General features: G+C 33.5%; 3 protein-coding genes and 1 long non-coding RNA gene across 4 annotated transcripts in view; 1 reads left to right on the forward strand and 3 right to left on the reverse strand.

Moving 5' to 3' along the window:
- Window positions 1-3,269: 3,269 nt before the first annotated feature.
- On the reverse strand, window positions 3,270-33,924 carry LOC128173944 (multiple epidermal growth factor-like domains protein 10). The gene is made up of 14 exons (XM_052839606.1): window positions 33,913-33,924; window positions 31,612-31,654; window positions 31,435-31,575; window positions 30,893-31,033; window positions 29,148-29,285; window positions 25,035-25,172; window positions 24,070-24,207; window positions 13,540-13,674; window positions 12,984-13,121; window positions 11,735-11,872; window positions 9,655-9,792; window positions 8,924-9,058; window positions 8,267-8,363; window positions 3,270-4,126 (listed from the first exon to the last, which is right to left on the reverse strand). The coding sequence occupies exons 1-14, from the start codon at window positions 33,922-33,924 to the stop codon at window positions 3,964-3,966; spliced, it is 1,695 nt and encodes a 564-aa protein (XP_052695566.1). The 3' UTR covers window positions 3,270-3,963.
- Window positions 33,925-43,235: 9,311 nt separating this feature from the next.
- Window positions 43,236-44,787, forward strand: LOC128173945 (uncharacterized). The gene has a single exon (XM_052839607.1). It carries the CDS (start codon window positions 43,639-43,641, stop codon window positions 44,785-44,787), a length of 1,149 nt encoding a protein of 382 aa, XP_052695567.1. The 5' UTR covers window positions 43,236-43,638.
- A 13,781-nt stretch (window positions 44,788-58,568) lies between these two features.
- On the reverse strand, window positions 58,569-62,516 carry LOC128173946 (uncharacterized protein K02A2.6-like). The gene has a single exon (XM_052839608.1). It carries the CDS (start codon window positions 62,514-62,516, stop codon window positions 58,569-58,571), a length of 3,948 nt encoding a protein of 1,315 aa, XP_052695568.1.
- Window positions 62,517-67,736: 5,220 nt separating this feature from the next.
- Window positions 67,737-72,089, reverse strand: part of LOC128172079 (uncharacterized) — an 18,505-nt gene continuing 14,152 nt past the window's right edge. Inside the window, exon 2 of the long non-coding RNA XR_008242186.1 lies at window positions 67,737-68,310. This is a non-coding gene — a long non-coding RNA (uncharacterized LOC128172079). The remainder of the gene's footprint in view (window positions 68,311-72,089) is intronic.

The following is a 72,089-nucleotide window of genomic DNA, read 5'->3' on the forward strand; positions in this document are numbered from 1 at the left end:
TAAAACATACCACAAAGAAGAAAATAAAAGTTGGTTGTACTAATTTTTATGGTAAATTCTAATATACTTTCAGCAACTTGTTTTGAAGTTTGGCATTTTACTATTATCATAAAAATTCGAGTTCATTACTGTATGAAGTAATGAAGAACACATTGATTTGTACATTACTGTAATACAATAAGTTTAACTCATCTTTTTTCTCTTGGAGATTATGTATTTAAAACCATTTTTTGTTGCATTGTATTGAATGAAAACTTAATGCATTAGTTTATATGATTTTAAGGGACCACATGATAAAATAGTAATGGATTAGTTCAAATTTTCCAGTCAATTCAAATTTTCATTTCTGTCATATTTTTGCGTAAATAATTGATATGGATATAATTTCATGATAATTTCTACCACATTTGACATGGAAATATAATAATTACACAAACAAAGTAATTTTATTTGAAACTGCACATAAAAATTCAAATATATCATTTATATAAAATTTAATGACATTCAGGTCTTTAGTATTTCGGGTCTATAGTATGTCCCGCATACCGATCCCGATGCATTGTTTTGAAAAGAATGAAGAACTCCGAAATTTTCCGAATAGATTATAGTCTCGATAAAAACGCGCCAAACACGACAGTCTACTAAGTATGACCTATTTTTCATTTACGAGTAAAACAAAAAATATGTGATATTTTTTATAAGGCATAAAATATATTTCTACATGCAAATTTACTATCAATTCATAAAAAGAAGCAAAATATTAATTCTATTAAAAAAGAACTATCCCGCAGAAACGCAGTAACACTATTTAAATGTATATCAAATAACGGACCGCCTTCCGGCGGCCCGTAATAAACTATAACTACCCCGGTAATATAACTTTTCATCATGAATTTATATTTTACTAATGTAATGTTATTAATTTATTTGAATGCATGTATTTCTCTTATGAATACGAAATGCACCAGTATTTAAGAACCACTAGCTCAAATCATTCTAAAATGACAGGTAAGTATAAAGAAAGAAGGCCAATGGCCAGCCTGTAGAGGGAGGTAAACCTGCCTTTTCTTGTAAATCTATCTATGGACATAGTTCATAGTTAAACATTATGACATATTAAGAAAAAAAACATTGTTTTAAAATCTTACATACTGGTTGCATATTTGAGACAGTGTACTCTTAATGTACACTATAGAAAATCTCATTAAAAGAACCTGAGAAATAAGAGGAAATACAATGCTTTCAAAGTAATTTTTTTCCAATCAAATATTTTGTCTGTAATTGAAACTTCAAAATCATTCACACACTCATCCCTTAAATGTTCTTTTTTTTTTAAAATTAATTATTATTAAAAATGCCTGTGCATGCATAGTATATATGCATCTAACATTATTTTGTATCATCCAGTACAGGACTTAATATTGTACTTTGTGCTATAGATTAACAACAGAAAATATGTCATCTTGTATGGTCATATTTAACAAATTATCATTAACGTATCATAAAGTTAATTGTTTTTTATGATTGTTACACTTAAATGTATATAATGCATTTTCTTCAATTGATTCTAACAATGACACCCAAACTGACAAAATTATCAAAAAATCTGTATTTTTAAATCATTTTTGATCAAATCAGTTTACTGTTTTTTTACAGTTAGGAAAAGACACATGAATAGATATATTACTAGTTTTTATATAAATTTTTATCAAATACATGTATTTTTCATTAAATTTTGTCTTGTCTAAAATCAACACTGTACGTACGCACTGTATGTACACAAAGTTTATATAAAATTTCAATCTGTACTGCTTTTTCATAACCTTTCTCCGAAATAGCGAAAATAGAAAGGTTATGAAAAAGCAGTACAGATTGTAAATTTATATAAACTTTGTGTACATACTAGTATATGATTTGCACATATATATATATATTATATATAATCATGAAGAATAGTCATATATGATTTCCTGTGAATTGTCATCATTGAATTCATTTCATTTAATGTACAATATGCATAATATTAAGACACTTAAAAACTGCATCGTTACATGTAAGGTAGATTTGTAAAATGTCTTTAAACTGATGTATTACCAGTAGCTACTATTTAAATCTGTTATGCTTGTACATTAAAGTTAATCACAAAGTTCTTTTTAGATATATTGTATATGTTTACTGTTTCTAAATAAAATTGCTTTCTAACATGAAATATATGTCTCATGTTCTATATATTAAAATATTTATTTATTTATTGTAGATATGTAAATTCATGCCATTGTGATTGGAACATATTTCAACAGGTTTCACATTTTCAAGGGATTACATAAAAAAAATGTTGCCAATTTCTCAATTTAGACAAAAAGAATGCGATAGCTTGACTGCACATTGCAATTTCTGGGTTTATTGAGTCAACGTATGAATGAAGCTAGATTATAATGGACACAATTTAGATCACAAATTACCTGTGATTTTTGCGAGCACTTCTTATAACTTTTAATCTAGAAAATAAACAAAAGCTGGGTGAAATAACACGAGCTATCATATGACATTATGAAGGGTCTGGGCCATTAAATTAAGGATCTAGAAAGTTTAAATCGTAATCACCTTATCCAGTATTTTCTCAATTAAACTAGATATGTATTGCATGACCTCTGAGACAAAAATGAATGAAACAGAATGTTGGCATCCTCTAGTTGTGTAGATTCAACTTGTTCAAAATATGATTACATGAAATAATGTAGGCCCACAATGAATGCTGATTTTTAAAGTGATATACATCTTTGAAAATGTATGGAAATTTTATCTTTAAAGAACTATTTCTGTTCAAATATGTGCAAAAAACTGCAGAAAATAACATACCAGTCTTATATATGGTTTATATATTGCAATATATTTTTACCCCAACCCTCTATAAAGTATTGAATATTACATCAGAATATTATGGTTCCTAACTTTGCTAATGTTACATTTTTCTAATTCTCATTATTTAAAGTGTTTAAAGTCAAAGTAGTTATCCGTTGTTGCTCAGGTGAGTGATGTGGCCCATGGGCCTCTTGTTATGGATAACTGATTATCAATAAATGATTAAGAGATAGATGTGCATATCAACATTGTAATGTTTTCTTCGAAGGTAACATACACCGTAGACAAAAACTTAACCCGCAAACGCATGTTATGTATTTTGTTTTCCAATGTTAGCTATCTTCATACCCACATTAATCACAAAAAAGAACATTTTATTGTTTTATTTATTGTTTATACGTGATAAGCTGGTAGTACTGATTGCAGATTTTTATCGTTTTCTAAAATACTGACTTTTACTTCCATACCAGTGTACAATACCAAAGAAAGCGTTTTATTTGAATAAAGCACTTAATCAGTTAAGTCTTTTACTAAATAATGTTAAACAAGGTCCAAATCGCTCGACCAACCGATGGTTGGAGCATGGCTGTGGATGGATGACCCTTTACTTCTGTTGACAGTCTTTACAGCTTTTTACAGTCTGTTTACAGTCTGTTAGTATATTCTGTTCACCTCACAACCTTGGGCGTACACCATTTCTCTCTGAATCAAAGCACATGTTCATTTATCATCAAAAGCATTAGCTGATTTAAAAATGATTGGATTTTAACCATCAACTGACGTAAATGGGATCAACATAATTATGTAATAAAAAGAACCTCTAGTTATACGTTAAATACTATTTGATTTTTATCCAATTCGTTGCGTTTTATTTTTTCTTACTGTTGAATTTACTGTAAAAATAAAAATAAACATTATGTAACATCAAATCACAAGACATCTTATATCCTGTGGTTTCAATTACATTCTTGGGCATCAATTAATGAAAATTACAAAAACTGAAAAGTTTAAAGGATACATAAATTTATAAACAATGTTCCTAGCAATAAAGTATATATTAGTATTAGATATTGCGCTCTAACGAACATTGAATTTTGTGGGTCAACTCAACAACAAAATCCACGAAAATCGGAAATCAACGAATATTAATGAAAGTACAGTATGTTGTATAAAAGAAATCAACTTGCCCTGATTGACATTGGTTAAATCAGAGGTATTCGTTTCGTCTTCTGTCTTGCTTGTGTCTTTTCTTTTTCGGCTTTTCCTTAACATATTTCACACATAAATAGTGAGAATCTATCAAATTAATGCACAATTTATATAGCATATAATTATTGAAAAACAAAAAAAAACAAAACTATTGCATATGTATGCATGTATAGCAAAACTATATTTTTTTTAAACTTAAATTTCAACATAATTCAACGGCATTTTGGATCTCATTTCAAAAGATGGCGAATCAATAATTGAAGTCCTATTATGGAGAATTATGTAAATGTTAACAAAACAATATAATCAAATATCTAGAATTCTGTTTGAAATGGATAGAGTACAATTACAATGTTTAAGTAGCACGTACGAAAATATTCATAATGCAGACTGTTATACCGAACGACATACGATTATACAAAATACGTCGAGTTCTGAAGATCAATTCTATACAATTATCAAAATTCGGTGGCCACGCACAGTCCCCAATTTTCTTCATGTTTTATAATTTAATACGCTTTGGTAAATAAAGATGCTAGACAACCTTAAACGGTTGCTATGGAGACCAGTTGCCATGGTAACAGAAGCAATTAAAAATACTAATGGCTTTCAAGCTATTTTGAAGGCAATTGTCAGTGATTGGAGTAGTTTCAGCTATACCGAATTAGATAATCACACACAAAATATTGCGAATTTTCAAGTTAAAAAAAATTTTTCAAGGGAAAATGAAGAGTATAAAAGTATCCCATGGTAACTAAACATATCTTTAAAAATAACATTTTTTCAGTTTATTAAAACAAAAATAGTATTTAATAGACAAATTGTATTTGATCTGTTTTTTGTGCCTTGGCAATATATCAAGAAAATAATGAAATGAAAATTGAACATTTGTGCTATGGTTACAACGCAGAAAATCTGGTTTTAGCAAGTTGGACTGGTGAAATATGCAAATGAGCACAAACGTGATGCAAGGGGGACGCGATTATGGCCAAATAACAATTGACAAAGAATAGTATGTACGTGCGACATTTGCAAATATTTTAATAATTTGTTTACCAGCGGTACTGAAATTGTACATGTATGTGCTGCTAGGATCTCTGTTATATAGTTGAATTGATTTTCTCATTCAACAAAAATTAAAATTCTAAATATATGTTTGTTTTCGTCATATGCTCATATCGACTTTTTTTCATACCAATGGAATGAAAAATCCCTAGGTTTCCTTAGGGGATATTATTTGAATTCCCGGAAGATCCAACCTTATGTTCGTCTAGTCATGTGAATGTCTAGACCAATCAGATATCACATAATATAGAATTATTATAATGAAGTATAATAAGTTTCTTTTTCACGGTGTACCAAAACATTAGTAATCACAGATTATAAAGCGCACCGAGAAATGGCATCACCTTTATGAGGCATCACCTGTATGAGGCATCACCTGTATGAGGCATCACCTTTATGAGGCATCACCTGTATGAGACCACCTTTATCATATTATATGAAAATCATGCTTAATGATCTTGGATATTCATGGATACTGTTTTGACACAATATCGTATATCATATGTTACAAATTGTATGATAATCATATGTTCATTTCATACGGTATTATAAGATAAAATGTTTATCAATACAATATCAAAAACAATATTGCATCCTATGATACTTACAATATAAATCATATAATTCAATATAATACTGTAATAAAAAATGACGCAATATGATATTGCAACATATGATATGACATTGTATCGTGTTATACATTATTCTATTTGATCACATAATAGAATATCATACCAGATAATACATGATACAATATAGAATTATATAATACAATATCATTTCACATAATACATCACAATATTGTAACATATGATATTATATTGTAAAATATAGTATAATATTGTATTGTATGATATTGTATCCTATTTAAGACATAATATGACATTGTATCATATGATACAATATAATTTGATACAACATTGTATCATATCATATGATACAAAATCATTTGATATAGTAATATATCATACAATACAATTTCACATTATTATACAATTTAACATATTACAATTTCATATAATACGATTTCATGTGATTTCATTTTATATTATATAAACCACACTATCATATTACACAATATCATATCATATTATTAATCATACAATGACGTATCATATGCTACAATATCATATATTGCAATATGATATGAAACAATGGCATATGATAAAATAATATATAATACAATATCATATTATACAATATCATAATATACAATACTATACATTACAATATCATGATACAATATCATATCATAATGTAGAAAAAATTGATACAATAACATATCGTATCAATATCACTTTTTACAATATAATATTTTATCATAAAACAATACTGTATCATATCATACAATACTATATCATAGGAATCATGTTATATCATTTAACAACAAACATATCTATCAAGCAGGTTTGAGTGAGGTAGGAGATTTTTAGTATTCTAGATAATGGGGATCAGGCTCTGCATCTGGAGCTACCTCTGCGATTCATTTATATTATAGTTAAATCACCTATGCAAGTTTGAAATAGTGCTAATAAGGTATCTATAAAACATGTGACCTGTTCCAAAAAACTAAACCTCATACAGCATCCGAAACCTATGGCTCAGATTCAGCATACAAGCCTGTCAAGTGCATCGGTATCATAAGACGAATCATCCATGCAAATTTGGTGAAGTTAGGACCAGTAATAACTCAGATATAATCATCAGAGGGCACCTGCTTTAAAAGCTTTAACCAGCTATCAAAACCTTAACCTCCTCCAGCATCCGAAACCCATGGCTCAGATTCAGCATTCAAGCCTGTCAGGTGCATCAGTTTCATAAGACGTACCATCCATATAAGTTTGGTGAAGTTAGAACCTGTAATAACTAAGATATATTTTTTAGCATCCTTGATAATGGAGATCAGGCTCTGCATCTGAAGCTACCTCTGCGATTCATTTATATTATAGTTAAATCACCTATGCAAGTTTGAAATAGTGCTAATATGGTATCTATAAAACATGTGACCTGTTCCAAAAAACTAAACCTCATACAGCATCCGAAACCTATGGCTCAAATTCAGCATTCAAGCTTGTCAGGTGCATCAGTATCATAAGACGAATCATCCATGCAAATTTGGTGAAGTTAGGACCAGTAATAACTCAGATATAATCATCATAGGGAACCTGCTTCAAAAACTTTAACCAGCTATTAAAACCTTAACCTTCTCCAGCATCCGAAACCCATGGCTCAGATTCAGCATTCAAGCCTGTCAGGTGCATCAGTTTTATAAGACGCACCATCCATGCAAGTTTCGTGAAGTTAGAACCTGTAATAACTAAGATATATTTTTTAGCATCCTTGATAATGGAGATCAGGCTCTGCATCTGAAGCTACCTCTGCGATTCATTTATATTATAGTTAAATCAACTATGCAAGTTTGAAATAGTACTATTATATATTAAACATGTGACCTGTTCCAAAATCTAATCCTGATCCAGCATCCAAAACCTATGGCTCAGATTCAGCATTTAAGCCTGTCAGGTGCATCAGTATTCTAAGACAAATCATCCATGCAAGTTTCGTGAAGTAAGGACCAGTAATAACTAAGATATATTCATCAGAGGGCACATGGTCCAAAAACTTTGAACAGCTCTAAAAACCATAACCTCTTCCAGCATCCGAAACCTATGGCTCAGATTCAGCATCCAAGCCTGTAAGGTGCATCAGTATCATAAGATACACCATCCATGCAAGTTTCGTGAAGTTAGGACCAGTAAAAACTTAGAAATTGCTATCAAAGGGCACCTGCACCAAAAACATTAACCTGCTCCAAAAACCTTAACCTCATCCAGCATCTGAAATTCATGGACCAGATTCAGCATCCAACTCTTTCAAATCCATAAGTAGGTCAACGCCACTGCCGACGCCAACACCGGGGGTATAGTATAAGCTTCTCCAGACTTCGTCTCGGTGAGCTAAAAACAGGGGGAAGGGGTGCACAGGACCTGCAACAAAAACTTTTATCAGGTCCGACGCCGACGCCGACGCCACCGCCGATGCCAACACCGGTGGTATAGTATAAGCTTCCCCCGACTTCGTCTCGGTGAGTTAAAAAATGGGGGGAGGGGTGCAAATTTTTTAAGCTTACCTAATCAGAAATACAGCAACCGCTACGCTGGCTACAAAAACAAGCACACCAGCCGATGATCCCACGATGAGCTCTACACTTTGTTCCTGTTTCAGGGCTTTAAACAGTATTCACAGGTTTACAGGAGATTATACATACTTGTATTATATCGCCAGTAAACAGTTTACTGTAAACATATAACAATCCGATGTGTATTGAGAGCTGTTTTATATAAAGCGTTTTTTTTGAGAAAATGCAGCTTTTTGCTAAATCAAGTGCATTGCTAAATGTCTTGATAATTATATATTGATATGCAAATTTATATATTAAGAAGTGCGCTATTAATAAAACAATATGCTTACTTGTTGAAAACCCCATATTCATCAAATATCATGCACGCTAAACTATTTAACAGCTTTACAGCGTACACAAAAGTATCATACAATATCTCAGGGTGAAATCAAAAGTTCGTTGTTTGACAAAAAACTAAATTCACGTACTTCTCACCAAGGAACTCTCGTTTAAAACTACATTTGGCATATGGTCATTCACTTGAATTTTCAGCTAGACAAGTACTTATGACATTATTCAAAACCAGTATAAGTCACAGTCTATATAAGGTCGAGAGGACAACTATTTTACAGTGTACATAAGGGTGAGAGGACAGTGTTTTCTTACCTATGTTACATAATTCACCACCCCACCCTGCCGTACAATTCTGACACGTTCCATCCGTCTTGTTGCACGGGTCTCCGTTAAGGCAATGTCCGCACTGGTGCACACAATTTTTGCCAAACGTTCCATTGTTACAGGCTGAATGTTAAGTTAAAAAATAATTGGATTTCAGCTACTGCAAACGTACTTAATTTAGCGACAATATATTTTTGCGCTAATTTTTGCTGTATTTCTTAACCAACAGACCAAAATGTTGCCAAAACTAGATATTATATTTTAATTCAGTAACCCTTATCGACATTAGCGACAGTTTTTTTTAATGCCTCTTACCCGACACATTTTAACAATTTTTGCCAAAACATGCTGTAATTTCACGCCCAATGTATCAAAATTGATAAAACGAGATTTTTGTGAAACACTTCTGCCCCCCCCCCCCCCCTTGCAAACATCTGCGAAGAAAATGAAAGGAAACTGCAAGTAATTTGAATTTTTCCAAGTCCAAGGCACATAACTCTGTCGTAAATGGCTCGATCGTACTCAAAATCGAAGTTGACCTAGATAATATTATGATTTATCTGTATACCAAATTTCATTTCAATATCTGCAACCTTTGCGAAGAAAATAAACGGAAACTGTTGGTGGACCGAATTACACATTAAATTAATTCCTAATTCATTAAACAGGGGAAACTATGATAGTTTTGTTACTAAAATATACAAAGTTTAAATACGTACGTGTTTTACAAATATGGCCCTCAAAACCGGCATTGCATCCACTGGGACATGTCCCGTTATAACGATTACACGTCGTGTTATTTAAACAATTCCCACAGGGTTCATTACAGTCTTGTCCATATGTTCCACTAGAACAAGCTAGAAAGAAAGAAGAAATACACAGAAAAAACATTTTACTCTTTGTTTGTTTTTTTGTTTTAAAAGAACACCAAAGGTTATATGAAATTAACTATTTTACAGTTTATATAAGGGTGAGAGGACAGTGTTTTCTTAACAATTTTACAGTTTATATAAGGGTGAGAGGACAACGCTTTCTTAACTATTTTACAGTCTACATAAGGATGAGAGCACAGCGTTTTCCTACCAATGTTACAGTCTACATAAGGGTGAGAAGACAGTGTTTTCCGTTGTTGCAGGCTAAATGTTGAGAGTTAAAATCAATTGGATTGCAGCTACTGCAAACGTACTTAATTTAGCGGTAATATATTTTTGCGCTAATTTTTGCTGTATTTCATAACTGACAGACTAAAATTTTGTCAAAATTAAGTATTATATTTAAATTCAGTAACCCTTATCAACATTAGCGACAATACTTTTTTATGTCTCTTACCCAACATATATTAACAATTTTTGCCAAAACATGCTGTAATTTCATGCCGAATACATTGAAATTAATAAAACGAGATGTTTGTGAAACACGTATGCCCCCTCCATTGGAAACTTCTGCATAGAAAATGAAAGGAAACTGCAAATAATTGGAATTTTTCTACGCCCAGTAAACATACAATTATATTGAAACAAATACACACCGACACCTACTTTCGATATTAAATTCGATTATTGATATGCTTATTACTGTATAGAGGAAAGTGCTTAAATCATTTAACAAGGCCGAGTCTAATTATTTATCACCTAGATATGTTGATGAAATTTATTGCACGTAGTCTTACTTCTATATCAATTATTTGAAATAAAAAAATAATTTATTCAAATCCTTGATTTTCTAGGTGATCCTCTCCATTGTTAACAATTATCATCCTTCGACACTAAAAGAATTTGCTAAAAGTGCGCTTAATTCCCATATGTTTGGTATTTCTGCTCTTAGGATTTCTTTTTTCAAACATATGGAAACTATACTAAAGAGTCACCAAATAGTGAAAGGACTAAGTGCGGTATGGTCAAATATCCGCCCCCAATTTTAACCAATTTTTAAATAGTATCGTATAAAAATAAAATCTTCATAAATCACTGTACAGTGGACGCCTTTTACTTTAATCTTGATTTTAGTCATCATTACTCATTCGCTCTTTATCTATGACGTCATCTAAATGACCTTATTCCCGCAAATTTGCAAACAAATGAAAATATTCTCATTTTTGCTTAATATTTTGCATTCGGAAGTATACAGCGCAGGTCTGCTCAAGTATGATTTTAACATATGTTTTTCTTCAGATAATTATACACTTAATATTAAAACATGGTACTTGAGCAAGCCTGCGCTCGATGATTCCCAGTCGAAAAACCATCGGAAAACACCCATATTTTGTTTCAAAACATCAATTTATCAAAATAAGGCAATCTTCATGACGTCATTTCTACATTATGACGTCACTGTGGTGATAACCTTTTACACCCTTATTTTCAATATTTTTTAAACTATCTTCCACCTTTTTTTTAAAGCTATTTATAAAACTTGAATTTGGAGGGCGAAAAATGCATAATACTGCACAAAGTCCTTTAAAAAACTGTTCATCTCCTGGTTTAGTCCGAAATTGTATCGAAGTTGATTTTTGTTTTCAATAATTTGGCATATTGCGGAATATATTGGTTTCAAAAAATTAATTTTTCGCAAAATAACACTTTCCAAATGGCTTTATATTTCTTTTGAAACCCTGTCAATAAATTTTTATTTAAAAAAAGAAAAATAAACCCCAAAACATGGCTGCCTCGAATACCTAATTGAGTCTTACCGTTATGCTTTATATGCATAGTTTTCAATACAAGGAAGTGATGACGCGTGAACGCCATTTTAGCCTTCCTTAAATAAAAACTATTCTTGAAACCAGGTTTAAATACGTACGTGTTTTACAAATATGGCCCTCAAAACCGGCATTGCATCCACTGGGACATGTCCCGTTATAACGATTACACGTCTTGTTATTCAAACAATTCCCACAGGGTTCATTACAGTTTTGTTCATATGTTCCACTAGAACAAGCTAAAAAGAGAGAAGAAATACACAGAAAAAACATTTTACTATTGATTGTTTCTTTGTTTCAATAGAACTCTAAAAAACGAACAAGAGGTCCATAGGCCACATTGCCATCCAATGCAGACTCGGATAGATGCTCTAGGATCATGAGAAAGGTTCAAACCGATTGGCGACAGAGACTTTCTCATACTGCTTTGGACAGCCTTCTGTGTGCAAAATTTAACACTGAAGGGGTTTGTTGTGATTATGAACCTCCCAATGAAATTCTAAAATCTGCAAAAATACCTGCAACTTGTTATGTAACTTATATGCTTTAATGTACAGCAAAAAAGTGAACTTTATTTGATTATTTTTGTCTATATTGTATGTACAGTTTTTTTTTCATCAAAATTCCAGTTTTTTCAGAGGTCTTGTATAGTTTTGGGGCTAGAAACTTATCACATGTATGCACTGGATATCGTCTGCATCCAGGAACCAGAAATGGTTCCTTTAATAAATCATACCCCATATAAATCACACCTGGATACTATTCCCCGAATATAACTCGTTATGCGTCAGGAATAAAAATAAAAATTGAAGCGATCAAAATCGCGATGACATCAACTATGTTTGCTGCAGTACTTTTGGCAACTAAGCGTATAGATCAGAACAAATTAAAGGAAATTCAGTATTTTTTATCAGATTTGGTTTTTTAAAAATCCTTCATTGTAATTAAGTGTACAGGAAATGGCCTGTTGGCTGTGTTTGAGATGCAAAAACTCATGCCGAATGTATCAAAATTGATCAAACGAGATGTTTGTGAAACACTTCTGCCCCCCTCCCCTGCAAACATCTGCAAAGAAAATGAAAGGAAACTGCAAGTAATTGGAATTTTTTAAGTCCAAGGCGCATAACTCTGTCGAAAATGACTCGATCGTACTCAAAATCGAAGTTGACCTAGATAATATTATGATTAATCTGTATACCAAATTTCATTTCAATATCTGCAACCTTTGCGAAGAAAATAAACGGAAACTGTTGGTGGACCGAATTACACATTTAAATTGATTCCTAATTCATTAAACAGGGGAAACTATGATAGTTTTGTTACTAAAATATACAAAGTTTAAATACGTACGTGTTTTACAAATATGGCCCTCAAAACCGGCATTGCATCCACTGGGACATGTCCCGTTATAACGATTACACGTCGTGTTGTTTAAACAATTCCCACAGGGTTCATTACAGTTTTGTCCATATGTTCCACTAGAACAAGCTAGAAAACAAAGAAGAAATACATAGAAAAAACATTTTACCCTTTGTTTTTATGTTTTAAAAGAATACCAATGGTTATACGAGTTGAACAAACAAGCAAAACGAAAAACAAGTAAAAAGCCGTCAACGTGACACCAAACCGGGTTTTATTTTATGTAAACTGCATCCGTAATCCATTTGTTAACCCTGAATTGCTCTTTATATAGTCACAGTCTATATATAGACTGCAACTTAGTTCAAAAGACTATTATCTATAAATGTGAAAGGACAACTTTTTCTTAACTATTTTACAGTCTATATAAGGGTGAGAGGACAACGTTTTCTTGACTATTTTACAGTCTACATAAAGGTGAGATGACAACATTTTTTCTTACCAATGTTACAGTCTACATAAGGGTGAGAGGACCGTGTTTTCTTACCTATGTTACATAATTCACCACTCCATCCTGCTGTACAATTCTGACACTCTCCATCCGTCTTGTTGCACGGGTCTCCGTTAAGGCAATATCCGCACTGGTGCACACAATTTCTGCCAAATGTTCCGTTGTTACAGGCTGAATGTTGAGAGTTAAAAACAAGTGAAAAGCTGTCAATGTGACAGCAAACCGGGTTTTCTTTTATGTAAACTGTATCCATAATCCATGTCAACCCTTATGCAGTGAAATGGAGTACCCTACATGTATATGCAACATTTTGCCAAAAAATGACTAAGTTAAAAAGCTAGTATTTTTTTTATAAATTATTGGAAATCAAAATCCTAGCAATATGCACACCTCTGATATATGTACAATTGATCTGCAAAAGAACAACTTCCTATCTTGAGAACTGTAGGAGGAGTTATCCGTACAATGAGGGTACCCTATATACAATATTTTGCCAAAAAATGACTAAGTTCAAAAGCTGGTATTTTTTTCATAAATTATCGGAAATCAAAATTCTAGCAATATGCACACCTCTAATATATGTACAATTGATCTGCAAAAGAACAACTTCCTATCTTGAGAACTGTAGGAGGAGCTATCCGTACAATGAGGGTACCCTATATGCAATATTTTGTCAAAAAAGGCCTAAGTTCAAAAGCTGGTATTTTTTTCATAAATTATCGGAAATCAAAATCCTAGCAATATGCACACCTCTAATATATGTACAATTGATCTGCAAAAGAACAACTTCCTATCTTGAAAACTGTAGGAGGATTTATCCGTAAAATGAGGGTACCCTTTTGGCAGCCGCCCACCCGCCCTCCCGCCAGCCATTTTCACCATTTTAATAACCGGATTTTTCCGTTGGAAAACCCGGTTAAAAATTGATTTCAGCTACTGCAAACGTACTTAATATAGCGGAAATATATTTTTGCGCTAATTTTTGCTGTATTTCGTAACCAACAGACCAAAATTTTGCCAAAACTAAATATTATTTTTAAATTCAGTAACCCTTATCAAAATTAGCGACAATACCTTTTTATGTCTCTTACCCAACACATATTAACAATTCTTGCCAAAACATGCTGTAATTTCATGCTGAATATATCAAAATTGATGAAACAAGATGTTTGTGAAACACTTATGCCCGCTCCAAGGGGCATAACTCTCTCGAAAATTAATCGATCGTACCCAAAATCGAACTTGACCTAGACATTATTATGATTTATCTGTAAACCAATTTCATTTCAATATGTGCAACCTCTGCGAAGAAATAAACGGAAACTGTTGGTGGACCAACCAACCGACCGATAGACAGACGGACAGCAACAAAGCAATATGCCCTCCCTTCTTCGAAGGAGGGCATAAAAAAGAGATTTCATGTACACGTATTCAGTTCAGCGGCAGTAATATTTATTGCACCCTTTCTCAAAACCGACATTATATATTATCAAAATGCACCGTACAAGCTGACTGTTAGATCCTTTCATCATGAATTTCAGTTAGCTATAAACGTAGTTATTTAAGCAGTAAGAGCGCATGTACATCTGCAGTGTTTGCCGTTAATGCAAGATCAAGCTAAATAAACATACAATTATATTTAAACAAATACACACGGACACCTAGTTTCGATATTAAATTCGATTATTGATATGCCTATTACTGTATAGAGGAAAGTGCTTAAATCTTTTAACATGGCCGAGTCTAGCTAATCACCTAGATATTTTGATGAAATTTCTTGCACGTAGTTTTACTTCTGTATCCGTTATTTTAGAAAAAAAAAATGATTTAATTAAATCCTTGATTTCTTAGGGGATCCTCTCCATAGTTATCAATTATCATTCTTGGACACCATTAAAATTTGTTGAAAATGCGCTTTATATCCATATGTTTTGTATTTCAGCTCTTAAGATTTCTTTTTTTTTAAATATATGAAAACTATAATAAAGAGTGACCAAATAGTGAAATTTTAAAAAACTGTTCATCTCCTAGCACAGGATGAATGACCATCTTTAAGTCCTCCTTAAAGATAGCTTAAAGGTGTTTAAAGGTAGCTTAAAGACGATCTTTAAGCCACCTTTAAGCTACCTTTAAGCTATATGTATTGCTTAAAGGTGGCTTAAAGAAAGCGTAAAGATGGCTTAAAGGCAGCTTAAAGACTATATTTAAGCCACCTTTAAGCCACCTTTAAGGACAACTTATAGGTCCTTAATGTCCAAACTTCTTTAAGCCACCTTTAAGCCACCTTTAAGCTACCTTTAAGCCACCTTTAAGCCACCTTTAAGCCATTAAAAAAATTTAATTCAATATTGTGCTTAATTTCCGACAAAATGTATTAATTTTATGAAAGAAAAGGTATTAAAACGGTTTTTGTTCTAGAAAGAAAAATGAAAAAAAAACACCAAAAAAACCCGGCCGCGGTGAGAATTGAACCCGGGACCCTCAGTTTACTAGCATCACCACACATCCTCTGCGCCACGGCAACTTACTCTTTTATAAGTGTTTTTATATCCTATATATCAGTGGATATTGAATCATTGTATTGAATGTGTTTACTTGAAAAGATTTTGACAAACCATTCAGTTTGTAACAATCAATTATATCTAATTTATAAATTACATGCATGCATGTATTTAGAATGAAATACGGAACTTGGTCTTCAGTGAACAAAAATATATTATACCTAAATGGAAACCGTTAGGTTCACTATAGTAGGCTTTCTTAGTTAATAAATTTAAACCGAGTAGATATACGTAATTCATCTAATTTATAGCTATAAAAATGTAAGAAAGAAAATGAAATCATTTCTTTTATTAAATGCATTGATACTATTAAGGTATTTGTTCAATTTCCCGCAATTTCCCGGTTTTCATGATCGCGGCGCCGTTCCAATATGTTTAAATATTTACATGTAATTGTATGTACATGATTTTTAAACTATCAATTCTATAACAAACAAAATTACCAATTACCGGTGACGTATTTACTGCATGTGGCAATTGCAAATGACTTGTACATACAATTGTATGATGTGCCAGGCCGGGTATATTTGAGATATTTACCCTTATACATATATTTAAATAATCAACCCCTATTTATGATCACCGGTACATTAATTAATTAGCCTCAAGATTTTACTCTTACATACATGTATCGTTAATTTGTAGACGTAACATATTTGAAACCCAGAGCTAGGAAATAATACTTTGAAAATGAATTACAAATGTAAATTAACTTTTATTCACTAGACTTATCGTATACTCGTACATACTAAGATTCAACGCCTTTAGAAACCCTGACGTGCACCTGGGCACACGTCACATCGGTTGTGTATATCTGGTATATTCTGTGTTAGTTCCAGGGGTTTTCTTAAGTTGGACAAACAATAGACTTTAATTAGATATACACAAACATGCACCTGGACACACGACACAACTGTTGTGTATATCTTGTATATTCTGTGTTAGTTCCAGGGGTTTTCTTAAGTTGGACAAACAATAGACTCTAATTAGATATACACAAACGAACAAAACTATGTCTAGACAAACAAAGCAGTAATATCCTGCCCGATATAACAAAGGCAGTTGAGAGTCTTTTCATCTTTAACATGTATCTAGCAGATCTAGAGTTAGAAATAATGAAAATTGAAAAAAAAAATACAAACCTTAAACCGATTAACAAATTAAATCATGCATTTTTGGTTCATTATCTTTATTATTTTGTTTAATAACCAGATGAACTGAGAGAGAGAGAGAGAGAGAGAGAGAGAGAGAGAGAGAGATTTTTTTCACCGATTAATTTATAATAGGAAACAAACATACTTTAATTAGTTTTATGCACATATTAAGATACAGAGACTGCGCTCATCCCTACAATAATTTTGAAACCCCCAAAAAATTATAAAGAATTTTATAACGGCAATCTGTGTCCATCGGAGCGGTGCTGATGATAGCGATCTGTGTTTAATGGAGCGACGATTAAAACCGAGTGGAACCCCCCCCCCTTCCTTGGAAATTATATTATCACTCGGATGACCCCCTCCCATCTCTATAAAAAAGCTTTTGCATTTAATATATGTTTTTATTGTTCAGCTTGATCAATATTGACTTAAAGGCCACTTAAAGACAGTGTAAAGGCAGTGTAAAGGCAGTGTAAAGAGAGCGTAAATGCCACTTAAAGATGCTTAAAGGTGGCTTAAAGGTAGCTTAAAGAAGTTTGGACATTAAGGACCTATAAGCACTTGCTTAAAGGTGACTTAAAGGCGGCTTAAAGGTTGTATAGCCTTTAAGCTCCTTTAAGTCACCTTTAAGCCACCTTTAAGGACTTGCTTAAAGATGGTTTTTCGCCCTGTGTAGTTTGGTCCAGAAATTGTATCAAAGTTGAGGTTTGTTTTCAATATTATGGCATATTGCGGAATAAATTGGTTTAGAAAAATTAATTTTTTCGCAAAAAAAAAAAAAACACGTTCTAAATGCCAATATATTTCTTAGATGCCCTGTCAATATATTCTTATTAAAAAAAACGAACCCCCCTCCCCCCCCCCCCAAAAAAAAAATGGCCGCCTCGAAAACATAAGTGAGTCACACTTTTATGCTTTATTTACATAGTTTACGATAAAAGGAAGCGATGACGCGTGAACGCCATTTTAGCCTTTTTAAATGAAAACTATTCTTGATACCAAGTTTAAATACGTACTTGTTTAACAAATATGGCCCTCAAAACCGGCATTGCATCCAATGGGGCATGTCCCGTTATAACGGTTACAAATCGTGTAGGTTAAACATTTTGCTCCTTCAAGTCTGTTGATGTACTCTCTGTTTATTTGAATTTTTTACATTATATTCTGCACCGCAGGGAAAGAATTATACATTTGTGGCCACCACTAAGAAGTGAGTCAGAGAGAGCTGGGCGAGTGCAGAGATGCAACGATTTGTTATCTTCTCACGAGATGCACATGTTTTGCCTTTTTCTGAAGTTCTCTCTGCCAATTCAGAATTAACTAACACAACCTTTCAGGTAAGTGCTAAGATTTTTCTGTCATACCATTCCCGTTTTTGACAATGTACCAATACAATTCATTTACTGTTTTCAAGCAAGTGCATCCATTATCTCTCAATTCCATACGCAGATGAAGAGGCTGCTGAGAAGGCTGCTTAGGAAATTTGTGTAGGTGAAGGCAATAATCGACAGAGACATCACTGATGTACCTTTTGAGGATGCAAAATTCCAACTAAACAATCAATTGATTGCTGTGGGACTTGAGACAAGGGACTACATCTCAAAACATGAAGATGAGATAGAACCTAGAACTATAGAGAAGTCATACAGGTTTGAAGTTTAACTAGTCTACAGCTTAAACATTTTAATTTAATTAGTCACAGCATGTTACATATCCTTACTATTTTTTCATTAGACATATACGGTTATTCTATGAGGCAGTGGTCAAGAAAATGATGAAGAAAAAAAAATGATTTAATTAAATCCTTGATTTCTTAGGGGATCCTCTCCATAGTTATCAATTATCATTCTTGGACACCATAAAAATTTGTTAAAAATGCGCTTCATCCCCATGTTTTGTATTTCAGCTCTTAAGATTTCTTTTTTCAAATATATGAAAACTATAATAAAGAGTGACCAAATAGTGAAATTTTAAAAAACTGTTCATCTCATAGTTTGGTCCAGAAATTGTATCAAAGTTGAGGTTTGTTATCAATAATATGGCATATTGGGGAATAAATTGCTTTAGAAAAATTAATTTTTTCGCAAAAAAAAAAAACACGTTCTAAATGCCAATATATTTCTTAGATGCCCTGTCAATATATTCTTATTAACCCCCCCCCCCCCCCCCAAAAAAAAAAAAAAAAACAAAACAAAAAACATGGCCGCCTCGAAAACATAAGTGAGTCATACTTTTATGCTTTACATGCATAGTTTACGATAAAAGGAAGCGATGACGCGTGAACGTCATTTTAGCCTTTTTTAAATGAAAACTATTCTTGATACCAAGTTGAAATACGTACTTGTTTAACAAATATGGCCCTCAAAACCGGCATTGCATCCAAAGGGGCATCTCCCGTTATAACGGTTACAAATCGTGTTGGTTAAACATTTTGCTCCTTCAAGTCTGTTGATGTACTCTCTGTTTATTTGAATTTTTTACATTATATTCTGCACCGCAGGGAAAGAATTATACATTTGTGGCCACCACTAAGAAGTGAGTCAGAGAGAGCTGGGCGAGTGCAGAGATGCAACGATTTGTTATCTTCTCACGAGATGCACATGTTTTGCCTTTTTCTAAAGTTCTCTCTGCCAATTCAGAATTAACTAACACAACCTTTCAGGTAAGTGCTAAGATTATTCTGTCATTCCATCCCCGTTTTTGACAATGTACCAATACAATTCATTTACTGTTTTCAAGCAAGTGCATCCATTATCTCTCAATTCCATACGCAGATGAAGAGGCTGCTGAGAAGGCTGCTTAGGAAATTTGTGTAGGTGAAGGCAATAATCGACAAAGACATCACTGATGTACCTTTTGAGGATGCAAAATTCCAACTAAACAATCAATTGATTGCTATGGGACTTGAGACAAGGGACTACATCTCAAAACATGAAGATGAGATAGAACCTAGAACTATAGAGAAGTCATACAGGTTTGAAGTTTAACTAGTCTACAGCTTAAACATTTTAATTCAATTAGTCACAGCATGTTACATATCCTTACTATTTTTTCATTAGACTTATACGGTTATTCTAAGAGGCAGTGGTCAAGAAAATGATGAAGAAATTTCCATTACAAGACACCATTCTATTACACATTATTCACAAGTTTCTGAATCCTGACATGAGAGGAGTAGCATGTACAGAGGATATAAAGTAAGATATCATCTTCTTGCAATCAAACAATTTTATTTATTGCTAATTGTTATTTATTGTTGCTTTTCTTTTTTGAATTGTAATGGTCTTGGGTAAGAAGTTTTTTGGGACAGCAATAGACCTACAAGATTTGGAAGATGAGGCCGCGGATTACTTTTTGGCTCCTGAATCATCTTTACCCAAGACAAGTTCATTGGAAACTTTTTGGAAGACCGTGTCCGAAGCAAAAGATGAATGTATGGGATGGATATGTACCAAAACTTATGCAAAGTTGCTTTTGCAGCTTTGACAATTGCCCACTCCAATGCAGACTCGGGGAGATGCTTCAGTATCATGAGAAAGGTACAAACCAATTGGCGACAGAGACTTTCTCATACTGCTTTGGACAGCCTACTGTGTGCAAAATTTAACACTGAAGGGGTTTGTTGTGATTATGAACCTCCCAATGAAATTCTAAAATCTGCAAAAAATGTCTGCAACTTGTAATGTTACTTATATGCTTTAATGTACAGCAAAAAAGTGAACTTTATTTGATTATTTTTGTCTTTATTGTATGTACAGTTTTTTTTTTATCAAAATTCCAGTTTTTTCAAAGGTCTTGTATAGTTTTGGGGCTAGAAACTTATCACATGTATGCACCGGATATCGTTTGCATCTAGGATCCAGAAATGGTTCCTTTAATAAATCATACCCCATATAAATCACACCTGGATACTATTCCCCGAATATACTTCGTTATGCGTCAGGAATAAAAATAACAAGAGGCCCATGGGCCACATCGCTCACCTGAGGAACAATAGGTATGATAAAATCAGCTCAACGGAGTCATAATACAAACTTTCTGGACAATGTACAATACATATAGATCCTGTATAAATAGATTCATTTTCCCCTGGATATTCTTATGTTTATAATCATTAGTCCCTTTTCTAACAGGATGATTTTATAGTCATATCATATGTTGAGTATTGCAGTTCTCAAAAAGATCCCTTACAATAGTTTATATATGGGTTATAAACGTACATCAAACTCTGAACCTTCTCGTGAGGCAAAAGAATTGTCCTGGGGCCAAAGTCTTTACAATTATAAAGAATCATCTGGCTGATTAGTTTCTGAGAAGATTTTTAAAGATTTACCCTATATATTCCTTTGTTTAACTTTGCCCCCCCCCCTTTGTGGCCCCACCCTACCCCTGGGGATCATTATTTTCACAACTTTGAATCTACACTACCTAAGGATGCTTTCACACAAGTTTCAGCTTTTCTGGCTGATTAGTTTCTGAGAAGAAGATTTTTAAAGATTTACTCTGTTTATTCCTATGTAAAACATCGACCTCCCATTGTGACCTAAACCTACCCCCAGGGGTTATTATTTTCACAACTGTGAATCTACACTACCTGAGGATGCTTCCACACAAGTTCCAGCTTTGCCGGTGGATTAGTTTCTGAGAAGAAGATTTTTAAAATTTTACTGTATATATTCATATGTTAAACTTCGATCCTCCATTTTGCCCCCACCCTACACCCGGGGGTCAGGATTTTCACAACTTGAATTTACACTACCTGAGGATGCATCCCACAAGTGTCAGCTTTCCTGGCCGATTACTTTTTGAGAAGATTTTTAAAGATTTACTCTATATATTCATTTGTTAAACTTCGACTCCCCATTGTGGCCCCACCCCCAGGTGAGCTAAAAGGTTAAGTTTACAATTCAATAAGTTTGTTTCTGGAAGAACAGACTTAAAAATTTTTCGTAATAAATATTGACACATTTTTTACTTTTTTAATATTTAGCTTTAAAGATCTGTGTACAAACATAGAATTGTGAGCAAATCTCTGTATCTTGCTTATAATTCGAAGCTTAACACTCAAATATGGTTAGTAAATAGAAATTGTAGGGTAACAATTAAACACAAGAAACATGCACTACATGTATAACAAAAAAAGAACACAATTTATTTTTCCGAAATAAATCATATATATACATGTATATACCTACATATTTCCGTCAGCGATATCAAACTCTATTTAAACTGAATAAACTCGAGAAAATGCCGAGCATCTCAACAAAACCTATTGCATTAATCTACCATTACGCAAAAGATAATGCCGAATTACCGATAGAATGAATTGTATTTCAGTACCCCTACATCAGATTTTGCTTAATTTGCGCAGATAAACAGTTAACTGCCTCTGTTTGATTTGATACGTAAAAATCACGAAATACAGACGATAGTTCCCAGGTTACAAAGCATAAATAATGAAAACGAAACGAAAATCAGAACAAGCTAACACCAAGGTCATGTGTGAAAACTGTCAACGCATTGAAATATTTAACCTTAATTTACTTCACAAAATCGGCACCAATATATTTTGCATGTTTCAAAAATTTCCCTTCATACGCGAACGGTTGCATAGCAAGCAAATTCATCATAGTCAGGTCGACCCTTTTTCGTTTAAAGTCATGGCTGCTTTAAACAAAGAACCTCGTTTTAGAAGTATGGAATACGAGTCTTGGTAAAATGGGTTTGCAAACCCGGGCCGTGGCAAAATAAAAGCCAGGGCAGATCGGCAATCGTCAATTCCAAATACGCATTATTTTGCAGCAATATTTACAGCGAATACAAATATACTGGTCCATCAAATATCCCGAAATTTTAATAAGATTGGCAGATTCAAACCTGCTAATCTTTTGATTTGCTCAGGCCAAGCCTTGCCTACCCATTTTACCGTATACCGAGCCCGAAGCTATTAAACTGATTGAAAAACGTCTTTCCTTTATTATTATTTTCGTAATAACTCAGATTTGAAACAGAATTAGCACTTAATTTTTGCAATTTATATTTTCTTTCCCATAAGGATAATTTATGCTAAACAACGTTGAATTGAACTCGGTAGTTCTTGAGAAGAAGATTTTTAAAAATGCACCCCCCTTTTTCTACAGTTTCAAGGTTTCCTACGCTTTGAATACAGATCGGACTTTTATTTTTGCAATTTACATTTGCCCTCCAATAAGGATGCTTTGTGCCAAATTTGGTTGAAATTAGATAAGCGGTTTTAGAGAAGAAGTTCAAAATGTAAAAAAGTTTACAGACGGACAGACGGACAAACGGACAGACGGACAGACAGACAGACGGACGGACAGTAGTACTTTTGGCAACTAAGCGTATAGATCAGAACAAATTAAAGGAAATTCCGTATTTTTTATCAGATTTGTTTTTTTTAAAATCCTTCATTGTAGTAAAGTGTACAGGAAATGGCCTGTTGGCTGTGTTTGAGATGCGAAAACTCTTGCCGAATGTATCAAAATTGATAAAACGAGATGTTTGTGAAACACTTCTGCCCCCCTCCCTTGCAAACATCTGAGAAGAAAATGAAAGGATTTGGAAACTGCAAGTAATTGGAATTTTTTAAGTCCAAGGCGCATAACTCTGTCGAAAATGGCTCGATCGTACTCAAAATCGAAGTTGACCTAGATAATATTATGATTAATCTGTATACTAAATTTCATTTCAATATCAGCAACCTTTGCGAAGAAAATAAACGGAAACTGTTGGTGGACCGAATTACACATTGAATTGATTCCTAATTCATTAAACAGGGGAAACTATGATAGTTTTGTTACTAAAATATACAAAGTTTAAATACGTACGTGTTTTACAAATATGGCCCTCAAAACCAGCATTGCATCCACTGGGACATGTCCCATTATAACGATTACACGTCGTGTTGTTTAAACAATCCCCACAGGGTTCATTACAGTTTTGTCCATATGTTCCACTAGAACAAGCTAGAAAACAAAGAAGAAATACATAGAAAAAACATTTTACCCTTTGTTTTTATGTTTTAAAAGAATACCAATGGTTATATGAATTGAAAAACGCCTAAACAAACAAGCAAAAAGAAAAAAAAAACAAGTAAAAAGCTTTCAACGTGACACCAAACCGGGTTTTATTTCATGTAAACTGCATCCGTAATCCATGTGTTAACCCTGAATTGCTCTTTATATAGTCACAGTCTTTATATGGACTGTAAATTAGTTAAAAAGACTATTATATATAAATGTGAAAGGACAACTTTTTCTTAACTATTTTACAGTCTATATAAGGTCGAGAGGACAGTATTTTTTTTGACTACCTTGGACACTATAAGAATTAGTTAATAATGCGCTAAATCCCCATGTTTGGTATTTTTGCTCTAAGGATTTCTTTTTCAAATATATGAAAACTATAATAAAGAGTCGGCAAAAAGTGAAATTTAAAAAACTGTTCATCTCCTGGTTTGGTCCAAGAATTGTATCAAAGTTGATTTTTGTTTTCAGTAATTTGGCATATTGTGGAATATACTGGTTTTCAAAAATTGATATTTCGAAAAATAACACTTTCTAAATGCCAACATATTTCTTTTTATGCCCTGTCAATAAATTTTTATTGAACCCCCCCCCCCCCCCCCCAAAAAAAAAAAAACCCAAAAAACATACAAACAAAACATGGCCGCTTCAAAAACATCAGTGAGTCATAATTTAATGCTTTATATGCATAGTTTACAAAAAAGGAAGCAATGACGCGTGAAGACCAGTTCAGCTTTTATTAAATAAAAACTATTCTCGATACGTACGTGTTTTACAAATATGGCCCTCAAATCCGGCATTGCATCCACTGGGACATGTCCCATTAAAATAGTTACACGTCATGTTGCTTAAACAATTCCCACAGGTCTCGTTACAGTCTTGTCCATATGTTCCACTAGAACAAGCTAGAAAACAAAGAAGATATACACACAAAAAAATTTACCATTTGTGTTACTTTGTTTCAAAAGAACTTAAAAAAACAAACAAGAGGTCCATAGGCCACAGCACTTTTCTGACTATCAATGACCATAATATTCATTAAACAAAGGAACCTAGGATAGTTGTTTTGCTAAAATATACAAAGTTTAAATATGCACTTATTTGACAAATATGGCCCTCAAAACCGGCATTGCATCCACTGGGGCATGTCCCGTTATAACGGGTACAAATCGTGTTGATTAAACAACTTGCTCCTTTAAATTTGTTGACAGTTCTCTCCTTATATTCGATTTTTTTTACAGTAGATTCTGCACCGCAGAGGGATAATTATACATTTGTGGCCAGCACTAAGAAGCTACTTTTGTAGTAATGGTGAGACAGAGAGAGAGCTGGGCGAGTGCAGAGATGCAAAGATTTGTTATCGTCTCACGAGATGCACATGTTTTGCCATTTTCTGATGTTCTCTCTGCCAATTCTGAATGAATTCAACACAACATTCAGGTAAGTGCTAAGATTATTCTGTCATTCCATCCCCGTTTTTGACAATGTACTAATACAATTCATTTACTGTTTTCAGGCAAGTGCATCCATGATCTCTCAATTCCATGCGCAGATGAAGAGGGTGCTGCGAAGGCTGCTTAGGAAATTTGTGCAGGTGAAGTCAATAACCGACACAGAAGATATCACTCATGTACCTTTTGAGGATGCAAAATTCCAACTAAACAATCAGTTGATTGCTGTGGAACTTGAGACAAGGGATTACATCTCAAAACATGAAGATGAGATAGAACCTTAAACTATAGAGAAGTTCTACAGGTTTGAAGTTTATCTAGTCTACAGCTTAAACATTTTAATCTAATTAGTCACAGCATGTTAAATGTCCTCACTATTTTTTTTTTATTAGACATGGAGGGTTATTCTATGAGGCAGTTGTGAAGAAAATGATGAAGAAGTTTCCATTTAGGAGGATGGTAAGTTAGATATCTTCTTGTAATTAAAACAATTTTATTTATTGCTACTTGTTATTTATTGCTGCTTTTGGGTTTTTTTTAATAGTAATGGTTTTGGCCAAGAAGTTTTTTGGGTCAGCAATAGACCTTTAAGATTTGGAGGATGAGACCGCGGATGGCTCCTGAATCATCTTTACCCAAGACAAGTTCATTGGAAACTTTTTGGAAGACTAGGTCCGAAGCAAAAGATATGTATGGGATGGTTATGATCTATAACTTATGCAGAGCTGCATTTGCAGCTTTGGCAATTGCCCACACCAATGCAGATTCGGAGAGATGCTTCAGCATCATGAGAAAGATTCAAACCGATTGGCGACGAAGACTTTCTCATACTGGTTTGGACAGCATACTGTGTGCAAAATATAACTTTGAAGGGGATTGTTGTGATTATGAACCTCCAAATGAGATTCTAAAATCTGAAAAAAATGCCTGTAACTTGTCACTTATATGCTTTAATGTACCGCAATAAAGTGAACTTTATTGGATTATTTTTGTCGATATTTAATGTACAGTTTTAGTACTGTTTTGATATGGGGAGTGTACAGTTTTTTCATCAAAATTCCATTTTTATCAGAGGTCTTGTATAGTTTTGGGGCTAGAAACTTATCACACATATGCACCGGATATATCGCCTGCATCTAGTAGCCAGAAATGGTTCCTTTAATGAATCACACTCCATATAAAACACACGCGGATACTTTTCCCCGAATATACCTCGTTACGCTTCAGCAATAAAAATAAAAATAGAAGCGAGAAAAATTGCGATGACATCAACTATGTTTTGTTGCAGTACTTTTGGCAACTAAGCGTATAGATCAGAACAAATTTAAGAAACTTCAGTGTTGCTTTCTTGTCACTCTTTTATTGTAGTTAAGTATACAGCAATTGCTGTGTTTGAAATGCTAAAACTCATATCATTTAATTTGACGATATTTCAGTTTTTCCCGAAACCGCTCACTATGCAAAACGTTGAAACTGTTAACATAAAATTACACATTGAATTCATTCCTAATTCATTAAACAGGGAAACTATGATAGTTTTGTTACTAAAATATACAAAGTTTAAATACGTACGCGTTTTACAAATATGGCCCTCAAAACCGGCATTGCATCCACTGTGGCATGTCCCGTTATAACGGTTACAAATCGTGTTGGTTGAACATTTTGCTCTTTCAAGTCTGTTGACGTACTCTCTGTTTATTTGAATTTTTTACATCATATTCTGCACCGTAGGGAAAGAATTATACATTTGTGGCCAGCACTAAGAAGTGAGTCAGAAAGAGCTGGGCGAGTGCAGAGATTTGTTATCGTCTCACGAGATGCACATGTTTTGCCTTTTTCTGAGGTTCTCTCTGCCAATTCTGAATGAATTCAACACAACCTTTCAGGTAAGTGCTAAGATTATTTCTGTCATTTGATCCCTGTGTTTTGACAATGTACTAATACAATTCATTTACTGTTTTCAGGCAAGTGCACCTATTATCTCTCAATTCCATACGCAGATGAAAAGGGCTGCTGCGAAAGGCTGCTTGGGAAATTTGTGCAGGTGAAAGCAATAACCGAGACAGGATTTTGAGGATGCGTAATTCCAACTAAATAATAAGTTAATTGCTGTGGGACTTGAAACAAGGGATTACATCTCAAAACATGATGAGATAGAACCTAAAACTATAGAGAAGTTCTACAGGTTCGAAGTTTTACTAGTCTACAGCTTAAACATTTTAATCTAATTAGCCACAGCATGTTGAATATCCTTACTATTTTTTTTATTAGACATGTTGGGTTATTCTATGAGGCAGTGGTCAAGAAAATGATGAAGTTTCCATTTAAAGACACCATTCTATTACACATGAAGTTTCTGAATCCTGACATGAGAGGAGCAGCATGTGCAGAGGATGGTAAGTAAGATATCTTCTTGTAATTAAAACAATTTTATTTATTGCTACCTGGTATTTATTGTTGCCTTTCTTTTTTGAATAGTAATGGTTTTGGCCAAGAAGTTTCTTAGGCCAGCAATAGACCTACAAGATTTGGAAGATGAGGCCGCGGATTACTTTTTGGCTCCTGAATCATCTTTACCCAAGACAAGTTCATTGGAAACTTTTGGGAAGACCGTGTCCGAACCAAAAGATGTATGTATGGGATGGATATGTACCATAACTTATGCAAAGTTGCATTTGCAACTTTGACAATTGCCCACTCATATGCAGACTCGGAGAGATGCTCCAGTACCATGAGAAAGGTTCAAACTGATTGGCGACAGAGACTTTCTCATACTGCTTTGGACAGCCTACTGTGTGCAAAATTGAACACTGAAGGGAGTTGTAGTGATTCTAAAATCTGCCAAAAATGCCTGCAACCTGTAATGTAACTTATATGCTTTAATGTACAGCAAAAAAGTGAACTTTATTTGATTATTTTTGTCAATATTATATGTACAGTTTTTTTCATCAAAATTCCATCATATGCATCTAGGAACGAGAAATGGTTCCTTTAATAAATCATACCCCATATAAATCACACCTGGATACTATTCCTCGAATATACCTCGTTATGCGTCAGGAATAAAAATAAAAATTGAAGCCAGCAAAATCGCGATGACATCAACCATGTTTGTTGCAGTACTTTTGGCAACTAAGCGTATAGATCAGAACAAATTAAAAAAACTTTATTTTTTTTTTACCAGGGTTGCTTTCTTGTCATCCCTTTATTGTAGTTAAGTGTACAGAAATTTGGTCTGATAGCTGTGTTTGAGATGCAACAACTCAATCATTTAATTTGACGATATTTCAGTTTTTTCCCGAAGCCGCTCACTATACCAAACGTTTAAACAGTAAACATGAAATTGCACATTGAATTTATTCCTAATTCATTTAACAGGGGAAATTATAATAGTTTTGATACTAAAATATACAAAGTTTAAATACGTACGTGTTTTACAAATATGGCCCTCAAAACCGGCATTGCATCCACTGGGACATGTCCCGTTAAAAGGGTTACACGTCATGTTGTTTAAACAAAGCCCACAGGTCTCCTTACAGTCTTGTCCATATGTCCCACTAGAACAAGCTAGAAAACAAAGAAGAAATACATAGAAAAAAACATTTTACCCTTTGTTTGTCTTTTTTTTGGTTTTAAAAGAACACCAATGAAGAAAAACCACCAAAACAAACAAGTTAAAATAAAAAACCCAAAGGTCATGAATTTCATAATTTCGTTAGAAATCATTATCATGCATTTAATCTTTTCAGAATTATAGGGCAGTAGAAGATAAGTTTTTTTGATATCTAATGCATGTTGATATGGCCATATATGGGCAGACAAAAACCAATAGCAATGGGTGACTCAGGTGGCCTAAAAAGATAAGCAAAGTAATGAGGACTCGAACTGTAGTCTTAATTTTTTCCGGTAGCCATCAGGAAAATTATGTGGCGACCGCCAGATAAAATATTTTGTCTTACTTGGCACAAACAGGCATCCCACCATAAATAAATGGTATTTAAAACTGAAAATGACACACTAGGTAATGGACACAGTATTATCACAATGACATGTGTATATGCCTGACAGTTAAACAAGAAGTCTTCTGTCCACTTTGTAGCGTGCTTTTACTGGGTAAGGAGAGAACAGTTTGTGTTTGGCGGCTTAAGAAAATTATAAAAAGTTTCATTGTACATTAGCTAGGCTGCATAGTTCTGTCTTGTTGTTTATATTTAAAAAAAAAAGGTTTGACACGTCGTTCCACCAATCATCAATTCTTTTGTATTATCACCAGCACTCATTCGTTTTAATAATACGAAAACAATAAACCATATGAATTTGATCGAAGCTAAAAGAATGTACTAACGTTCAGAAACAATCTTCTCGGTAAAGACAACCTAAACATATTCTATAAGCATTTTCGAAAAAAATGAAACATAAACATACATCAATTGATTTGGAACTGTTCGGAGTGTTTCTTTATATTTACTACCAATCTGGATAAGAAGACACAGGAACCATTGTGTTTGAAGCATTAGGCATTGAAATTTCCCAGAAAAAAAATCATCGGATGCTATAGACAAACGAGACAATCTCACGGCCTTGATTATATTTTGAATCAATACTTTATAGAATTCAATGGTATACTTTTGCTCTATATAAAATATCATTTTTAATCGTATTTTATCATCGGGTTATTTTCCAACGCAATGGTCTGATGCTGTTATTTTGCTTGTGTTAGGTTGACCCAGATGGCTCCAAAAATTATCGAGGTATTATCATTTGCTTCTGTCATTGTTTGCCACAATGCCAATATTTTAGGCATCTTCCAATAGTGTTACCACAGATGCACATTTTAGTTTTCAACTTATGTTAGGTACTACAGATGTCTTATATTACAAGCACTCCAAATTCAGAGACGGTTTTACTGTTGTTTTGTTGATTATAAGACATTTGACTCTATTAATAAGAAGAAATTGCATTACATGCTGAACATAATCAATGTGAAGCAACTTCATTTAACATAAAAAATTAACATCGGATAGTTTGTTCTTTTTTTCCGGGGGAGGGGGGGGGGCTGTGTCGATAAGACCAAAACGATTCTTCGAAACCCTCGGTTGACTACGCTTTGTAAAATAATCAATTGTGGGTTTCCGAGTATGCCCGAGAGGGTGCAATTGCGTGTCCAATCTTACTGGAGTTGCAGTAATCCCCTATATATCCGATGTCACATCCATGCAGACAGAATCCAGTGGTTCTTTTACAGGAGTTGTCAAGTTTACAGGTCTGACTGCAAACCTTGTCACAATCGGCGCCAAAAAAGCCAGGGGAACATTCTGAAAAAAAAGATTAATGAGTCTGGATGATCAACAAATAACCCATTAGATTTACATTATGATTTTATATGCGAGTTTTATGGCTAGAAATATTTAGTAAAGAAAAAATTCAATATATACAAGCTTTGAAATTTGAATTTTACTTTAAATTTTCATACAAAGCTCTTCTTCTGAAGAAGATGAAAATAGTCTAAAAATTGCCACGACCATGAAGTCCTCTTAAAGAAATGACCAGCCTTTATATACATGGAAATTTGTTTAAACTGAAGCTATTATATGTGCAGAGAGAAACTACACGGACGTCAAGAAATGGTAAAGAATTTACACACATACACAAAGTGACAGGCAAACGGATGGACTGATATTAGGAAAGACAGACGGATGCCAAGCCAATCGCTTACCAGTACATTTAGGCGCTTGAAAGCCGGATAGAGCACAGCCTTGTTCATCACAATGCCCATTGACTATTCCACAAGTCTCAGTATTTTTACAGTGGTCACAGGTAGACGAGCAGTTTTCTCCGTAAAATCCCGTTTCACAACCTGAAATATTTTATCAAAACCATCTTCCCTGGTTACCTGAAGGAGGTTGGATGGTGAACAAATTAACCACCAGATCTACCTAAAATTTTAAGAGATCATTTGTTTAGCTTTAAACTTATTATTTAGTTAATAAAATTCCATATATTTTACTTTTTAAATGTGAGTATTTTTCTATAATTTTTTATATAGAGTTCTTATTTTAAAGGAAATCAATACAGTCTTAAAGTTCCAATGACCATCGAACCCTCTTAAGGAGGTTGGATGGACAACCTGATTTTTTTTAAATCGATGAACTTAAACTTATTTCATAATACCTTAGTTTTGTTATTTTAATATTTCCAGTATCGTCGTACAATTTGAAAGCTCGTCTTATAGAGGAGACTGTAGATTAATATATTCTAAAATTGGCTACGACCATTCAGCCCCCTTAATTATAAACGATAAGCGGTTTGTTTTCTTCAAAAATCAAGCTCTTGATTTAAAAAAAAATAGCGACATATTAACTAGATGAAAGATATGACAGAAAGACAAATTTTAGATATGTTGAGATTTCGATAGATGTACAGAATATTGTGATAAACAAGAGGCCCATGGGGCCACATCGCTCACCTGAGCAACAATGGGCGTTCAAAAGATATTGTGCCATATGGCCCTTGGTAGAATAACAAAAAAATAAATATTGTAAAGTATTCGAATTTTACACTTATTTTTCCATACACGTAATCTTTGACATTGTACCTTCATGAAATACTGTTTTTACACAGAATAAGAAAATCCTACGCAAGATATAGAACTAAATATTTGGTAGGGGTGCACTGTTATATAACTTCTAATTCCCTGTATTTTCGTTTTGCCCCCCTCCCCCACTTAATAAAGCGATCAAAATATATGAGAGCATATAGGTACATTTTCTTCCTCAACTACTTACTAGTTATTGTAATTTTTTTTTTTAGACATAATAGTTATTGTATTTTATCAAAAAAATCCTACATGTATATATCCTCAATGCGCTCAATTTCTCAAATTAAATATATTCAACAATTTAATTTGTCTTCTCCATTATAATTAAATGACTGTTGTTTACCTCGTGTAAACTCGTGACTTTTATAACTTTACTCACACTTGATTGATGAATACACTGGAATGCAAAATGTTGTCACGTGACACGTTAAAGAGCTATAAAAATCAATGTTACCGTATTGACAGGCACATTACTCTAATTTACTATGGCCCACCCATTATTTTCATTTTTATTCAAAAATAACAAATGGCTACCAACCAGGATAATTTTCCGCTGTAATATTTTCTTAGGAATAGCGATAGTTCTTTTATCCCCGCAACAGAAATGTGTCAGAATTATAGAAACTGTTTTAACGATGTCGTTTTTATTTACTCACATTTCACATTATTCATTGTATAAAGAGGGGGCCCCAGAGAGTAGTTATATACAGCATATCATTCTTTTATTTTTTTGTGTTCAAGTATTTAACATACTCTAATTCATATAGAATTTCTAATGATCAAGATGAGCTCAAAATTTTGCTAGGTTTGAGTCATATTTTGTTCACATGAGTTTATTACATTCATGCAGCTTAAGATTTTTAACTTGGTATTTCCTATTCGGCATTTAAGATGGAAAAATGAATGGCCTCAGATCTGTGTACAAACATAGAATTGTGAGCAAATCTCTGTATCTTGCTTATAATTCGAAGCTTAACACTCAAATATCGTAAGTAAATAGAAATTGTAAACAATTAAACACAAGAAACATGCACTTAAACAAATAAAGAACACAATTTATTTTTCAAAATGAATCATTTACATGTATATACCTACACATTTCCGTCAGCGATATTAAACTCTATTTAAACTGAATAAACTCGAGAAAATGCCGAGCATCTCAGCAAAACATATTGCATTATTCTACCATTACGCAAAAGATGATACCGAATTACCGATAGCCTGAATGAATTGCATTTTAGTTCTTTCTTAATACATCAGATGTTGCTCTATTTGCGCAGGTAAACAGTAAACTGTTTGATTAACCGAAGTCTCTGTTTGATTTGATACCTAAAAATCAGGAAATACAAGCGATTGTTCCCAGGTTAACGCAAAGCATAAATGAAAACGAAACGAAAATCACAAGCTAACACCACCGTCATATGTGAAAAACTGTCAACGCATTGAAATATTTGGCCTCAATTTACTTCACAAAATCGGCACCAATGAAAGCTCTCCCTATAGATAACGAGTTTATGTAAAAATGATTACTATTTCGGAGATTCTGAGAAGGAATCTACTATGATAGATAGTTTTTATTCCCTAAGAGTTATTTACCTTGCCCGCCATCCTGTGCGTCAAGGCAGTGAATTTTCCTCTTTGAGCAACCAATTTCAAACAAGAATGGCAGAAATATACAGGGGAAAATCAAAACAACATAACAAATACAAAGTAACATATATATTTCCCAAATTAATAATCCCCCACTTTCAGTAAAAGCAGGGGACAATGCAAATTTCAATAATGGTTGTGTTTTAATAGTAGTTAAAAAGTGATATTTGCAATGAAATTCATTGGAATGAAATTCACTTAACTACTATTGAAATAATTATTTTTAAAAGGATTCGTATTTCAATAGTGGTTGCAAAGCGATTCTTATAAGGAAATACACCCCAATCACTATTGCGGACAACACTAAATACATAACTGCTTTCAAGACTTTTATTCAACTATTTTACTGGTTTTAAATACTGTTCTAAAATAATGAAATAACTTTTCTTCAACATATAGTTTAATTTTAGAAACAATTTGAGAGAAATTATATTTCTACTCGTAGCTAAGCGTATAGAATAAAGAATATATATGCTTTGAAAAATAGGTCAAATTATTTCGCCTTGTGTGTTTATCTACCTTATTTCACTGGAATCAATCTTAGGATTTGGATATGTTTATGGAGTTTCAATGATTAATATTAATGTTCAAAGAATCTTCAGAACAATCATTCGGGTTTAGATTCAACTTCACAACGCTGTGATGTTAAAATTTACAAGAACAAGAGGCCCATGGGGCCACATCGCTCACCTGAGCAACAATGGCTTTATATGGGCGTTCAAAGGATATTGTGCCATATGGCCCCTCTGTAGAATAAAAAAGGAACTAGTGGGTATTGTTTTTTATACAAAAAAAACACATGTCTCCCCTTCTCCCCAAGGATTGTAATATGGGGCAAATTTAAAAAGTGAAAAAGAATGAAGTCAGCTATATGTTAGATATCATCCATATATGATACAGTTTAGAAAATGAATTAACTTGAGACACAAGATTGGTCAAGGTCAAAAATTATGGAGGCGTGCACTCCTTCTCAATACCATCTACCTATGTTCCAAGTTTGAAGTCTTAATGTCAAAAGGTATCTAAGTTACCACCCAGACAAAATTTAATTATTATTTCTCAAGTTGATCTTGAGTAAAACAAGGTCAAGGTCAAATATTTATCAAAAGTACACCTCAGTGTATTATAATTGTTCTTTGTGTAAAGTTTGAAGTCCTTCTGTCAAAGAATATTTAGGAGGTGAACAATGAAGTTTTTTCTAATTTGACCTTGAAATAAAATTTTTAGGTCAAGGTCAAAAATTTTGGTAAGGTTAAACTGGACTATATACCATCTATGTATGATACAAGTTAAAAGATTGTATGATTAAGGAGTCTTGTGTTATGGTCCAAACTCTATTTTTTATAAAACGCTTGACCTTGAAAAAGAAAATAGGTCAAGGTCAAACATTTTGATGGCGTGCACTCTTTCTTAATACCATCTACGTATGTTCCAAGTTTGAAGTCTTAATGTCAAAAGGTATCTAAGTTACCACCCAGACAAAACTTTATTATTTTTTCTCAAGTTGACCTTGAGTAAAACAAGGTCAAGGTCAAATATTTATCAATAGTACACCTCAGTGTATTATAATTGTTCTTTGTGTAAAGTTTGAAGTCCTTCTGTCAAAGAATATTTAGGAGGTGAACAATGAAGTTTTTTCTGATTTGACCTTGAAATAAAATTTTAAGGTCAAGGTCAAAATTTTTGGTAAGGTTCAACTGGACTATATACCATCTATGTATGATACAAGTTAAAAGTTTGTAAGTTTAAGGAATCTTGTGTTATATTCCAAACTCTATTTTTTATAAAACGCTTGACCTTGAAAAAGAAAATAGGTCAAGGTCAAACATTTTGGTGGCGTGCCCTCTTTCTTAATACCATCTACCTATGTTCCAAGTTTGAAGTCTTAATGTCAAAGGGTATTTAAGTTACGGCTTGGACAAATTTGGATGAAGAAGAATAAGAAGAATAAGAAGAAGAAGAATAAGAAAGTCGACAAAAACAATATGTCTCCCCTTTGAAAGGGGAGCAAAGGGGAGACATAATACTGTAAAGTATCCAACTTTTTCACTAATTTTTGCATACACTTAATCTTTGACATTGTATTTTTATGAAACATCATTTTTACTGAAACAAGATCCTATGCAAGACCACCACCCTTTTTTTTGTTGCAAAGTTAGACATAGCCGTACTCAAAATCCGTTTTCTTTTTCTTTTTTGCTTGTCAAGATTTCCGATAAGGTCTAGCCTTCCCCCACCCATTTTCAATTTGCTTCCACCACAACTACAATAAATTGACAGGCATATCACTCTATTTTACTAAGGTTCACACATTATTTTCATCTTTATTCAAAAACGACAAATGCTTACAAATCAATATGATTTTTCGCAGTAATATTTTCTTAAGAGCGATACATTTATCCCCGTAACACCATGGAAACTGTTTTAAAGAGATTGTTTATATTTAATTGTGTTTGAAAAACCATCAAAGTTGGTGTAGATTTCATATAATTCATCATATAAGGAGGGGGCTCCAAAAGTGGTTACAGCATATCTTCATTCAATTTCTCTGTACAAGTATTTAACGTTTAGCGAGAAACTTCTGAGACTCGTGATCAATTAAAATTTCAGGGTCAATCGTAGAACTATAAGCATTGATACAGAGCTCACAATTCTGCTAGGTTTGAGTCAATTTTTTTTTCACATGAGTTTATTACATTCAACTTCAGATGTTTAAACTTGGTATTTCCTATTCAGCATTTAAAATATAAAAGCACAAAAGCATAGCCTCAGCTCTGTGTACAAACAGAAAATTGTGAGCAAAGCTCTGTATCTTGCTTATAATTCGAAGCTTGACACTCAAATACGGTAAGTAAATAGAAAATTGTTAACAATTAAAACAGAAGAAACGTGCACTAAAACGAAGATCACAATTTATTTTTCATCATATATATAGCAGCGAAAACAATCTCTGTTTAGACTGAAAATGCTGAGCATCTTAACAGAACACGTTCCATTAATTAACTATTACGTAGGTATCGTACCAAGTTACCAATAAACTGTATAGTATTTTATAATATGCCTTTAGTGTATCAGATTTTGCTCATTTTGCACAGGTAAACACTCAGCTCTCTGAATTACCGAAGTTTATACATGTGTAGTGCTTTGTTTACATCGGGTTCGGGGTTCAATAACAATCAGCTGATCAGGTGAACGAAATCGACAGTTGTACACATACCCTGATTACAGACGGACGTTCACGCCGACACTGCGATCAATACAACTCAGCCTGATTATATACCCCGCACAATAGTTCGTGCATTTTGGCGCCATAATTGAATTTTTTTTTTCTTGTCTTTCAAATTCGATCGGGAAGATATTTATTCATTTCAATTAAAGTATTAGTATATTATTGAAGGATTTGTTTTGTTTTTCTTGATTTTTTTGATTTTTTTTGTCCTATTGCGTTAGTGTACACCTACATGTTTTTTAAGATCACAACATGACTATTTCGTCGGATTGTCTGATGATTTAGTTTATACATAAAGTAAGATCAATACTGAGAAGGTGTATGCAGGAGTAAACGATCAAAATCATGGCTACTCGTATTGATATCAATAAAGCAACATTTGAAGAGTTAAAAAACATTAGAAATATTGGGGACAAAAGAGCAAAGAAAATTATTGATATTAGAAACATCAAAGGTAAAATTACTTTAGAAGATCACAAAATCATTCCCTGCATTCCCAGCTCAATTTGGGATCCCTTGGTAGATGAAGGTTTAATTGTTGTACCATCAACTTTAGTAAAAACCAGCAATGTGGAACAATCTGTACACACAGGGGACACAGAAGGGTCTAGTACACAAGAACAAGACTTACTAAAAAAAATTGATATGTTGAAGAAAGAGCTGGTGGAGAAAGAAGAAATGATAAGAGAAAGAGAGAATATTATCAGAGAAAGAGAGGATGAATTGAAAGAAAAAGACCATACGTTAGATGAAAAAGAGGAAGAGTTATCATTTTGGCAAAAAAGCATGAAAACAACCAGAGAAAAAGGAGATAAAATAGCTGATGAGTTTAAGTTTATGTTTGAAAGGAGAGAGGAAGATTTGAAAGAAAAATTGGCAATCAGAGAGAGGGAATTTGATGAACAGCTACAGACTTTAGAAGATCAGAAAGAGAAAATGAGATTATTAGAAGAGAGAGAGAGAGATCAGAAAGAGAAGAGTCATTCAGTAAAAGAATGAGAGAAATAGATCAAAGAGAGAAAGAAGTAGAAAAGAGAGAACGACAAATGAAAAAAGAAAGAGAGCATGAAGAGTTTATCTCAAACATAAATAGGTTGGCCCCACATAGTGTCTATCACAACCCCATCAGTGAAAAAGTTGAGGACAGAAAAGGTTCAAAAATACAAAACAGTCCCACACCACCCAAGTTGTCAACTTACGATGGAAAAACAGAGTGGAAGCCTTACTACATTCAGTTTAATCATATTGTTAAAAAATACATGTGGAATGAGAGAGAAAAACTAGACAAGGTGATTGAATGTTTGAGAGAAAAAGCATTAAAATTCTTTAGTTCTAGACCAGAGAATGTACAAAAGGACTTTAAGTTGTTATGTCAGAAATTTAAAGAAAGGTTTGACAGGAAGGACCAGCCTCACATAATTCGTCGCCAACTGCAAGAGATCCAACAGAAGGCAGACGAAACACTGGAAGAATTTGCAGAAATGATAGAAGATTTATCCACTGAGGCTTATCCAGACAGTCCAGAATTCTTCAGAAGCACCATCACTATCGATGCATTTCTAAGGGGCTGTTTGGAAAAGAGAGCTGCATTAGTCACTTTAGATAAAGATCCAAAAACTTTAGACGAGGCGGTTCAACATATGAAGAGTGCAGTTACGAACCAAAAATTGATCATGGGAACAAAGAAAGATATTCGAAGAGTGACATTTGAAGAAAAAGACGACATACCCGACACAGAAGATGTAAACATTAGACTAGTTAATAAAGTCCTTCCCAAAACAACTCCATCACTAGAATCCAGAATTTCGACCCTTGAAAATGACAACAAAGAGACAAAAAGATTATTGAGAGAAATATTGGAAAGAATGAAAATGAATGAGGTAGAGAGAGAGTCAAGACCCAGATTTAAGTCAACACAAAGATCTCCCATTAAATACAATAGGTCAAGATCTAACAGTTCAGAAAGAGGGAGTGAATGCTTCAAGTGTGGGGAGATAGGGCATTTTGCAAGAAACTGTTCAATGCAAAATAATACATTTTTCAGATCAAGATCGCCATCACAAAACAGATCACCCCCACATTCACCAACAAGGTTCCAGAGAAATTTAAACTCTCTCGAGCTGAGGAAATAGGCCATTCGTCAGCTCAAAGTAATACCCCCAGGCCACAACCACATACTAAATTTAAACATAAAAAACCATCTGAGTACAAAACTCTTTATGTGCCAATTCAAATTCAGAATGTGACGATAGATGCTGTAGTTGATACTGCAGCACAAGTTTCTGTTATCAGTGAAAATCTTTACAAGAGGTTACACCCCACTCCAAAGATCAAAGGTCATGTGCTTCTCAAGGGTATAAGTGGAACTAACATAGATTCTAAGATTTGTCAGAATGTTCCCTTATTATTAGGAAATTTCAAAACCATGTGGAATTTTGCTATATCAAATATAGATGATTCTGTCATATTAGGCCTTGATTTTTTAGAACATAACAAGGTAGATATCAGTTTACAGAATTTTTCTTTGTCTATTGCACAAAATATCATTTCTGCTAAATGTATTGCTAACAAAAACAAAGAGAGAATTGATATTTTGAGAGTTCAAATAAAAAAGAGAGTTGTTATACCACCAAGATCTAGTGTATATGCAGAAATCGTGTTTGACAAATCACCGAATTCTGATGTTGTTATAAACCCATGTAGAGATCTGAATGGTTTATTATCACCTAATTGTGTCATTAGTTGTGATCAAAATTTCATTCTGTTGAAGAACCTCACAGATAGATTCATAACTGTGAAAAGAAACTCAGCTGTGGGTATTGGAATGCAATTAGATCAAGTTTTTGAAGTAGAAAATTCAAAATCAAGAGTTGCAGATGAACAAATAGATGTAAGGTCTTTGGAAATTGACAATATCAGCTTAAATCAAATTAAAAGAAAAATTCCATCTTTTTTAATAGATATGTTTGAAAGTTCTATTCAAAATCTTACTGAAAAGCAATCTATTGTATTTGCAAAATTCATCATTTCTTACCAAGAGGTTTTTGCTAAGAATGATTTTGATATGGGTTCATTTAATGGTGAAATACAGCATAGAATTGACACTGGTAATGCAAAACCTATTAGACAAAAGTTAAGGAGAACGCCCTTATGTTTTGAAAAAGAAGAAAAAGAACATTTAGATCAAATGCTAGAAAAGGGTATCATAGCACCATCCTCATCAGACTGGGCTTCATCTCCAGTACTTGTCAGGAAAAAAGATGGTAGTTTGAGATATTGCATTGATTTCAGAGGTTTAAACAAAGTAACTACCAAAGATGCTTTTCCATTACCTAATATGAATGATTGTCTTGAATCATTAAAGGGAAGTTATTTTTTGAGTACCCTTGACATGCAAGCGGCATATTGGAATATTACCGTACATAGAGATGACAAACATAAGACAGCATTTATTACAAAATATGGTTTGTTTGAACACAATAGGCTACCTTTTGGTCTGTGTAACAGCCCAGCAACTTTTAGTAGGATCATTCAGCTGGTATTACAAGGTTTAACATGGACTGAATGTTTAGCTTATTTGGATGACATCTTAGTCTTAGGTTTTGATTTTGAAGATCACTTGGAAAAACTGGGACATGTACTGGCACGTTTCAAACAATACAACCTAAAATTTAAACAAAAGAAATGTCATTTTTTTCAGAAAGAGGTTAAATTTTTAGGTAGAATTGTCAATGGCAATGGAGTTATGATTACACCCGAGAATATTGAAACCATGAAAAATTGGCCTGAACCTAAGAATGTGAAAGAATTAGAGTCTTTTTTAGGATTTATGAATTATCATAGAGATCATGTAAGAAACTTTGCTGAATATGTTGAACCATTACACAAGTTAGTCAGTAAAAAATCAGAGTACAAATGGACTGACCAACATCAGGAAGCATTTAAAAACTTGAAAGATTCTTTTTTATATGCTACACTTTTACACCATCCAGATCCTGATGAAATGTTCATATTAGATACAGATGCTTCAGACAAGTGTATTGGGGCAGAACTGAGTCAAGTTCAAGATGGTATAGAAAAAACAATTTGTTTTGCTAGCAAGGTTCTAACACCACAACAAAGAAAATATTGTACCACAGGGAAGGAACTTTTGTCTATTGTTGTTTTTACAAGACAATTTAGACATTTTTTTATTAGGAAGACCTTTTATAGTTAGAACAGATCATAATAGTCTTGTTTGGTTGACCAATTTCAAAAACATTCAAGGTCAGTTAGCTAGATGGTTAGAAGAATTATCACAATACAACATGATCATTCAACATAGGTCTGGTGTAAAGCATCAAAATGCAGATGCATTGTCTAGAATCCCTGATTCAATACCATCATGTAATGACTATAGATCAAATGTCTCTTTAAGTGCTCTTCCTTGTGGAGGTTGCCCATTTTGTACAAGAGCTAGAAAACAATGGGGAACTTTTGAAGATGATGTAGATTATGTAGTCCCTATATCAATCAAATCAACAACAGTAGATTCAATTAGTCCATATTTGGACCAGTCCAGTGAGTCTACAAGTGTACTAGGGGATAAACATAAACTCAAACTTGCTCAAGAACAAGATCCAGACATTAAACAAATAGTATCATGGTTAAAAAATAACTATGAACCATCAAGTCAAGAACTTCAATTATCTAGTAAGACTGTTAGACATTTTTGGTTGTGCAAATCCCAATTACAAATGAGTAATGGCATTCTATACTATCTATGGGAGGATCCTATAACACCAAAAGTAATTTATGTTGTCCCACAGTGTTTACAACAAGAAGTTTTGGAACTCTGTCATGACATTCCACTCTCAGGACATTTAAGTCAAACAAACACATTTGAAAAATTGAGAAAATATGCAATATGGTATCACATGCGTTCAGATTGCAAAGAATATGTAAGATCATGTGAAGTATGTAACAAAAACAAAAAACCTAATGTCAAAGCTAAGTCACAATTGGGACAATATCATTCTGGTGTTCCATTAGAAAGAATACATATGGACATTTTAGGACCTTTACCTGAAACAAAGAAAGGAAATAAATACATTTTGATGATTATAGATCAGTTCACAAAATGGATTGAATGCTTTCCTTTACCTAATCAAAAGGCAGAGATTATTGCCAAGAGCTTTGTAGATAATATTATCTGTAGATTAGGATGCCCATTAGAGTTACATACTGACCAGGGAAAAAATATGGACGGTACTATTATGCGTCAAATATGTGAACTTCTACAAATTGCTAAAACAAGAACAACACCATATCATCCTGCATCCAATGGACAGGCAGAAAGATGCAACAGAACTCTTCTAATAGCTTTAAGGTGTTACATTAAAAATAAACAGGATACATGGGATGAGTATTTGCAACAATTAGCGGGCGCATTAAGGGCTTCCAAGAATAGACAAACAGGGTTTACACCTAATGAAATGATGTTGGGTAGGGATGTTATTCAGCCATTAGATATCTTCTTAGGTACTGTAGATCATGAGGAAGATAAAGATTTAAACACATATGTGAAGGATCTTAAATCAAACTTAGAATCTATTCACAGGGAAGCTAGAGAAAATCTTAGAACTTCTCAATGTAGACAAAAGAGAGACTATGATTTAAAATCAGTTCAAAAGACCTATGAGATAGGGGATATTGTATACAAGACAAATCCTGCTACAATTGTAGGTACAAGTCCAAAGTTAAAATCTCCATGGAAAGGTCCCTATGTAATAACAGAGATAAAATCACCAGTATTATACAAAATTCAAGATCAAAAGAAAGAAGAAGTGATACACCACGACAGAATTAAATTGTGTCAGGACAGAAATAACCCTTTGTGGCTATCAAGATTACGAAATCAGATTCTTAAAGATCAATACAGTAAAGATACATGTAATTCAGAATTTGACGAGTTAAATCTTGATACAATATTCAGATTACCAGAAAATGGTGAATTATCTGTGGCTCCGCAGTCAATGACGTCGGATAGTCTGATGTCATTGTCTAGTTTAAATCTCGGAGTTACATTTAGTCCATCAACTGGTAACAACAATTCAGGTCCTTCAACGTTAAATAAAAGGGTTAGAAGAAAGCCAGAATATTTGAAAGATTATGATTTAGATATCTAAATCATACTGGTGTTTTAAAAAAAAAAAATAGAATAAATTAAAAATATTCCTCATTTTTAGGACAGAATATAATCAACGACTTGATTATCATTTGTGTATATATATCAAGGTATATTGGTTTTATGACTTAATATTCCTATTTCTCTTGGGTCTCCTAATTACAATAGTGTGTTTATGTATTAATAAACATATAGTTTTTTTTTAGAAAAAATGTGTATCATGAAGTTTTATTACCAATATTTACTATATGTTATATTTTATAATATTATGTAGTTCATGATGGAGGATGAATTCATACCAGATTATGAATTTGGATCAGACATCGAACCACCAAGTCCGCCTAAAATTCAAGGAGCCACCAAAAGTAAAAAAGGCAAACCATGTCCTGTATGCTTGGCAAAATTTACGCATGTTAAACGGCATATTATTAAAGATCATTTACCTTGGTATGCTTCACCATCGACATGTTGTTCGGTTTGTCATATTAACTTTGGACAAACACATTTTTTGGATTTACACAATCAGAAAAATCACAACAACAATTATACTTCTCAACATTTTGATATTTTTTGGGTTGATTTCATGTTTGGTCTTTTGTTACGCATAATTCAGATTCTGAAATTGGAAAACTTTGAAAACTTGTACAAATTTATCAACAACGATGAGCGCTTTGAATGTTGCCAGGGATCAGTGTTTAGTGATGAAGATTCAGTAGTTGGAGAAAAATTTCTTAATCACAAGTTCTCTGGTGAAAAAATACCATTGGTTCCATATCCTGTTACAAATGCAGCTTGTCTATTACATTGGAAAATTTTAAGTATCTTAATTAATTTGTCAAATAGTGCTGAATTACTTACAAAAGTGTTCAAAAAATATGTTGTGTGGATATTAGGTTCTTCATTTGTATACTGGAGTGAAAAGCGAGCACCTGAATTAGGAGTCAAAAACTTAGAGTTTGATAAAGATGTTCTTGAGATTTTTTGGAAAGGTGTTAGAGGAATGAAGTGGGAGAGTTTAATAGATATCATTGAATTTTGTAAATCAAAATTTCCAAACCCAGATTTCATTATAATCCATCTTGGTTCCAATGATATAAAATTTGCATGCTCAAAAAGGTTATTTTCACAAATTCAGAGGGATTTAAATGCTGTTATGAAAGAATTTTCTTGGAGTCATATTTTATTTTCAGAAATACTTTCTAGGCTTGTTTGGCGGAACTTAAAATGGACAGAAGGGGAGAAAGAAAGAACGATTATTAATTCAGAAGTTAAAAAAATCTTAGATAGAGAACATTTCATACATCATCCAAAAATTATTGCAAGAAAATCATATTTGTTCAGAGATGATGGTGTTCATCTTTCTGACATAGGAAATGATTATTTGATAGAGGATTTTAAGCTTAGGATAAAGCACTTCATTGAATAGTTCTGTATATTCATTTTGTTTTTATGCGTCTTATTGCTATGGCACACTTATATATTGCTGTCGATACAGTCGGAATGTCTGATTGTTCATAGCTGAATGTAATTTGTGTCATTTGGCAAGCTGGATTGTTTTAATATGTTTTTATAACTTTTTATATACCAGTCCTTTTAAATAAAATGGGGAGGAATGTAGTGCTTTGTTTACATCGGGTTCGGGGTTCAATAACAATCAGCTGATCAGGTGCGCGAAATCGACAGTTGTACACATACCCTGATTACAGACGGACGTTCACGCCGACACTGCGATCAGTACAACTCAGCCTGGTGAGTTATTCACTAACTGGGCACTGTGCATGTTATAAATACATACCTTCACAATACATGTATTTGATTTGATATGTAAAAATTCCAAAATACAGGCGATAGTTCTCCTCAAGTAACGAAAATCAAACGAGAATAAAAAAAAAAAGAAGCTAAAACCACCGTCACAAGTTAAAATATCAACGCATTGAAGTATTTAACCTCAATTTACTTCACAAATCGGCACAAATATATTTTGCATGTTTCAAATATTCCCATCGCTCGTAAAGTGTTGCACAAGAAGCAAATTCATCTTTGTCAGTTTGACTCGTTTATCATGCGTTCAACATAGCTGCTTTAAACAGAAATTTCGTTTTCTAGATTTGCAATACCGAACCCGAAGTTATAAACTGATTAACCGCTATTATCTCTTTATTATTAGTTACGTAAATTACTCAAATTTGAAACAGAACTAGCCCATAATTTTAGCAATTTATATTTTCCTTTCCATAAGGATTATTTTTGTTAAATTACGTTGAATTTGACTCAGTAGTTCTTGAGAAGAAGATATTTCAAAATGCATCCCCCTTTTTCTACAGTTTCGAGTTTTTCTTCGTTTTGAATAAAGATCAGTCTGCATTTCATTTCTGCAATTTATATTCAACTTCTTATAAGGATGCTTTGTGCCAAATTTGGTTGAATTTGGCCTAGTGGTTTTAGAGAAGAAGTTGAAAATGTAAAAAGTTTACAGACGGACAGACTGACAGACGAACAGACGGACGGACAGACGGACGACGGACAACGGGTGATCAGAAAAGCTCACTTGAGCTTTCAGGTCAAGTGAGCTAAAAAAACTAAGCGATCTATATTTTCAAATGCGCAAAAAACATGGTCAATGTGACGTAATCAACATTCTTATTTTTTTTCAGCCAAACAAATATTGCAAAACAACAACTGAACCAAAATTAAATTATCTAGGAAGAAAAGCAAATATCATACCAAACACCTGCACTTCACATATTTCAAGTATTGGAACTGGTCCATCGAAAGTTTTATTCTGATAAAACCAGATGTATCTGGCCGTTGATTGGCAGTCCTCCTCCAGGATAGTGGTATCGATGACCCCTGGGGGTTGGGAGTAGCACACACGGGCTTCAGACAGAGTGGATACGTTGGAGAACAGGATAAAGTACTCCCTTAGACGGATGGTGTTCATATCTTTGTTCGCCCCGATTAAGGTGATATACACAACATTTGGTCTATATATATGAACGTACATCATATTTAAAAATAAATCACTGTTTTGGAAAATTATTAACGTATTCAGGTTGAGACTTTAAAGACAAGATATCTGTGAGCCAATGCTCACTAGTAATATCCCCGCTCTGATTTGAATATTCAAAATAAGCAAAGTCGTCATTTAACAGGAAGTTGACGTCCGATTCGTGCAAAAATATCTCCTACAATATAGCATACCTAAACAAATAATGTGTTAAAATTTCGGTTATCTGCTATTCATAGTTGCTGAGAAAACTTTGACGAAATTTTTTTTGAAAATTTAGGCTAAAAATAAACAAAGTCGTCATTTAACAGGAAGTTGACGTCCGATTGGTACAAAAATATATCCCACGATATGCCATGACTTAAGAAATACTGTGATTAAATTTCAAGCATCTGCAATGAATAGTTGCTGAGAAAAATGCGACATAAATTTTTGTTACGGGCAGAAAGACAGACAGACAGACAGACACACACACAAGGGTAAAACAGTATACCCCCTTCTCATTCGGAGCAGGGGTATAAAAATACAAACTTTAAGATTTCGACAATCCATAAATATTGATTAGCTGGTTTTACCAAATCAGAAAGAATATCAATATTTGACAGCTTGTTTAGATGCGCACACTTTAGTTTGTCCTAAGATATTTATGCAGCACATTTTCTTAAATAAATCGGTTTAAACGATGTTCATTCTATAGACGAGTGTAAAAAAAACCGCAAGAGTTTTCCTTTGGAACGCCTTCTCTAGCTTGTCAGGTTTAAATACACAGCTAAAACAAGAGGCCCATGGGCCACATCGCTCACCTGAGGAACAATAGGTATGATAAAATCAGCTTAATGGAGCCATAATACAAACAATCTTGACAATGTACAATAATACATGTAGATCCTGTATAAATAAAATCCATTTTTCCCCCTGGATATTCTTATGTTTATAATCATTAGTCCCTTTTCTAACAGGATGATTTTATAGTCATATGACATGTTGAGTTTTGCAGTCCTCAGAAAGATCCTTTACAATTGTTTATATATGGGATATTAAGCTACATCAAACTCTGAACCTTCTTGTGAGGCCGAAGAATTGTCCTGAGCCAAAGTCTTAAAAATTATAAAAAATCATCTGGCTGATTAGTTTCTGAGAAGAAGATTTTTAAAAGATTTACTGTATATATTCAAATGTAAATCTTTAACACCCCCCCCCCAAATGTGGCCTCACCCTACCCCCAGGGATCATCTGAGGATGCTTCCACACAAGTTTCAGCTTTCCTGGCTGATTAGTTTCTGAGAAGAAGATTTTTAAAGATTTACTCAATATATTCCTATGTAAAACTTCGACCAACCATTGTGCCTCACCCTACCCCCCAGGGATCATGATTTTCAAAACTTTGAATCTACATTGCCTGAGGATACTTCCACACAAGTTTCAGCTTTCCTGGCTGATTAGTTTCTGAGAAGAAGATTTTTAAAGATTTACTCTGAATATTCCTATGTAAAACTTCGACCCCCCATTGTGCCCCACCCTACCCCCAGGGAACATGAATTTCACAACTTTGAATCTACACTACCTGAGGATGTTTCCACACAAGTTTCAGCTTTCCTGGCTGATTAGTTTCTGAGAAGAAGATTTTTAAAGATTTACTCTATATATTCCTATGTAAAACTTTGACCACCATTGTGCCTCACCCTACCCCCTGGGATCATGAATTTCACAACTTTGAATCTACACTAACTGAGGATGCTTCCACACAAGTTTCAGCATTCCTGGCTTTCTGGTTCTTGAGAAGATTTTTGAAAATTTCTCGAAAATTTTCATTAATTTCTAATTATCTCCCCTTGAAATCAAGTGTGGCCTATAATTTTCACAACTTTGAATCCCCATTGCCTAAGGATGATTTGTGCCAAGTTTGGTTGAAATTGGCCCAGTAGTTCTTGAGAAGATGTTGAAAATGTGAAAAGTTTATAGACAGACGGACAGACAGACAGACGGACGGACGACAGACAAAATGTAATCAGAATAGGTCAGTTAAGCTTTCAGCTCAGGTGAGCTTAAAAGTATGTGGGGATTTTGTATTGCAAACGGCATGAAAATATCCTGGACGATAACGTTAAAAAATTGTACAAGGGGTGTACTTCAGAATAGAAAATGTATGTCAACATTTCTCAATAAGCATCTCCGTACAAAAATGTGTGTGCATTCTTGTAAGTTTCCCCGGTTAAATAGAGTTACGTGTCAATGAAGAAATCATGGATATTTTTTTTCTATTTCAATGATTTTAATCAAGCCATCGTTTTTGAAAGTGGGAAGGTTAGACTTATCCGAAATCTTGAATAGCAAAATGAAAAAAAAAATGTAAAAAAAAAAACTAAATTTTTTTTTTTTATTTTACCGCCAATCTTCAAAATCCTAATCCGTGGGGGTTGGAGTGTAGCGTTGTACCTTAAACTTTTATTTTAAAGTTAAAAACAGTTGTTTGGGGGGCAACTTCTTCAACATTTTAAAATTCAATTCGATACACAATATACAATATTGTTTCATTTTATATCATATGATATGAACCGTTCCAGGCAAAAACCCCCCTTATCGCAACTGATTGTTTTTTACGTCACAAAGGAAAACGCGACGTCATTATTTTTTTTATGTTCAATGCAATCCGTGGATAAAATCTAACGTTACAAACATGACGTTTTCTCCGACTGCTTGATTAGAGCATTTTATTTAGTTCAATCTGGCAACTTTAGAAATAATTTGTTAATAAGATAGGAAGTTACTTAATTATGATGAATCCTAGTAAATATTTTTGAAAATAATGTAGATTATAAAACGCCTAATGCAACAAAAGATCATAAATTTATTGCACATGATAATCCTGTAACATAGTACCAACATAAAGATATAGATCCCCACTGCCGGATACGCCCGCGAAGTTGAGATTGTAGCTTATTTATGTATTTTTAAAAACATTTCCAGACATAACAACATGTGCATAATAACCATACGTCTTAGTCTTTTTAGGTATAATTGTAGAAGCATCGACATTTTTTTCTTCTATTGTCATAATTTGGTAATTGTCGTGTGATTATATGAGTAACATGTATCCGACGGTTGTCCCATATTAATGTAAACTGTGCACAAAATTGGAATCTATTCTCTGAAATTGTATGAGAAAACTTTATGTTGTTGAACAATGCCCCAAGTTTGTGCTGTATTTATTTTTTAGAAAAAGGTTAAAATGAATAATTGTTGAAGCTAGTTTAGCCAGGTGGTGCAATGTGTGACGTCGACATTTTTAAGTCTTTTGTATTCCTTCATGTCGTTCACAATAACAATGATTTGTTTTAATTTCGGGAATTGTTTGAAACTAATAGTATGTTCCAGGAAAAACACATTCACTATGCATTTCTATGTTTAAAAAGAAACAATGTAAAGAATGATCTGCAGATTAAAAAAATGTACGACCTATATTACATATTGTCTGACGTCTTCCCACAATGTGTCGTTTAGAATTTTTAATTGTTCTTCCATTTCCATAGGTCAGTATTGCTCTTTTACTTAATAGCATCACATTTGTCTTAATCCCTTTTAAGTTGTCCGACTACTAATTCACACAAACCAATGATTATTTTTAATAATTAATCTGAAAATCGCCTAGTTCTGGTTTGAAGATCTTTGCAAAGTTTTATTACTTATTACTGTTGCGCTTAATGCGCCTGTTCAAACGCTGACATCTCCAAATTATAGAACAAATATACACAATCCAACATGTAGCAAAAACCATGCAATAAATTCTTATTTCTTATAAATTTCTCCGTTATAGCCAAAAATGTTCAGCTCAAAATAAAAGACCAGAGAGTACTTTTCCTCACGATTTTTTAATCTTACCTTAATTTTATTTTCGTTTTTTAAATTGCACCCCCGCTGATTTATTATCAAACATACTTTTATTTTACCAATTCAATCTAACAATATTTCGTAAAAACATATTTTTTCACCCCCTTGTGGCACAATTTTCTTTTTCTGTGTCCTTTATCGGTTGGATAACAAAAACATCTCTAATGTAAAGTTATCGTCAGGATTTCCATCAGCAATATTAATCTCCGTTTAGACTGAATAGAGGAGAGAATACTTACAACTAGCCTCAAACACATTGTAGTAATCAACTATTACGCTAAGACCATCCGTATTACCATTAGAATTTGTATTTTAGTTGTTAAAGTACCGTACCTGTTAATGTATCTTATTTTCCGCAAGTAACAGTCAGCTGTCTTACTTTCCGATGTCTATATTTGATTGATACGTAAAAGTTACAAAATACAGGCGATAGTTCCCTTAAGTTATAAACTGTTATTCATGAAAACGAAACGAAAATCAAAACAAGCTAAAACCACCGTCAAAGGTGAAATTGTCAACGCATTGGAATATTTAATCTCAATTTACTTCACAAAATCGGCATTAATGTATCTTGCATGTTTCAAATATTCCTTTCGCACGTAAACTGTTCCACAACAAATAAATTAATCTTTGTCAGATTGACCCATTTCTTATACGTTCAAAATGGCCGCTTCTTTGTTTCAAAGAGGGTTTTGAGATATGGAATGCCGAACCTGATTAAACTGATTGACTCTCATTCTCTCTGTCTTATTATCATTTTCGTAAATTACTCAAATTTGAAACAGAATTAGCCCTTAAATTTTGCAATTTATATTTTCCTTCCCATAAGGATAATTTATGCTAAACAACGTTGAATTTGACTCAGTAGTTCTTGAGAAGAAGAATTTTAAAAATGCACCCCCCCCTTTTTTCTACAGTTTTGAGGTTTTCTCAGCTTTGAATAATGATCGGTCTTTCATTTCTGCAATTTATATTTGTCTTCTCATAAGGATGCTTTGTGCCAATTTGGTTGAAATTGGATAAGCAATTTTAGAGAAGAAGTTCAAAATGTAAAAAGTTTACAGACGGACAGACAGACGGACGGACAGACGGACGACGGACAAAATGTGATCAGAATAGCTCTCTTGAGCTTTCAGCTCAGGTGATCTAAAAAACTACGCCGTATAGGAAGGCCAAGTGCTAAACAATGGATGCATTTCTTAAAAAAAAATTATTCAAGTTTGCTTAAGAATATGTAATATAGACAGTTTGATTTTTGCATTGCACTTGGTCAGTAATCGGTCGGAAATTTTTGGACACTATTGAAGGCCACTTCTAAATAAATGTTGACCACAATTAATAAACCTGTTCTAATTTTGAAAAACACAACAAAATAAAAACGCAACATTTTATTTGGATGCACTTTATGTGGGAAAAAAGCGTCTTTGTTTTAATTAACGGTTTCAAGTTTATACATTGCAATTCTTTTTATGTGAAATGGCATAGATTGGTATAAAAATAGTATTTCTTGAATTTATTTGACAGCTTATGATTACATTGTTATTGAATGTCTAATTGAGAATTTATACTATATGTAAATATATAGTATATTTATACTATATGCATATGAAAACGAAACGAAAATCAAAACAAGCTAAAACCACCGTCAAAGGTGAAATTGTCAACGCATTGGAATATTTAATCTCAATTTACTTCACAAAATCGGCATTAATGTATCTTGCATGTTTCAAATATTCCTTTCGCACGTAAACTGTTCCACAACAAATAAATTAATCTTTGTCAGATTGACCCATTTCTTATACGTTCAAAATGGCCGCTTCTTTGTTTCAAAGAGGGTTTTGAGATATGGAATGCCGAACCTGATTAAACTGATTGACTCTCATTCTCTCTGTCTTATTATCATTTTCGTAAATTACTCAAATTTGAAACAGAATTAGCCCTTAAATTTTGCAATTTATATTTTCCTTCCCATAAGGATAATTTATGCTAAACAACGTTGAATTTGACTCAGTAGTTCTTGAGAAGAAGAATTTTAAAAATGCACCCCCCCCCCTTTTTTCTACAGTTTTGAGGTTTTCTCAGCTTTGAATAATGATCGGTCTTTCATTTCTGCAATTTATATTTGTCTTCTCATAAGGATGCTTTGTGCCAATTTGGTTGAAATTGGATAAGCAATTTTAGAGAAGAAGTTCAAAATGTAAAAAGTTTACAGACGGACAGACAGACGGACGGACAGACGGACGACGGACAAAATGTGATCAGAATAGCTCTCTTGAGCTTTCAGCTTAGGTGATCTAAAAAACTACGCCGTATAGGAAGGCCAAGTGCTAAACAATGGATGCATTTCTTAAAAAAAATTATTCAAGTTTGCTTAAGAATATGTAATATAGACAGTTTGATTTTTGCATTGCACTTGGTCAGTAATCGGTCGGAAATTTTTGGACACTATTGAAGGCCACTTCTAAATAAATGTTGACCACAATTAATAAACCTGTTCTAATTTTGAAAAACACAACAAAATAAAAACGCAACATTTTATTTGGATGCACTTTATGTGGGAAAAAAGCGTCTTTGTTTTAATTAACGGTTTCAAGTTTATACATTGCAATTCTTTTTATGTGAAATGGCATAGATTGGTATAAAAATAGTATTTCTTGAATTTATTTGACAGCTTATGATTACATTGTTATTGAATGTCTAATTGAGAATTTATACTATATGTAAATATATAGTATATTTATACTATATGCATATGAAAACGAAACGAAAATCAAAACAAGCTAAAACCACCGTCAAAGGTGAAATTGTCAACGCATTGGAATATTTAATCTCAATTTACTTCACAAAATCGGCATTAATGTATCTTGCATGTTTCAAATATTCCTTTCGCACGTAAACTGTTCCACAACAAATAAATTAATCTTTGTCAGATTGACCCATTTCTTATACGTTCAAAATGGCCGCTTCTTTGTTTCAAAGAGGGTTTTGAGATATGGAATGCCGAACCTGATTAAACTGATTGACTCTCATTCTCTCTGTCTTATTATCATTTTCGTAAATTACTCAAATTTGAAACAGAATTAGCCCTTAAATTTTGCAATTTATATTTTCCTTCCCATAAGGATAATTTATGCTAAACAACGTTGAATTTGACTCAGTAGTTCTTGAGAAGAAGAATTTTAAAAATGCACCCCCCCCTTTTTTCTACAGTTTTGAGGTTTTCTCAGCTTTGAATAATGATCGGTCTTTCATTTCTGCAATTTATATTTGTCTTCTCATAAGGATGCTTTGTGCCAATTTGGTTGAAATTGGATAAGCAATTTTAGAGAAGAAGTTCAAAATGTATAAAGTTTACAGACGGACAGACAGACGGACGGACAGACGGACGACGGACAAAATGTGATCAGAATAGCTCTCTTGAGCTTTCAGCTTAGGTGATCTAAAAAACTACGCCGTATAGGAAGGCCAAGTGCTAAACAATGGATGCATTTCTTAAAAAAAAATTATTCAAGTTTGCTTAAGAATATAGACAGTTTGATTTTTGCATTGCACTTGGTCAGTAATCGGTCGGAAATTTTTGGACACTATTGAAGGCCACTTCTAAATAAATGTTGACCACAATTAATAAACCTGTTCTAATTTTGAAAAACACAACAAAATAAAAACGCAACATTTTATTTGGATGCACTTTATGTGGGAAAAAAGCGTCTTTGTTTTAATTAACGGTTTCAAGTTTATACATTGCAATTCTTTTTATGTGAAATGGCATAGATTGGTATAAAAATAGTATTTCTTGAATTTATTTGACAGCTTATGATTACATTGTTATTGAATGTCTAATTGAGAATTTATACTATGGTGAACTCAAAATTCAATTTGTATAGATTTTTTTACTTTCAGTGGAATGTCTACATGAAAAAAATGTTACCAATACAGTGAGATCAACAATGGCGGGGCACACCAGGCTCCCCCGTAAATATGTGTGTGGGGGGGGGGGGGGGGGTAATATGAAATAAATATATGGGAGCATTACATTTAGAGGTATTTTATCAAAGCATTACATTATAAATATGACATACGATTTTTATCAATTTTATTGAACAAAGAACTTTATATATAAATAATTTCTGACTTAAATGAATGCATATACAATACTTTACCGTAATTAGTGTATAGCACAATTTATGTTTTCATTCACGATACACCGTTAAAAACAAAAGTAGCGTGTTAGGAAAGCGAAAAATCTTTGACTTAAACCCGCTTGTTTTAATTTTCAATTTTTAAATTATAAATTTTAATTTTTTAAATTTCAAGAGTCCGTTGCTCTGATAAATTTTCAAATTTTTTACTCGAAAGAAGCATTTGTTGGACATAGATTGTTCGGAAAAATTGTCGAGTCATGTTTGGCTTGAACAGAAAGTAATGTTTAGTACAATGTTAATATGTATTTCTAAAGTCTCAACTTTATGCCAATTTGATCAAATTCCAGTTAGAATACAGCGATTTTACAAAGCATTTATAGCAGGGAGGTAAAGGATTACGTATGCCAGAGTATATAAATGGTTTTTAGACAAAATTTGATTAGAAATTTTACAGACAAATTAATTAACATTTTTTGTTATTATACAATATTTACCAGATCTACTATATTTCTTAATTAAGAAAAATAAAAAATAAAACTGTCAAAAACAGGATCAAACTAATGAGGCTTTGTTTGCACGATCATGATGGACATCTTGCGTAATTATAGTTCATGCGTGAATCCAGATATTCTTCCGGGGAAGGGGGGGGTCTGCAGGATAATTTTGTTTGGCGGGGGGGGGGGGGGGGGGCGCAGAAGCTTTTTCTTTTCTTTTCAGTCATCCCCTCTTCTTCTCAAGATCTGCGCACGTAGTTTTATAACTACCATTACTGGGGAAAATGTCTTTCCAAAACAGTGTCATTACTGGGCAAGCCTACTTAGACTAGCTAGCTTGCTCTCGGGGAACTGGAATCTTGCTGACTCCCTCAATGGTAATACTTTAATTGTTTATTATTTAAACAGCAATAATGTATGTATTATTTTATCAACATTATGTACATGGCATAAAGATAAAATCATATGATAAAATAAAATAATTCAAAAAATAATTCATAAATAACTAAATATTTTGATCCACCACTGATACTCTCAGTACACCTGAAAGAGGTACCTGAGTAGTATTAGAGCTTTCTTAAATTTCATTGGTCCAAACTTTTACCACCAAAACTTTGACCTAGGACAAAGAAATTGACAGCTACTGGTCATTCCATGCCGACATAAATATATCCTTAAAAAGAATATAGATTTGACTTTAATATGCTGAACATTACACTGAGCAAACAAAATATGTAAGTACTTATTTTTCTTTACTAATTAACAAGATATAAATTAATCATCTGAAATATTTATTTATTCTGAGTTAACAAACTAAATTTAATGTATAAAGTGTGAAAGATGTTAGAGTGAATGTATTTATTTAATTACAGTCATATAGGCTCATATAAGACTGTGTCAAGGGCTTGTAGCATAGATTTTGAAGTCTTATGTATACTCGGTTCCATAAACAGGTATTATATTTGTCCTAAATATATGTAAATCAATTAATACTTTTTCGAATAATATTGAATTGATGATCATGATAATGTGTATTTGATAAATCTGAGCATGTAAAAATTTCTTTATATCATGTAAAGATTAAATATGGTATTTTATATGATGCTGTGTCAAGGGGAATAACTCTTCGATATTATAGCATTGAAATATTATGTATATTTTATGCCTATGAAATTAATTATCATCCTATATGAATTACGTAACGAAATGTATTTATGTATATTTTCATTTTTAAATCACCACTATAATAGTAAATAAATTGTATACAAAAACAAACCCGCAGGTGTCCATCATCATAAACACAAGGACCCCTATTACAATCGGTTATTCAGCAATGGCTCAATGAAATCAACAAGATTCAACTCCAATGCTATTCTAGCTACAGGTTTTAAGCTCCCGGTTAAAAAAAATCAGGTTGTCCATCCAATTTTTTTTTAGAAGGTACAGACCTCAGACCCGCAGCTAATGCTGTTTTTATGTATCTGTACCTAAAAACATGATAAAGCGTCATTTTGTTTAGTTTTTCATGCAATAAGTAGATAGTTATTGTATCGTACCCGAAAGTCCAAAGTCTTGTTTTTAAAGTTTAAATTAATCGAATCAATATAATTTATAACATACTGTCATTTCGGTACCAGAATTTAACGGACTTGACACTTCTAACTGTTTGTAGGTCGACAGCTAACCATGCCTCAGTCACACCCGAAGCTTCTGTGTGTGAACAATATTGTATTTGCTGGTTAAAGTTCCCATCTACGGTATTGGATCCTTCGTGAGATGGATACATCGAGCTCATGTTGGCCGTTGTATTTCCAGGCACCACAAACTGCACTGTAAATAAAAATATGAAATCAAAACTAATGTAATAATATTAACCCAATAGATGACTTTCACAGTAACAAACTACCAATTTGACGACAATCAGAGAAAATCAATCACATTTTTTAGACAACTTTTATTTAATGTGGTTTCATCAATATTTGCTGAATACCAATTTTCGTGGTTTTCGTTGTTGAGTTGATCCACGAAATTAAATGTTCATTGAAATTCAATTTCAACAAACATTTTGTATTTGATAGGATCATTGGCCACAAAATAACGTATCCTTGAAACTGTAGATTTCAGAAAATCCACGAAAATTGAGACCCACGAAAATTGATGAAACCACAGTATATACAGGCTGTTTACTTTCACCTGTTAACTATGCTGTCACGTATACGATTGAAATATATATTAATGCTTACAAACACCAGTCAACGAAGACGTCGGAAATTTTGTTTTTTTAAGATTGCAAATTTTACCTGTAATAGATTTTAAAATGTGCACACACAGGCTAGGTTGATCGACTGATATGAACAAAATTTGAGATTTTTCAATAAGACTTTATCTTATATAGGGGAAGAGATTGCCTCTTAACGTGGCTTGAATGGTCCTCATTCCACAGTGTGAGAAATTAACAAAATCCATGAAATAGCCCACAGGATAATCCCATATAGATTTGGGATAGACCTTGGAAAAATGGGATTGTCCATAAGTATTAACTACAAATTTTGTCCTTTCGATTATTTATCTTGCGCTTTTTAACAACGCTTTCTGCAGTTAAATATTTCAACATGGCGGATGTACACAAACAGTAAGATTTGGGTAAATATAGTTACATAATACAAAAGATGTTCAAAGTTCACTTAAATGTTGAAATTAATAACAATATGGAACAAATTTAGTCTATAAAACATAACTGTGAATAATTAATTCTAATTTTATTTCTATTTCAATTCAATAATAAAAAAAATGAAAAGTTATTTTGTAAAACCTCTTTTACACACAGCCGCCAAAAACTTGGGATAGACAACTCGGTCAATTTCGATTTGGATCGGCGTAGTCCGATCTGCTCGATGCGATATGAGATAGATTCGAATTACCGGACAGGCGTTAATTTCTCACACTGATTCCACATTCCTCATATTTTATTAAAGTATGGGTTTACATAGTGTTGGAAATGTTCTCCTTTTTCGACCTTTTTACGTCACACTTTAAGATACAATTTTCAAACACTTTTGATGAGTGTGACTACGCCACTGTGTCTGTAAATAGTGCTTTTAGAAGAAGAAGCCTACATGCTTTGGTGGTCACCTGAGTACTATAGCTCTTAGTCTCATGTTTGCATTTTAAGCTTCATTTTTGAGTCTTAACATTAAAGCCAAGACTCCTCTGACAAGTATGCTTGCTTTTTTTGACATTAGCAAACATTAATTCAAAAATTTGGGGGGGGGGGGGGGGGCAAGAGTCAGAGGAGAATCTCAGATTATCTTTACCTTAGCTCCAGGTGCTGTTATGTACTTGACAACAAGGTGGTAAGATGGCGACTTTTATTCTAAACACGTGTTCGGATCCCGAACCCGATCCGATAATATATAACATATATAACATCTTTCTTCTCTTATAAAATGAAAGAAAACAATTATAGTTTAAATGCGTTAACATGTTACTTGAACAGAAAGTATCAGTTAATTTTACTAAGTAGCTGGCTAGCAGTAATGTCCACAAGGTTTAACTAGTCAATTATCTCTGAAATAGAAATTGAATGCATAAAGTGAGGTTGCCAACCCATATGCAAAATAAAACATAATCATATGAAATGATATTCACTTAGTTAAATGGTCCTTTCACATTCACTTCACAAATCTAACTTTTTGGGTGGAATAACACGTCTCCCTGATCTAGTGGAATTCGGCTTCGGAGTAATGCTGGTAGAGGCCTGTTGAGTGTGGTCTGAGTTTTCAGTTTTGTTGGTGGTAGCTTGAGTCAAACTGGTAGGTTCTTGTGAACTTTCTTTGGGCGGACTTTCGACATGAAGCTTTCCATCATCTGGTTGGTCATCAATCGTTTCATTTGCTTTGTGTGTCGAGGATCTAAGGTGTTTCCGATTTCGACGCAGCTGTCGATTTCCAACTTGCACCATATATGATCGCGGCGCTTCATGATGACGTACAATCACTCCAGGAATCCATTCCTTCTCTCCCTGCTGTGGCTTGACACGTACTGGGTCGGTTGGATAGAGCGGCAACAGCTCCTTGTTGTTCCATTTGTTGTCGAATCTGGCTTTCTGTTTGTCCTTGACTGACTGTAGACCCTGCTTAATACTTCCAAGATTTTGGCTCTTTGGTCGCAGAATCTCTGATGCTGCAGGTAATGTATTGCGTGGCCTCCTTCCCATGAGAAGTTGTGATGGAGATAGATTCACTTCCTCTAGTGGTGTTGTCCTATAATCCAGAAGAGCAAGCTGTTTATCTACTGACTTTCTCCATAGACGCTTTACAGTTTGGACTGCGCGCTCAGCTGCGCCGTTTGAGCTTTGAAAGTGTGGACTAGACGTAACATGTTTGATGTCCAATTCATTGCAGAAATTTCGGAATTCATATGAACTGAATTGTGGTCCGTTATCGGATCGGATCTCCTTTGGAATTCCATGGGTTCCAAATAAACATTTCAAAGTTTCAATAGTAGAAAATGATGACTGCGACTGTATCTCCATACAATCAATATACTTAGAAAAGTAGTCCACTACCACGAGGAACTTCTTTGACTCAAAGTCGAATAAGTCACACCCCACTACAGCATACGGTAGGTCTGGAACTGGTGTTGGTTTTAAGGATTCTGGTGGTTGCGAGTTCTGGAACGTGGCACACTTCTCACAGTCTTTAACAAGCTGCTCGATCTGGGAGTTCATTCCAGGCCAGTACATCACTTCGCGGGCACGCTGTTTGCATTTCACAATGCCGAGGTGAGACTTGTGTATTAGACTGAGCATATGTGATCGAAGAGTAGGTGGAATCACTATGCGCATGCCTTTAAATATTACCCCATCCATTACAGAGAGTTCACTACGAGATGTCCAGTAGTCCCGCACACTGACTGGAGTTTCATTCTTCGTGTCCGGCCAACCGTTTATGATAACAGTGTATAAACCTTGTAGCTCATTAAGGGTGCGCTCTTTGATATCTTCTTGTCTTTCCCTGCTGACGGACAACAAGTCGAAAGCTTTTACATCAGCTATTTCAAGGTCTGGTTCACTGTTTGGTAAGAAAGCTCTTGACAATGCATCGGCTGCTGCCATATCTTTGCCTTTTCGATATCTAAAGGTAAAATCATACCACTGTAACTTAAGTAACATTTTCTGAAGTCTCATAGGCACGGACAAAATTGGCTTTTTGAAAATCTGCTCTAGTGGTTTGTGGTCATTGTAAACTGTGACTGGCTTGCCAAATATGTAGCAATGAAACTTGCATGCTCCATGTACAACTGAAAGCATTTCCTTTTCAATTTGAGCGTATCGTTTTTCTGTTTCTGTAAGCGCCCGAGAGGAGTATGCAATGACACGGCCTTCCTGCATGAGGATTGCTCCTAGTCCATCTTTAGAGGCATCACATTGTATTTCTGTTGGCTTGCTTACATCAAAGAGTCCAAGGACTGGAGCGGTTGTACAAGCGGTTTTTAGTCTGTCGAAACTCTCTTGGTGTGTTTTATCCCATTGGAATGGAATGTCGGCTTTCAAAAGTTGTCTAAGAGGCGCGTCTATTTCACTCATATTTGGAATAAATTTGCAAAGGTATTGCACCAGTCCTAGGAATCTCCGCACAGCATCCTTGTTCGTGGGGGCTGGCATATTGCACACTGCTTTAATTTTCTCAGGATCTGGACTGATGCCTTTGGAACTGATGATATGTCCTATGTAAGGTACTGACGTCTTGCGAACTCTGCATTTATCAAAGTTGAGGCGCAGATTGAATTCCGTCGCTCTCTTGATTACTGCTTCAAGGATGTGATCATGGTGTTCCCTATCCCGGCCTGCAATTAGAATATCATCCATTATTGCGAAAGCTCCTTCAATTCCTTCTAGCATTTGGTCCATAATGCGTTGGTATATTTCTGGGGCTGACTTTATGCCAAATGGAAGTCTAAGCCAACGGAAACGACCAATTGGGGTATTGAAAGTCGTAAGGTATGAAGATTCATTGTCAAGTTTAATTTGCATATAACCAGATTTGGCGTCAAGAACTGAAAATACTTTTGCACCAGGAATAGAGGATGACACTTCCTCTACTGTCTTCATGGGGTGGTGTTCTCTCTTTATGACCTCGTTAAGATCTTTAGGATCAATACAAATTCTCACTTTGTTGTTCCTAAGGCTCACAACCATCGAGCTTACCCACTCGGTAGGTTCTTCAACGGGTACAATGTAGCCATCTGATTCCATTTCTCTCAGCTTTTCGATGATTCTTGGCTTTAACGATGCTGGCTGACGGCGCACTGGGTGAATCACACCTTTTGCATGTTCATCAATTTTAATTTTGTGTTCTCCTGGAAGAGTTCCAGTGGTACGGATTAGGTCTGGGAAGTCACTAAACTGTCCTAGCTGCACCGAATCACATTCAACAGTGTCCACACGCATAATGAGGTTAAGCTTCTCGGCTGTAGAACCAGTTATGATGTTTTCCTGCGAAACGTTTACTACCTCAAATTTAGTTGTAATAGGTGTATCACCAATATGACTAGTGAGTGGTAAGTCAACGCAGAATTCTGGACAAATTTTGTGGTTTGTGAATGAACGCAGTATTTTCTGAGACTTCTGCTCATTGGCGTGTAAGTCTGCTTTTATGTACTGTGACATGATGATTACGTTACATTTAGCTCCTGTGTCTATGCGGAATTCTAGAGGTCTGTCATAAACATACAGTGTAACGAGCCATTTATCTGACTTACGAGTGTATGATCTGTCATCACTGGTAGAAAGAATATCTATCATGGCATCTTCATCACAGTCATCTGAATTGGATAAGTCTTCTGGTTCCAATGAGTACATCTTAGCCCGATTACGCTTCATACAGACTGATCTCCAATGGTCTGGTTTTTTACAGTAGTTACAAGTGGTACCGACTGCTGGACATTTGCTGTGGTTAGCGTCGAATCCACAACGTGTGCAAGTATTTCTTACTTGTTCAGTCTTTTGCTTTATTTTACTGTCATGTTTCCTTGTTTCAGGCTTCTTCTGTTTTGATCCAAGTTTGGAAATTGGTATTTCGTCAGATCCTCGGATTAGTTTTAGTTGTGATTGGGACATTTCATACTGGCGCCCTATATCTAGAGTTTTGGCAAGATTTAAGCCCTGTCCTTGATCAAGTAGTCGTTCTTGTACTTTTTTATGTGCTACTCCTGCAATAATTGCATCAATTAAGATGTCATCGGTGTCTGCATACTCACAGTCCATAAGGATTAAACGTAAGTCTTTTACAAAGTTATCAAAAGATTCACCTTCTTTCTGTTTACGCTGCATGACTTTGAATCGCGCGGCTCTCTTGTTTTTTCTCGGTCTGACATACACATCGAACTTGTCCAATATTTTCTTGGGATCGTCTTCCTCACCGTCATCCCAATCGAATGTTTTATTTATCTCGCGACCTTGCTTTCCTATCCAAATACCTAGCCATCCGGCCTTGTCCTTTTTGTCTGCTTTACACAAAGGTCCCTTGAAAACGAAATCCACGTGTTGTCTGAACCGCAGAAATTCGCTGTAGGTTTCAGGGTGGGACCAGTCCATGGAGGGTTGATCGAACGAAAACGACATAATGACTTGACTGACCGATGTTTCCTGGCTCTTTTAGAGGTTTCGTACAGACGGACGTGGCTTATAGTCCTCTTTCTGACACCATGTTATGTACTTGACAACAAGGTGGTAAGATGGCGACTTTTATTCTAAACACGTGTTCGGATCCCGAACCCGATCCGATAATATATAACATATATAACAGGTGCCAAAAATTGTATACATTTGGTAAAAAGAGACCTGCATGCCTTTAGTGGTCAATCTTCTATAATATTCACAGTTTCATTTAAAATGCATACAAACATTTCCTAAAATAGAACATGTATTTATCATTTAATTCAATATGGCCAAGTGACAATTTACCTTAAAGTTTTTAAGTTGAAAATGTAAAATAGTTTACAGACAACATACGAACAACGGCAATAGGTTACCCGAGTGTCTCAGTGACCTAGAAAATATATGTCCCCCCCCCCCAATAAGAAGCCCCAATCCCTGTCCCGTGGTGAGTGAATTTCACAATTTAGGTAGAGGATGGAACCTATGGACATTATAACAATGCATTTAGTTTATCTCCCATGACGGTAAACTACAGAAGAAAACATTAAAATTTTTATAAATCTCCGGGTTCACTATGTGGCATATTGGCCCTACTCAAAGGGCCTGAACCCTGACTAAAGGGTCATGAATTTTATAGTTTAGGTAGAGGGCTTTATGGACATCATAACCATGCATTCAGATTTTTTATATGGGAGTAGAGAAGATGTTCTAAGATTTAACACATTTTCACTATATGGCCAATTTTGGCCATACTGCCCCCTCCCCCCAATTTGACACAGGGCCTCGAATTTTACAAATTTAGTAGAGGGCTTTATGGCCTTCATAACCCTAAATTCAGTTTTTCTCAAATATATATGGGAGTAGAAAGATATGGGAGTAGAGAAGATTTTCTAAGATTTAACACATTTTCACTATATGGCCAATTTTGACCATACTGCCCCCCCCCCCCCCCCCCCCCCATTTGACACAGGGCCTTGAATTTTACAAATTTAGTAGAGGGCGTTATGGTCTTCATAACCCTGAATTCAGTTTTTCTCAAATATATATGGGAGTAGAGAGATATGGGAGTAGAGAAGAAGATTTTTAAACGGGTATTCTAAAGGAAAAATCCGGTTATTGAAATGGTGAAAATGGCGGGCGGCTGCCAAAAAGGGTACCCCTATGGTACAGATAACTCCTCCTACAGTTTCCAAAATAGGATGTTGTTGTTTTGCAGATTAAGTGTACATATATCAGAAACGTGCATATTTTTTTATTTTGATTTTTGATAATTTATGAAAAAAATACCAGTTGTTGTAATTTTTTTGCATAATATTGCATTTAGGGTACCCCTATTGTACGGATAACTCCATCAACAGTTTTGTACCAATTTCAACAAGAGACATCCCTCTAACTAATGATAATCATTAAACATAGGTTATCACAGATAACAAAGCTCACCGAGACGAGGCATCACCTTTATAAGACCACCTTGGTCATAATACATGAATATGAAAATCATAGTTAATGATCTCTTATATCAAACTACAAGATATTGTAGCATTGTTTGACACAATATAATATGATATCACAATAAAAATACAAAATTTTATGATACAATATCATATGATACAATAATATAATACAATACCATTTTCAAAAAACAAAATTTTATCATATCATGATACATTATGATTTCATATATTACAATATTGTATCAAGTGATACATTATCATATCATGTAATTCAATTTCATATCAAAATAAAAAATATATGATATGATATTGCTTCATATTACATGACAAATTTGATACAACAACATATCATATAACAAAATATCATATAAAATAATACTATATTATATCATATGATCTATATCATATCATATGATTCAATATTTATCATATAATATATTGCATTTTATGATATGGTATCATGTAATATGATACGATATTGTTTATATGATATTGTATCATATTATATCATTTCATATCATATTTTTTCTATTGAAATGATATTGTATTATATGATATTGTATTATTTGATACAATATTGTATATAATGAAATGATAACAAATGGTACATAACTTTATTATACTCCATTAAACAATATCATAAGATACAATATTATGAAATACAATATCATTTCACATCATACAAGATATATGATACAATATTATATACAATATCAAATTATATAATAAAATATCATATATCATAAGACTTAATACAAAAAAATGAATCAATATCATATTGTATCATATAATATTCAACAATATCATATCATATGATGAAATATTAAATATATATTATAATAAAATATTAAATATTAAATATAATATTATATAATAAATATGAAATAAAATATAATATTAATTCGAAGTTAAATGTACCATAAATGTTAGTCAGGACAAAATTTTTCCAACTGACTAACCTGTATTTAACTAATCAAAAAACACCTGCTCCAGCATCAAGATAATCGTGATCAAGCTCTGTATCTTAAGCTATCTCTATTTACACACCCATACTTATAATAACTGTTTAAGTCTGACAAGGTATGAACACAATTTACTCCATTTTGTAACCAGCCCTAACACAATTTAAGTTGTTCTAAAATTTTATACCTGCCTAAGCATCTAGACAATTAAGATCGCTCTCAGTATCTGAAGCTACCTCTGTGATTCATTTACATACTTAAATCAACGATGCAAGTTTGAATAAGTACTATTATTTGAATAAACACGTGATCAGCTCCAAAAACCTTAACCCTTTCAGCATCTGAAACCTATGGCTCGGATTCAGCTCGAAGTCTGTGGAGTGCATCAGTATCACCAGATGCATCATCTATGCAAATTTGGTAAAGATTGAACCAAAAATAACAAAAATATCAAAGGGCACCTGCTCCAAAAACTTTAACCAGCTCCAAACACCTTAACATCCTCCAATATCCGAAACCTATTGCGCAGATTCAGCATTCAACCTGCCAAGTGCATATATATCATAAGATGCATCATCCATGCAAGTTTGGTGAAGATAGGACCAGTAGTAACTTAGATATGGCCATCAAAGGGCACCTGCTCAATAAACTTTAACCTGCTCCAAACACTTTAACCTCCTCCAGCATCTGAAATTCATGGCCCAGATTCAGCATCCAAGTATTTCAGGTCTACAAGTAGGTCCAGATGCATCATCCATGCAAGTTTGGTGGAGATAGGACAAAAACTAAGATACAGAACCTGCAACAAAAACTTTAACCAGGTCCGGACGCCGACGCCGAGGGTATAACATAAGCTCCCCCTGACTTTGTCTCAGGTGAGCTAAAAATCACTTCATGAATTTTAGCAAATCTCATAAGCCATCAAGTACAGCAACTCTCAATTTTACAAAAATATTGACGGGTACTTTATCCGAAACTGTCCCTTGCTACCTTTAACTTACGCTAACATTCTATGAAAAGACATCTCGTCTTAGAATTAGAAAGCCTATGCAATTCTGAGAAAAAGTATACCAAATATTGACATTTCCATTGAGGTTTAATAAAAATATGGCCATTTAAATGATTGCAAAATTATTCATACATGTTTGTTCATACACCTTATTAGATAATACCTGCAAATTTAATATTAAAAAGTTACTCTTTGCCATCAAGTTTTAGTATAAAATTCTCTTTTCAGTGCTTTACTGTAGATGACATCTTGGTGATGCTTTGAAAAGTAGACCAGCCTACTCGAGTACAATACAGTGTATTGGAAGTATTAGATCTGTCACAAATATAAAAATAACAAATAAAACTATATACTGTATGTTGATTTTTAGCTCACCAGGGTGAAGTCAGAGTAACCTACATGTATCCATGTTATAACCCTGGTTGGCCTGGTTGGTGTTTGTGGACCTTATAAAGTTTTTGGAGCAGGTTTGGTATCTAAGTTATTACTTGTCCTATCTTTACAAAACTTGCTTGGATGGTGCATTTAGACCTACTTATAGACTTAAGACTTTGATGCGGAATCTGGGCTGTGAATATTACATGCTAGAGGAGGTTAAGGCTTTTGGAGAAAGTTAAAGTTTTTGGACCAGGTTTCCTTTGATGACTATAATTTATTACTGGTTTTAAATTCACCAGATTTGGATAGATGATGCATATTTTGATGCTGATGTACTCCACAGCCTTGGATGCTGAATCTGAGCTATAAGTTTCAGATGCTGGAGGAAGTTAAAGTTTTGGGAGCATATGTCACATGTTTATGTAAATTATGGTACTTACTCAAACTTGCATGGTTGACTTAACTAAGTAAATGAATTACAGGGGTAGCTTCAGAGCTTCAGAGTGAGCTTGATAATCTAGATGCTTGGGCAGGTATAAGATTTTAGAACAAATAATTCTGGGTCTTGGAGCTGGTTAAAAAAAGAAAGTAAATTCTGTTCATACATTGTCAGACTTATGTAAACACAAGTAGCTTGAGATACAGAGCTTGATCTCGATTATCTTGATGCTGGAGCAGGTGTAAGTTTATTGTGTAGTTAAATGCAGGTTTAAAAGCTGGAGAAAAATGCTATCCTGACCAACTTTCATGATTCATATCTAAAAAATATGGCAACTAAAAAATATCTTGGTCAAGGTAAAAGCAAAGTACAGTCAAATTTTGTTATCTCGAACTAGATGGGACTGTTTAAAAACTTTGAGATGTCCAAGTATTCGTGATATCAAGGGTAAAATACTTAAAAATTAAGGGGTTGGGACTTACAAATCACTTTGACATATCCATTGCATTCCAAATATCAGTGTTCGAGATATCAAAGATTAACTGTACCCTGAAATGCTTTTCATCCTATTTTCCATTATTAAAGTGGGGCCCTCTGAGATGGTCGCCATCTTGACAATTATGTCTAGTTGTTTATAATTACCAGTACATAGCCTTGTCAATAGCTGTTCTCAATGAAGGTCAAGGTCAGGCATGTATTTTTTAAAGGGATTCTGTCAAGATTTGAAGTTATTAGAAATGTTGATTTTTTCACTGACAGGAAAATTACTTGTACATTGGTTATTTTCACGATTCATTTCTGCAATTACTATTAGATTATATTTGGTATTGTTTGCAATTGGAAACATTTGAAATTCTTAAAATGATTGATGCAGATGATAATTGTTTTATACACTATTATTGCAAACTTTGTGACATGCACAAAAAAAAAACCCAATTGAAATACAGTACTGTACATGTATTTGCCAGATATGAAAGAAATGTGTTCAAACTAACACAAACACATTGTCTTTCCTTCCTAGAAAATAATTTCAACAACTGCCTCAGAATGCTTTCACCAAGCTTTCTTGTCCACAGGATTACATAGGCCCCACATTTAGCACCAAATGTAGAAGCGGTCAATATTGCTCAGCTTTGGTTTGAACAGCTAGAAATATATTCAGCTTAACACCACTACACAGAAAATATGATGACAACAGAGGTCCTTACATTTGTTCTTTATAAACTTGTTTGATTTGTGTACAAAAAATAATCATAATACTTAATTAACATGCACAAAGAATATTTATTCAATAATGTTAATGGTTCCATGATTCCTCAAAAAATTAATGTATTTATTTGATTCTTGTAATGAATTAGGTTCAAAGTAGTTTCAAGCATATAATCCTCTTTTGATTTTCTTGTCCAGACCATTGCCCAAAGATGCGCAGTCTTTCAAAATCATCAACTTTTCGCCATTTTCATATTTTGGATGACTGTAATTATCAGTAAAACATTCATTTCTAATGCTGAATAACCTGCAAATATAAATTTGTACATATACAGAACTATGTTTCAGCACATTCATACCCTGTACATTTATTATGCGATCAAGAGTTTAACTTTCTTCGATATGCAAAAGCTACTACAACTTAACATTTACACACTAGCAAATAGCTGAATCTGACAGAAATAGGCAACATTCCACAGTTTCTAATTCAACCAACAGATGCTTATGATTTTAATTTGTGGTATCATTTTCATATTTGATATGTCAAACTTAACAAAAGGCCCAGGGGCCACATTGCTCACCTGAGCAGCAATAGCTGATAAAATTAGCATTACAATATCAAAATCAAAATATCTTGACAACTAAGTACAGTAGATCTTGCTCAAAAAATTAAAGAACTCTGACAATTTTTATCCACATACTTATATACAGAGTTCTTGAAATCTTTTTTCCACTTTCAGTCATTTGGACTGACTAACATTTGAAGTTTGTCAGTCCGGACAGATTTCTATCAGTCTAGAAATTTTCAATAAAAAGTTGAAAAAAGCTATATAACAGTTATGAATTTTATTATCAGCTAATTTTTTTTATCAACTTACATTTCACACAAGCTAGCTTAGTCTTTCTAATTTCTACCTTGATTTGATTGCTCCTCACATTTACATTCTTATTTATCACTTCAATAATTATTTTAATTTCTTTCCCTCTCATTATGAACTTCCTCTTCTCTCTTTCTCTTCTATATTACAGACCCTGAAACGTGCTACTACACCAGTTGCACGGTTCGGTTCGTTACGCTTTTTGAACGGTACGGTTCGCTTTGTGAACAGTACGGTACGCTTTGTGAACGGTACGGTTCGCTTCTTGCACGGTACGCTTTGCTAAAAATAGCTGCACGCTTTGTAAACGGTTTGCGCGCTTTATTAATGAGGTAGGCGTGGCCTGAATGCTTTGATTTTTCTCGATATATTTTTGTTTAGTTTTTGCCCGATCTACTTCAGCAAAGAAGTACCGGGTAATTATGACAAGATTTTTTCTTTATACATGTATATATATGATATATTACAAATGTATTTCAATCTATTTAAAATCAGAACTTCCATCCTTTCCCCCGTTTTTAATTCGTTGCGTGAAACGTGTACTCAGTGACAACCGGGAAGCGGAGGTAATTTTAATTTTGATTAGTCTGTTATTATTAGTATTTAATTTTAGATAAATGTAATTATTACGATAGATTAAAAGAACTGTGACTTTAATCCGATATATTTTTGTTAATTCAGCGAGCTGTCGATAATTTTACGAAGCATCTTAAGTTTTTATTTTGAATTGAAGTCATTAAATATTTCTAATCCATTTAAAATTGCTATGAAAAATTGCCCCAACTTTATTCCGATGTTTCTTTAGTTTCCTTTATCGTTGTCTTGATTCTCTGCTAGTTGTTCTTTTTACAAGCATCATTCTTTTTCTTTATTCATAATTCGTACAGTATGATCATTCTATATTGCGTAGTACTGTAGTACTATTGCCGATCACATTGCCCTAGTGAATATACGATGTAAAAGTACACGCAGTTAATGATAAGATAAACAATGAATTTCAGATAAGAAATCTTGAAATCAACTGTTATTTAGTTTTTTGACACGAATTTTTATTTATTCAAATATTGATTCTTTGATTTTCTGCACTTGTTCGTACACACAGATCATACCTACATTATGTACATGTAACCCCTCATCGCTTCTCTTATCTGAACTAAGATTGCGTGTATAGTCATAATATGACTATTAGTTGTTGTTTTTTTCGTTAAACTATACATGTACATGTAATATATTTCTTATGATATGTACACAACTTTTTTTTTTTTTTTTTTTTTTTTTTTTTTTTTTTTTTTTTATTAAGAGAGTAATACAAACAATACATATAAATATCAACATTTTTGATGATCATGAGATAGTTTTGCAATTTGAGAACAATAAAATATAAATCTTCTTTCTCATGAACATTTTGTACAAAATTCATTAATAAGTAAGAGGAGAAATCAGATAGGTAAAGGGTATGAAGAGAGTAAGGGTGCACCTGAAATGAAATAACATTGCTGTACTTGATATAGAACTAATCAAACATTTGTAAAGATATGTGAAAAAAGGGAAAGTATTTACATAATATCAAATAAGAGACTAAAGCCAGAGATGGAAAGGCTGAATAATTGTAACTAAAAACAAAACGACAAGTGTGGTATGTGTTCTTGCCTGGGGTTTCCATTAAATGTGTTAAAAACTAAACAGGATTTTCAAAAGGAGAGGTATAAGAAAAAACAAAACAGAAACAAAAAACCTAAATGTTTGACCATCTATTTCTTTAAAAAAAATAACCATTTCTGCCATTTTCTGTTAAAGTTTTCAAATTTACCTTTTTTTGTTTCAAGGTATTTTACAGTGGTGAGATGTGTTCTAATATCTGAAAGTAATCCTTGAATTGTTAGTGTTTCATTTAAACAGCGTTTTCTATATATATATGATTTAATGACCATTGATATAGTATTTTCTTCTTTGGCATCTGATGCAAGATTTCCTAAAATAAATGTAAAACTGTTTGTTGCATAGTGTGCGCTGTTATCTAAGCAATGATTTTTAAATAAAGATATAAGTTCTTGTGATTTAGTACAATCCCACATCAAATGTTTTATAGTTTCATCCTCTAGGTTGCAAAATGAGCATAGTTTTGTATCCTTTTTGCCATATTTATAAAGAGTGGTATTGGTTGTCAGTATGAACTGATTAATTCTGTATTGTAACCATAGGAGTTTAGAGCTTTTTGTACACTGAAAAGGCATACCATAAATTTGTTTCCATTGATAATCATTAATTACAAAATGTTTTTCCCATTTACATTGTCCAAATGGTATAACTTGTCCTTTACATAGAATGTTGTACATAGGTTTGGTTCCTTTCTTTGCAGAACAAAATGGTACAATATTAGATGGTATACTGGGTTTAGGATTCTCACTGCCGGGTTTAATATTCAAATTTTTCATTGCACCTTTAATGGCTTTATGTAAACTTGCATGATTGAGGAAATTAGTTTTTAGGTCAAATTTTGTTTTAAGGTCGGCACTACTGAATATTATACCATTTTCATCCAAAATATCAGATATAAGTAATATTTTTTTCTTAAACCATTGTTCATAGAAAAGAGGCTTGTTTCCTATTTTTATATTTTTATTATACCATATTGGCTGGTTGATAAATTCATTCCATGTTGTTATTTCAGTTTTCTCTTGTATATTTTGGAAGGCTATTAATGTGTCTTTCCAAAAAGGATTTTTCAATTCCTTTAATAATGTATTCATATAGTCTGAACCTAAATATAGGGTTTTATCAAGATTTATTTGGTGTTCTAATAATTGTATCCATTTTGCCTTGTTGCCATTTACTATTCGTTTGATCCATGAGGATTTCAATCCTTTAATATAATTATCTATATCAACCATTTTCAGTCCCCCCATTTCATAGTCTTGTGTTATTTGCTTTCTTTTAATTTTATCAACCTTGGAATTCCAGAGAAAGTTAAAAAGTATTTCTTTTAGTTGTTTTAGAAAATTACTTGAGGGAGTAGGTAATGAGATAAAAAGATGATTTAACTGTGAAATTAATAGAGATTTAATAAGTGTTATTTTTCCTAGAGGAGTTATAATTCTCTTTTCCCAGTATTTAATTGTATTTTTAATTTTCACTAGTTTTTTATCATAGTTCATTTTTAGGATTTTTGTTAAGTCTACATCAAAGTGTATGCCTAGAAGTTTAAAAG

This window comes from Crassostrea angulata, chromosome 2, assembly GCF_025612915.1.
Source record: "Crassostrea angulata isolate pt1a10 chromosome 2, ASM2561291v2, whole genome shotgun sequence".
NCBI lineage: Eukaryota > Metazoa > Mollusca > Bivalvia > Ostreida > Ostreidae > Magallana > Magallana angulata.

What these genes read in the sequence shown, in the direction of transcription:
- LOC128173944 (XM_052839606.1), bottom strand. An exon ending in GGGCCATATTTGTAAAACAC is followed by an intron (nt 24,208 to 25,034) that starts GTACGTATCGAG and finishes TTTGTTTTCTAG; the next exon opens with CTTGTTCTAGTGGAACATAT. An exon ending in TGGTGAATTATGTAACATAG is followed by an intron (nt 8,364 to 8,923) that starts GTAAGAAAACAC and finishes TACTGTTTAAAG; the next exon opens with CCCTGAAACAGGAACAAAGT.
- LOC128173946 (XM_052839608.1), bottom strand. Translation starts at nt 62,516, where the DNA reads ATGTCGTTTTCGTTCGATCAACCCTCCATGGACTGGTCCCACCCTGAA.
- LOC128173945 (XM_052839607.1), top strand. Translation starts at nt 43,639, where the DNA reads ATGATGGAGGATGAATTCATACCAGATTATGAATTTGGATCAGACATC.